General features: G+C 38.2%; 1 protein-coding gene across 1 annotated transcript; it reads left to right on the forward strand.

Annotated features, from left to right (window-relative positions):
• The first annotated feature begins 14,043 nt into the window (after positions 1 to 14,043).
• On the forward strand, positions 14,044 to 58,454 carry LOC129053577 (uncharacterized). Its single transcript, XM_054545550.2, has 8 exons — positions 14,044 to 14,095; positions 14,447 to 14,606; positions 14,731 to 14,886; positions 15,135 to 15,386; positions 17,534 to 17,603; positions 31,603 to 31,707; positions 34,892 to 34,983; positions 58,194 to 58,454. The coding sequence occupies exons 1-8, from the start codon at positions 14,044 to 14,046 to the stop codon at positions 58,336 to 58,338; spliced, it is 1,032 nt and encodes a 343-aa protein (XP_054401525.2). The 3' UTR covers positions 58,339 to 58,454.
• The last annotated feature ends 13,635 nt before the right edge of the window (positions 58,455 to 72,089 follow it).

Below are 72,089 nucleotides of genomic sequence, written 5' to 3' on the forward strand. Positions count from 1 at the left end.
GAGCAAGGTAGTGGAGTAGATCTCTCCAATAATCATACCCCTACGGACACATCTATATGAACAACTATCCACATATGAAATTAACTTTACAAGAGCTAATGAACCCTGAATACATGAGTGAGTCTATGAAGCCGCTTTGGACTGCAAAGAAGAGTAAAACCATGCTTGGACAGTAAGGGAAACAGTACTCTGTGACTGTGATACTCCTCTCCCAGGCCATAATGGTATTATATGCAGAAAGTCCTCCTGAACTCACAGTTCTTACACTGAATAAAGTGAGCAGAAGTTGAATATTTTTTCCACCATATTGAGTGCCTTCACAGTAGACTCACTCCTGCATCAGCCCGCAAGCAGCACCATGACTGTCAACAGAGCTGAACAACCAGAGGCATGCTAGGGACATAGAGAAGGGATTGGGTTAGCAATACTTACTATACGAAACTTAGCAGTGGCTAGCCATTCCTACCAGAGGAAACATTATACCAGACAGGTTGTTTATGGGCACCAAGCTGTGCGAAACATGATACACAGACTGTCCAGATTTGATGTCATGACTTGTTCTCCCCCCACAGACAGCAGCTTTCTGTGGGTCACTCATGGGCCCATCCAGTTACATTGCATCAGTGGTGAAGCCCCATTGCAAAACTTATGTCTAACCATTGCCTTGGCACCTCCTAATGCTAAAATGGAATATAATGGAAATCCACACAGAATTTCTAAACAAGCCCACCGAGAAACAGTCAAAAACAAACACAGACTGAGAAGATTGAAATAAATATTTAATTCATCAATGTGTAGACAGAGATGTACATCTACAAAAAATAAGAATAGCCTAGGAAAAACTGTCTCACCAAATGGAGAAAACAAGGTGTTTGGACCTAAAGACATGCAAATGAATGATGTGGCAGACAAAAAAATTCAAATAGCTGTTTAAAAAAAAAAATATGTGCACTTCAACAAAGTACAGAGAAACAATATGGAAATTTTTGAGAAATTCCACAAAGAGTTTAAAATAATGGGAAAAAATCAAATGGAAATCCTGCAGGTGGAAAGTTCAGTAAACAAACTGAAAAATGAACTACAGGGCATCAAGAGCAGAACTGATCAAGTAGAAGAAAAAAAGCAGTGAGCTCAAAGACAGGCTCTTTGAAAACACACTGTCAGAGTAGAAAAGAGAAAAAAATGAGAAGAAACAAAGAAAACTTATGAGATCTATGGGACAGCATCAAAAAAACAAATCTACAGTGTTAAAGTGGAACTAAGAATGAAAAAGAGTTAGAAGCTTATTCAGAGAAATAACAGACAACTTTTTAAACTTGGAGAAGGATTAAGATGTTTAGGATGGCCAAAGCTCACTAATCTGATTTAATCTGAATAAGACAACCAAAAGACATATTATAATGAAACTTTTAAACGTCAAAAACAAAGAGTAGGTCCTGAAAGCACTAAGAAAAAGGAAGCATATAACACATAAGGGAATTCCAATGTGCCTGGCAGCAGACTTCTCAGCAGAAACAATACGGGCCAGGAGAGAGTAGGATAATAGAATCAAGGGCTGAAGAACAAAACTGTCAACCATGAATACAGTATCCAGCACAGCTCTCATTTAGAAATGAAGGAGAGGCTAAAACATTCTAAGACAAACAAAAGATGAAGGAATTCATTGTAACCACACCTGCCTTAAAAGAAATGTTAAAGAACAGTCTTCAAACTGAAAGAAAACGGCACTAATATGTAATACAGAAAATTGGAAGGTATAAATCTGCAGGTAAAAATAAATATTCAGACAAATTCAGGATGCTCTAATATAGTAATAATTGAATGTAAACCACTTACATGTTTTTAGTAAGAAGGTTAAAATATAAAACAAAAATAATAACAACTACAATAATTTGTTAAGTGATAAGTGATATAAAAGATATAAATTAAGACATCAAAAATGCAAAATGTGGGGGAGTAATTGAGTTAAGGAGCAAAGTGATTGCTTTTCCCCATTTCTTCTTATCAGAATTAAGTTGTTATCCATCCAAAATTACCTACTGAAACTATAAAATATTCTTCGAATGCCTTATAGTAACCAAAAAGCAAACATTTTTATTAGATACACTAAAAATAAAAGAACAAGAAACAGAAACACACAGAGAAAATCACTTAACTAAAAAGGAAGACAACAATGGGACAAAAAGGTACAAAAATTCTGATAGACAACAAGAAAACAGTATATGGCAGTACAAGTCCTTATCTATCAATAATTACCTTGAATGTAAATAGATTAAATTATCCAGTAAGAAGACAGAGAATGGGTAAATGGATTAAAAACAAGACCTAACTATATTCTTTCTACAAGAGACTCCCATCATCTGTAAATACACACATAAATTGAAAGTGACCAGATGGAAAAATATATTTTATGACAATGGTAATCAAAAGAATGCAGAAGTAGTTATATTTATATCAAATAAAATATACTTCAAGTAAAAAAACTGCAAACACAGAAAAACAAGGCCATTATGTAATAATAAAAGGGTCAGTACAACAAGAGAATACAATAATTGCAAATATATAATGCATTCAACATCAGAGAACCTAAATATATGAAGCAAACATTAATAGATCTAAAAGGAGAGACAAAAAACTGTACAATAATAGTAAGAAACGTCGACATACCATTTTCAGAAATGAACAGATCATTGAGAGAGAATATCAACAAAGAAACATTTAAACTGCACTCTAGATCAAAAGAATTTAACAGTTATTTACATAATATTTCATCCAACAATTGCATAATTCACTGTCTTTTCACCTGCATATGGAATATTGTCCATGATAGATATGTTAGACCACAAAACAAGTCTTAGCTAATCAAAAAATCAAATCATATCACGTGTTTTTTTTTTTTGACCATATGGAATAAAGCTAGAAATAAACAACAGGAGGACCTTCAGAAAGAGTGCAAATACTTAGAAATTAAACAACATATCCTTAAACAAAGAATAGGTCAACAGAAAGAAAATTTAATTTTAAAAATGTCCTAAGACACATAAAAATGAAATCAGAACATATGAAAACTTATGAAATACAGCAAAACAGTCCTTAGAGGGAAGTTTATAGCAATACATTTCTACATCAATAAATAAGAAAGATAATGAATAAACCATCTAACAATGTATTTCAAGGAACTATAAAATCAAGAACAAACTAAGACCCAAATTAGCAAAAGAATATAAATATCAGAGCACAAATATACAAAATGAAGACAAAAAATACAAATGACTAATTAAATGAAGGAATCTTTTTTGAAAAGGTAAAATTGACAAATATTTTGACAGACTAAGAAAAAAAGAGAAAATTCAAATAAAATCAGAGATGAAAAAGGATATACTATGGTAGACTCTAGAGAAATATGAGGAATCATGAGTAAGTACTACAAACAATTATACGCCAAAAAATTGAAAAACTTAGAAGAAATACGTATGCTCTGGACACATATAACCTATCAAAATTGAAGAAAGAAGAAATAGAAAATGTGAACACACCAATGACAAATAATGAGATTGAAGGAGCGATTTAGGCTCTCAGTCAAGGAAAATACACACAGTAGCTCACACCTATAATCTCACAGTTTAGGAGCCCAAGGCAGGAGAATCACTAGAGGCCAGGAGTTCAAGATTAGCCTGGGCAACACAAAGAGACTTCATCTCTAAAAATAAAAATAAAAATTATCCAGGTATAGTGCTGTGTATGTGTACTCAGGAGGCTGAGGCAGGTCAGCTATGACTGCACCACTGTATGCCAGCCTCAGTGATAGAGTGAGACCCTGTCTCTAAAAAAATAGAGGAAGAAAGAAAAGTCACGACTTGGTGGTTTTCACGACAAATTCTACAAAACATTTAAAAACTGTTTTGTAAAAGGCATCCAAATTGGAAAAAACAGTCAAATTGTCCCTCTTTGCAGATGACTTTATCATATATGTAAAAAACCCTAAATACGCCACTGAGAATCAGAAACAGTAAATGAATACAATAAGGTTTCAGCATACAACAGCAACATAAAAAATCAGTAACATCTCTATACACCAATAGCAGACTATCTGAAAAAGGAATCAAGAAAGTAATCCCACTTAAAATAGCTATTAAAAAAACAAAATACCTACAAGTAAATTAAGCCATGGAAAGATTAAAATTATTAAACATTGATAAAAGCAATTAAAAAATTAAAATAAACAGAAAGATATCCCTTGTTCATGGACTAGAAAAATTAATATTGTTGAAATAACCATACTACTGAAATCAATCTATAAATCCAATATAATCTCTATCAAATTTCCAATTTCATTCTTCACAGATATTAAAAAAATCTTAAAATCCAAGTGAAACTACAAAACATCCCAAATAGCCAAATAAATCTTAAGCAAAAAGAGCAATACTAGAGGTATTACACTATCTAATTTCAAAATATATTACAAAGCTATCTTAACTAAAACAGCATGGTATTGGCATAAAAACAGGCACATAGACCAGTGGAACAAAAATAGAGAGCCCAGGCATAAATCCACACATTTGCATGCAACTTATTTTTGAAAAAGTGCAAACATTCAATGGGGAACATACAGTCTTTTCAACAAATTGTGCTGGGAAAAGTGCATATCCACATACAAAAGAATGAAAGTAGACCCCTATCTCTCATCATACACAAAAATCAACTCAAAATAAATTAAATATTCAAATGTAAGACCCCAGACTATGAAACTGGTAGAAGAAAACATAGGTGAAATGTTATATGTCATTGGTCTGGTCAAGGACTTTTTAGAAAAGACACCAGAAGACATGAAAAACAAAAGCAAAAATAAACAAATGTGATTACACCAAATAAAAACTTCTGCACTGCATAGGAAACAATCACAAGAGTGAAGAGACAACCTACAAAATGGGAGAAAATATCTGCAAACTATTCACTTGATAAGGGGTTAATATCCCAAATTTATAGAAAACTCAAACAACTCAATAGCAAAAATGCAAATAATTGGATTAGAAAATAGTCAGGAGAGCTGAATAGACATTTCTCCACATTAGACAAAAAAATCACCAACAGGTATATGAAAAAATGCTCACCATCATTAATAATCAGAGAAATGTAAGTCAAATCCACAGTGAGATATTATCTCACCCTGCTTAGAATGCTTTTTATGAAAAAGTCAAAAATAACAAACGCTGGCAAGGATGTGAAGAAAGGGGAATGTTCATACACTGTTGGTGGAAATGTAAATTAGAGCAATTTTTATGGAAAACAATATAACTTCCAAAAACATTAAAAATAGACTTATCACATAATCCAGCAATCCCACTACTGGGTACATATTCAAAGACTATTAAGTCAGTATGTCAAAAAGATTTCTGGACTCTCATGATTATTACAGCACTATTCACAATAGCCTAGAATCAAACTAAGTGTCCATCAATGAATGAATGTAGAAATAAAATGTGGCATATATGCTGTATTTGGCCATTCTTGCGTTGCTAAAAGAAATACCTGAGATTGGATAATTTATAAGAAAAGAGACATAATTGGCTCCTGATTCCATGGGCTGTACAGGGAGCATAGTGCCAACATCTGCTTGACTAGTCAGGAAGCTTGAGAACTCATTCAATATCATGAGGATAGCACCAAGCCATGAGGGATCCACCTTCATGACACAAACACCCTCTACCAGGCCCCATCTCTAACAGTGGGTATTACAATATAACATGAGATATGGGTCAGGACAAATATCCAAACTATATCATATGCACATTTGGCCATAAAAAAGGGTAAAATCGTGTCACTTGTGACAACATGAATGAGCATAGAGGACATTGTGGTAAGTGAAATAAGCTGACCACGGTAAGACAAATATCACATGATCTCATTCATATGTTAAATCTAAAAACACTAATCTAACAGAGAGTAGAAGAGTGGTTACCAGACTGGGAAAGATAGGGAGAAGAGGTCTTAACAATATGTCATGTATCAAAATATCACATTGTACCCCATCAACATGTGAAATTATCATGTATCCACTTAATAAAAGAAAAGAAAAAAGAAAATGGAAGAGTCAAGATACTGGGGCACTGGAAGAGATAGAAGAGAAGGTGAGTTGGCAATCAGGAAGAGAGAGTCTGAAAGAGCAGGTCACAGAGTGGAACATTAAAGTTTATAACATTAGAAATCAATTTTTAAGTTGTTGAAAAGTTAAGTTTATAGTCACAAAAGTGACTAGCTCAATTGAAGTGAAAGTAAAAGTCAATGAAAGATTAAATTAGAAAATATATTGCTTGGCATTTAGTAGTTACTTCAGAAATATTAATAAATCTTAAGAAAATTAAGAACACCAAAGCATTCATAGTGAACCATTATCATAATACGAATTTATGTGGTAATATTTTATTCTTTCCCGTGAAGGGAGTAATTCAACAGTCTTGATTATAGGTTAGAAAATGATTTCTCCAGGTGTGAACCCACTGACTCATTCATTGTATTTGAATTTTTTGGGCAATTTGTTTCAGGAGAAAATGGAAAGATTTTAAGATGGAACAACGAAATTACCACTGAGTGTCTTTAATAGAAATCTCAGCCTTGTCTAGAATAACCTGGGTTATCTGTTTCTATGGGGTATCTGTGCCTTTTGTTTTCTTTGTTATTTGCAATTCTGTTAGTTGTAGATTACTGATAGTAATGCAAATATTCTTGTCTATAGACAGGCAAATGATTGATTTTTGTGGAAGTATAATTAATTTTCCTTTTTCCACCTTCCATCAAGAAGTCAGTTTTGAACCTATCAAGCAAATTTATTTCAGTGTTCCTTAGTGCCTAGATATGTGTCGCTCTTAATTTTCCATAAAACTCTATAACATCTTACTGGCTCCCTCATTAAATAAATGAGTTAAACAAAAATCTTAGACAAGTGTTCATTTTATATTTGTAAGTCATAATTTACCCTATTTTAAGCAATTTTCCTTTATCATTCCTAAAAATACAGATTCCTATGCCCCATGCTAGACATATTGAATCAAAATCTCAGGCCTAAGGCCCAAGAATTTACATTGTTAGTAAGCTTTTCAAGTGGTTTTTAGGCATACTAAATTGTATTAACCTTTACCATTCTAATTCTTTAAACTTGAATTATTGTATTTATAATTCCATCTTCATCAAAGTAAACTTTTGGTTAGCAAAAACGGTAGAAACTCCCTTATTCAATCAGATTGGGACCAGTAATAAAGAGATTAATCACAAATTTAAGTTAGATGGAGGAATCATAAGAAGTATTAGATGTAAGTCCTTAAAACTTAACTTTAATTTAAAAGACGTGTAAATAAATTTGCCAGAATTTTGATGACAAGGTCAAAGCCTTGCAAGGATTCAGAGTGGAGTTTCTTGTGGAAACTACGCCAATGATATGTTGTCATTGATTTCTTGTTCACTTTCTGTGAAGACAACTGGAGTAAAGCAATCTGAAATCCTAGATGACACAATTTTTCCCATTTGTTTCTAGTTGTCTTGCCAACAGTTAAGCTGTCAGCAACTGTTTGAGTTTCTCATTTTTCCAACAAATTTAGTTAATTTCTCAAAGAAACAACAATACTACTCTTGTTATACTCATTTTCTCAGTTTACATAATATTTATTTATTTATTTATTTTGAGACGGAGTCTCGCTCTGTCACCCAGGCTGGAGTGCAGTGGTACGATCTCTGCTCACTGCAAGCTCCGCCTCCCGGGTTCATGCCATTCTCCTGCCTCAGCCTCCCCAGTAGCTGGGAGTACAGGCACCCGCCACCATGCACAGCTAGTTTTTTTGTATTTTCAGTAGAGATGGTGTTTCACCGAGTTAGCCAGGATGGTCTCGGTCTCCTGACCTAGTGATCCGCCCGTCTCAGCCTCTCAACATAATATTTAATTAAATCACATAACTACAAGAAGAAGAACAAATGGCTTAAACATATTTAGGAATGAACACAGCTTCCTCTTAGAAACTATACAATTTCTGTGATGGAAGGAGAAACATACAGGCATTAAAAGTAGCTCAAAGGCTTTCAGTTTGCAGTAGACATCAGTCAATAAGTTGTACAGGGGTACCAGAAAGTGCTGATTGCAAATTAGTTAAGTGGATGTCAGTTAAGGCACTTAATTTGTAAAGCACTTAATTTGTAAGGCACTTAATTTGTATCTTAATTTGTAAAGTGAATGTTCTAAAACAGGGTTCACTTTTGTTATAAAGGACCAGATGATAAATATTTTAGGCTTTGCAAACCATACGGTCTCTATAGCAACCACTCAACTCTACCATTGTAGCAGGAAAGCACCATAGATTCTTGGATGCCCAAGAAAACTTTATTAAAACAGGCAGCTGGTCTGAGGGCCATGTATATATCTTGCTGTTTTCATACAATTTTCTAAGTTAGTAATTCCCGGCCTTTTTAACAATTAAGGATTACTTTTAATCCTCTCCTCTGATTTTATGTTTCAAAAGCCTTAAGAAAGACCCACAAAATATATTTATTTTGTAATTTTGAGGGGTTCTTATTTTACTAATATGTAATCAATGATATATAAAGGCTACCCACTAGGTCAGTAAGAAATAATCAACATTATTAACTCTAATGACTTAGTTCTGGATAGAAATAAAAAGTATTCAACTATATATATATATATATATATATATATATATAACTTAAAATCTGTATAGCTTTTTCTGGTGTAAGTATATAACTTTTCGAGATTTTTCAAGTATTAAATACAACTTTTGGGAATCCTCACACCTGGCTCCCTATCTCCCTATGATGACATTGAAGAATTCCTTAGGATTCTGGGAATCTTAAAACGAAAGTCACTGCTCTGTAGGAATGAATGAATGAATGAATAAGAAAGGGAAGGAAGAAGAAAGAGCATGTTTACTAAATGTAAATTAATCATCAAGGAACGTTTATTTTATTAATAAATTTGTCAACTTTAGGTTGCCAAATCTAACAAGATACCAACATGGCATTCATGGTGATCACACCTCTAGTCAAATTTTATTTTAGTTCATTGACTATAGTATTAATATCCTGAAATACTCAAAAATTCTGTCCTAATTCTGTGAATAATTCACTTATTAATCACCCTGTATACTACTTAATGAATGGAATGGTGCTTGGAATAAAGATAATCACAGGGCTAAAAGGGTTTTCTCTAGAGGCAGGTTATAGGATTTTTTTTGTGTGACTGGAATAAAACAAAATTAATCAATATTTTCTGCAACCAGTGGCTTTTGACTTAGTCGTCTATTAATATCTATCAATCACTATAACCTCAGTCCTATTTCCTCCATTCTTCTTTTTGCTATCATAAAAACTTGTCCATTTTTTCCTGTTAGATCTATATGTTTCTCCTCTTTTCTTTTCATCAAAACAACTGGACATCAACTTAGTACAGATAGTGCAATTGAACCGAACCCTACAGAACTCACTCTTTCCATTTACATAACTTACATAACTGTCAAGCTGAAATCACTCTCAAATTTTTTTAATTCAAAATTTTAATTTCATTTAATCATATTTATTTATTCATTAATTATTTTGAAAATAATTTTAACTTGTATTTTACATTCAGGGGTACATGTGCCAGTTTCTTACATGGCTATATCTCATAATGCTGAGTTTTGGGGTACGAATGATCCCATCATCCAGATGCTGATTTGGTATGGTTTGACTCTGTGTACCCACCCAAATCTCATGTTGAATTATAATTCCCAATGTAGGGGGAATGACCTGGTGGGAGGTGATTAGCTCATGAGGGCAGATTTCCCCCTTGCTGTTCTTAGATGGTAAGTGAGTTCTCATGAGATCTGATGGGTTAAACATATGGCACATCCCCCCTGGCTCAGTTAGTCTCCTGCCACCATGGTAGAACATGCCTTGCTTCCCCCTTCACTTTCTGCCATGATTATAAGTTTCCTGAAGCCTCCCAGCAATGCTTCCTGTACTGCCTGTGGAACTGTGAGTCAGTTAAACCTCTTTTCTTTATAAATTATGCAGTCTCGGGTAGTTCTATATAGCAGTGTGAGAACAGATTAATACATGATCACGATACCCAATAGTTAGTTTGTCAAACCTTGCCTTCCTGCTTCTCCCCTCTAGTAGTCCCGGTGTTTGGAAGGTGGCCCCTATAAATCTCATGGAGAAATGTAATCCTAAGTGTTGGAGGTGGGGCCTGGTAGGAGGTGTTTGGGTCATGGGGGTGGATCTCTCATGGCCTGATATCGTCCTTGTGGTAGCGAATTCTTTCAAGATCTGGTTGTGTAAGGGTGTGTGGTACTAACCCCCACTCCCATTCTCTCTTGCTCCTGCTCTGGCCATGTGATGAGCCTAGTCCCTCTTCGCCTTCCATCATGAGCAAAAGTTCCCTGGAGACTCCACAGGCGTCAAGCAGATGCCGTCACCATGCTTCCTGCACAGCCTGCAGAGCTATGAGCCAATAAAATCTCTTTTCCTTATAAATTACCCAGTCTCAGGTATTTCTTCATAGCAATGCAAGAATGGCCTAATAATACTGTGTGGATGCACCACATTTTATTGATCCAATCCACTGTTGATGGGCAACTAGTCTGACTCCATGTCTTTGCTATTGTGAATAGTGCTGCGATGAACATGCAAGTGCATGTGTCTTTTTGGTAGAATAACTGACTTTCTTTGGGTCATATACCAGTAATGGAATTGTTGGCTTGAACGGTAATTCTATTTTAAATTCTTTGAGAAATTTCCAAACTGCTTTCAACAGTGGCTGAACTAATTTACATTCGCACCAATTATGTGTAAATGTTCCCTTTTCTCCACAGCCTCCCAAGATCTGTTGTTTTTCGATTTTTTAATAGTTGCTATTCTGACTGGGGTAGGATAGTATATCGTTTTGGTTTTGATTTGCATTTCTCTCATGATTACTGATGTTAAGCCTAATCATTGCCACCAGAAAACTGGGAAAATACAGTGTCGCTTGCCAAAATAAATTTTTACTTTAACTTAAAAATAATCAATTGAGTAGTATATGTCTTCCAGCAAAATTAAGAAGTAAATATTTAGAAATGTACAGTACCTTGCTGTTAAGTCTTTGCACAAGTATACCAATCGAACATAAAGGCCACCTTAAACTTTCATTTGAAATGAAAGACATTACCATTCAGGACATAGGCATGGGCAAGGACTTCATGTCTAAAACACCAAAAGCAATGGCAACAAAAGCCAAAATTGACAAATGGGATCTAATTAAACTAAAGAGCTTCTGCACAGTAAAGGAAACTACCATCAGAGTGAACAGGCAACCTACAAAATGGGAGAAAATTTTCACAACCTACTCATCTGACAAAGGGCTAATATCCAGAATCTACAATGAACTCCAACAAATTTACAAGAAAAAAACAAACAACTCCATCAAAAAGTGGGTGAAGGACATGAACAGACACTTCTCAAAAGAAGACATTTATGCAGCCAAAAAACACATGAAAAAATGCTCACCATCGCTGGCCATCAGAGAAATGCAAATCAAAACCACAATGAGATACCATCTCACACCAGTTAGAATGGCAATCACTCAAAAGTCAGGAAACAACAGGTGCTGGAGAGGATGTGGAGAAATAGGAACACTTTTACACTGTTGGTGGGACTGGAAACTAGTTCAACCCTTGTGGAAGTCAGTGTGGAGATTCCTCAGGGATCTAGAACTAGAAATTCCATTCGACCCAGCCATCCCATTACTGGGTATATACCCAAAGGACTATAAATCATGCTGCTATAAAGACACATGCACACGTATGTTTATTGCAGCATTATTCACGATAGCAAAGACTTGGAACCAACCCAAATGTCCAAGAATGATAGACTGGATTAAGAAAATGTGGCACATATACACCATGGAATACTATGCAGCCATAAAAAATGATGAGTTCATGTCCTTTGTAGGGACATGGATGAAACTGGAAATCATCATTCTCAGTAAACTATCGCAAGAACAAAAAACCAAACACCGTATATTCTCACTCATAGGTGGGAATTGAACAATGAGAACACTTGGACACAGGAAGGGGAACATCACACATCGGGGACTGTTGTGGGGTGGGGGGACGGGGGAGGGATAGCATTGGGAGATATATACCTAATGCTAGGTGACGAGTTAATGGGTGCAGTGCACCAGCATGGCACATGTATACATATGTAACTTACCTGCACATTGCTCACATGTAACATAAAACCTAAAGTATAATAATAATAATAATAAATTAAAAAAAAAAAAACGAAAGACAATTTTTAAGAGGTTAAGGGCTAGCAATTTGTTAAAGTCCTGAAGTTAAATTAGCTCAAGTAAATACAAAGACTTTCCTTTAATTAAAGTCTTTTAAATGAACACTTTAAAGCATAGTTGGTTTCTCCCTCAAATCTTGTCCAAAGCCACTGTTTACAACTCAGTATATCAAAGGTTTCAGACATGATTGTGAAGTTCCCTCAACTTACAATTTGTTATTTGCAACCTTAGATGGCTATCATTCTGGCTTTTCTACCTTTTAGCAACAATAAGCACATCCTTCCCATTTCTCCCCCACCCTGACTTACCCCTCTTTGCATTTAATACATAATTTTTCTCAGAGTGTTCTTACACATCTTTAACTGTAAATATGACAAAAGCACACAGCATAGTACATGTCCCACATATATAAATGTTGTATCTAGTCATACAATTTTCACTTAAAAAAATAAATATTTTATTTTCAAAAAGCAAAGACTCTAGGAATCTTTTCTAGCTGCCAGTCATAAAAACATAAATTCCTGGTTAGATTCCCAAGTATGCCTGACCCTAATAACCACTTGTGGTACTTGTCAAACACATGTATTCTGAGTCCCATCCATGATCTCCTGAATCAGAATCAGCAGGTGAGAGGCCTGGGAAAACACATTTTAAACAAACGTCCACAGTGATTACGATTAGTAAAACTTGAAAAAAATTTCACTAGGATCTTTATGACTGAATAACCTCACAAACATAGGAAAGTTACTGGAGAAAAATATGAGCAGAATTTCAGAATTCTGCCTTTGCTGAAAGTGTTTGTTCCCTCCTCCTCTACTCATCAAGACCTGACTGCTTATGTAACGCCCCCAAACCACCTACACCTGGAAGGAGTTGAAAATGATTTTAATGAAGAAAAGCTGATGTTTAATTTCAAAACTGATGGTGACAATAGAAGGGAGAAGCATGAATTTGTCTTGATTCTAACACAAAGCATTGTATTTGAGTCTACAAACGAAATTGGTTTCATTTTTATTTTTTGTAATTTTTCGCCAAACTCTACGCATATATAGAGGCTGGGCAAGAAAGAAAAAAATCCAGAAATATGACATATGCCATCCCTTATTTATTTTCCCATGCGACCAGCCAACAGCTTCTTCACCTAGTCCCTGCTTCAAGCTGACTTTCTGTCTACTTCTCTATCGGAAATGGAGCTTCCCTAAAGACTGCTTCAATGTCAGTTACCCAGAGGCCTTTTTTCCATCTTGTGCTCCTAAACTTCTATGATATTAAATATTACCCTTTCTAGAAATTCTCCTTAGCTTTGATTTTATAATTTTACTCTAACTCTGTTCATTCCTTCTTTTATAGCCTTTCTTTTCTCTATCCCTTTACTGCAGACATGTTTTAAGGCTTTGTTCTTGACCTTCTGATCTCTCCACATTCATTCCCTCAGAGCATGAGTCCATTTTCTTGGTGTCGGCCTTCCTGACTATCTGATTATTACCATCATATAACGATGTTGGTGATGAGCATAGCTAACATATCCTAGGCATTTTCCATATAGGTTATAATAAGCACCCTATATAATTCCTACCATTTAATTCTTCAACCCTAAATGATACTATTACTAACCACATTGTATGAGATGAGGAAACTGAGATTTTCATCAAAACCATGGAAAGCCAACGTGAGGAGCGCCTGTGTGTTTCCTTTGTTAATGCCTCTGGGCATCATGGCATGTGGATTGCCGTGGAATGGGGATTAGGAAGCACAGCACTCTGAAAACACCAGAAAATATGATAGCGGGTAAGGACGCTCATCTCTGCACATTGAGATGGTTTTGTTTCTGAGTCAAGTTTGAGATGAGCCAATCCTGAATCCATGGTGCCACCAGAGATCACGAATTTAATAAGATCTACGTGGATGCTTGGAACCCAACTGGTCTCTGTTTTCTACTTTAGGGAAAGAGCCACAGCTTGAGTGGGGTGGTTTTGGTGTCACATACGCTATCAATAATACCCACCGTTTTGGTGTCACATACGCGATTAATAATACCCCCCGCTGCAGAGGAATCACGGTGGAGTACTCCTCGTTTCATCCCATGCTCTTGTGATGGATCCCTCTCACCTGTTTACTGATTTCATTCAAATTCTTCAGCGACCACAGGACCCCGACTTGCCTTCTCTATACTGGATCCCATCACTGCTTTACAGGCCTGGCCTGCTCGCGGCTCCTCACACCAGCGCTGCACGGCTCCCTCCACGCCTCTGCCCTGTTTCCGCCAACAGACAGGACTAGCTTCCTCCATCTCTATCGGGCAAAAGCCTGCCCAGCTCTCAAGACCCTCCTCAGATGCTGCCTCTGTGATTAGGCTTCTTCCTGACCCCTGAGCCTGTAACACGCGCCACCATAACTCTCCACCTTAGCCCACTTTCCCACAGCACTCGCGACGTCCGCGGCCCTCAACATGGTGCTTCATTCTATTTTAGGGTATTTCCTGCTTGTTTCCTGCACACACAGTCGCGCGAGGCACAGCCCCGAGTGACCCGCGCACAAGTGGCTCACGCTTCCAGAAGCGCCGCCGCGAGACAGCGAGGGTAACCTGAGCCGCTTCCCGCCCCCGCGGGGACCGTAGCCAGCCCGCATCTCTAGCGGGAGGCGGTTCCACAGCGCGCATGGCAGCCCCAAAACCATCAGCACCGGCGCCTGGGGCGGGCTTTCCCCACCTCTGGGAGGCATGAATCCTCAGGGGCTCCTCGAGAGGGCGCCAGGGAGCAGATGCGTGCGGACACCTTTCAGCCCTCTGCAGCCGCTGTAGCTCCCCTCCCCCCCCCCTCCACGCCAGAAATCCGGAAGTGGAAATATCAGCCATTCAGCGTTTGGGTGAAGACGAAAGGAGGTTCTGGACAGACGTACGCTTTCAGGGAGTGTTTACTTCACCTCCACTTCTGTTCCTCCCCGCCCTGGTGCTGCTCCGGGTCACATTCTCGTCCTGGGCCAGCTTCAGCCTCTCTGCGCAGAAGTCTCCCGGAGCCATGGCTGAGTACTCTTATGTGAAGTCTACCAAGCTTGTGCTCAAGGGAACCAAGGCGAAGAGGTGGGTCCTGCAGCTCCGGCGGGAGCCTCCTCAGTTCTTTTCGGATGCACTCCATCCCCGCGAATCCGGTGGAAGCCGTGGTCTGGAGAGCCGGCTTCGTGGCCTCCCAGGCTTCGCCCTGACCCTTTCTGGGCTGGACGGAGGCCAGATCGCAGTTCCTGGCGCCTGTGCAGACAGGTGCAGCCTCCCGCGCAGACGACCCTGGAAACAGGATAGATGGTCGGGTGATCCGTGGACCTGTACCCATGAGTTTCGGTCCCCTGAGGCATCTCTCCAGGCCTCTGCCTGTTGGGTCTGTATTAGTCTGATCTTGTACTTCATGATAATAACTTCCTTTATTAGGGATTATTCTTTTCTCCATTGTCTCTTCTTGGAAAAATTATTGATTAATTTTTTCTAAGCTAATATGTAGAGTGAAACCAGGATGAATCACCCAGTGGTTGAGGTGTATATGGGCTTTGATAGGGATATGGGATGGAACCTGCATTCTGTCATTTACTAATTTTGTAATTTGTGGCAAATTGCTTAATATGTCTGAACTTTCATTTACTCATTAAGAGATCAAGTATCTTTGTACCTCCGTTTACACATTTATACTTTCAGACCATTTTTTATACCTTTAGAAGACTGTGACGATTAAATGAGAGAACATACATGCAGTAAATAAATTGAGCCAAATGTGAGGAGGAGGTCGTAGTGGTAATTTATTAGCTCTTTAGGAGAAAAGTACCTGTGCATTCATATCCCCGCTTCTTTTTTAACTGGCAGATTTGCCTGAGGTTGACTATACATACAAATATTGAGCATTTCCTCCTGGCCTCCGTGATAAATAGAGGTTTTGATATTGGTAGGCGAGATGGAAAGAAAGTATCAAGGAGTGAGCTGAAGCCACTGCCCTTGAGAGCCCTTTCAAGGAGTCTGGCCTCATGAAGATGCCAGAACAAATGCAGGTATATCCCGAATGAATGTTAGATTTTTACTCTGTGAATTTCCGGTGAGGAATGGTGAGTTATCTTCTGAAAACTTTATGATGAAAATGCAGGCAAGAGTGTCTTAAGAATATCGTAATAATCATAATTAATGCTTATATGGCACTTTCAATGTGCCAAGAAATTGTTGTAGGCACTTTGCACATTAACTTTTTTCAAATCGCTCTTGGGTTTTTATTTTTTATTGCGATGTAATTCATAATTATAAAATTCACCCTTTTGTACAGTCAGTGGCTTTTAGTATATATTCAAGAGGTTCACCACTGTCTAGTTGATCAGCATTTTCATCATCTCAGAAGGAAATCTCTTCCTACCCATTAAAGCAGTCACATCCCATCCTCCCCCTCTCCTAGACCTTGGCAACCACTAGTCTGCTATCTATGTGAAATTGCCTATTCTGAATATTTCCTAAGAAATCATGCAACATGTGGTCTTTTGTATCTGGCGTCTTTCACTTATAACATTCTTCAGGTTCATCATTGTTGTAGCGCTTGTCCCTTTTTATGGCTGCGTAGTATTCCATTGTATGGATGTAACATTTTGTTCATCCATTCATCAGTTAATGAACATTTAGGTTGTTTCCCCTTTTTGACTATTGTGAATAATGCTAGTGTGAATGTTCTTACATAAGTATTTTTGTGGGTGTATGTTTTCATTTCCCTTTGGTATACATACTTAAGAGTAAAATTGCTGGGTCATATGGTAACCCTTTAACTTTTTGAGGAATCACAAACTGTTTCCTGTAGATGCTGCATCATTTTACATTTCCACCAGCAATGTGTGAAGATACATATTATCTCTTAATCCTCACAATAGCCTTAAGAGTTAAGTTATTATCCTAATTTTTTAAATGGGGAAACTGACTCACAGAGAGATTCGGTACCTTTTCCAAAAATTACAGAGCTAAGAAGTGACAGAATCAGGATTTAAAATCTGGCAGTGTGACTCTACAATCTGCTTTGAACTTTAACATAATATGTACAAAGCATGAAGCCAATTCTCAGTACTGTATTTAAGAGGGCATAGCAATGTAAGTCTCCTTAAATCAATAATTTATAAATGAAACAGCTTAAAGACTTCCAAGTTTCAATCTTATGATATTTATTTATCACACAAATCAATATACCTGAACTCATCTATATAAATTATGTCCTGTAGTAAGAAGAAAAAGAGCAAAGATAAGAAGAGAAAAAGAGAAGAAGATGAAGAAACCCAGCTTGATATGTTGGTGAGTCAGTTTTCAGTGTTTTATTCTGAAAAAAGTTAACATTTCTTGAGATCTCATTGAAAATATTTTCCTAGATAGAAATTTATGATGTATTCATATTTGTCTTAAAGTGCTTAAATATTACCTACAGTTGCAAATTGCATTTATTCTTTAGCACAGTAGATGCTACTGATACCTTTACTTCATTGTCAGAACAGAGCACGCGAGAGAAGAATTACAACTCTCTGACTTACTAGGCACCATTAGACTGCTTAATAGCTGCAGATTCTGATACATAATTTTAAAGACTTAATGTAAATGTTATTCAACCAAATATATTTTACAAGTTATTTTCTTTGAATATATATACATTTTAGTTGTAGAAGTCAGTTGCCTCTTAAACAAAGTATCTTCACAGGAAAAGTCATTATTTTGTGAACTCTGAAATGAATGAAAATTTTAAATACAATACCAGGGTAGCCTGTAAATGATACTAGAAATAAACTGACCCAAACACACTTAACCATCCTGTTTTCCATTTAGCTGTTTCCATACTTTTTTTTCTCTCTCTTAAAACTTGGCAAGTTGTATTTTGAAACTTCATAAATTATGGGAGCTTTAAAAATATATAAAATATGGAATGGTATAAAGCTAATGTTCTGGAAGAATCATTGCTTTTGAAATTGCAAATCAACAATTCTAAAATTAAGGTAAATATCTAGGGTGGATATGTAGATGTGGAATTGCTGTGTCAAAGGATAGGTGAATGTTTATATAAGAAATTGCCAAAAATTTTCTAAAGTAGTTGTGCTATTTTAGCCTCCCACCAAGAATGAATTAGTTCTCCACTTACATCCTTGCCAAGAGTTGATGGTGTTATCAGTCTTTTCTCCCAGTCTGAGTTTTACATTTTCAGTTTCTTAATGGTGGTTTTTGGATGGACAGCTTTTTTTTTTTTTTTTTTTTTTGAGATGGCGTCTCGCTCTGTCACCCAGACTGGAGGGCAGTGGCGCGATCTCGGTTCACTGCAAGCTCCACCTCCCAGGTTCACACCATTCTCCTGCCTCAGCCTCCCAAGTAGCTGGTACTACAGGCGCCTGCCACCACGCCCAGCTAATTTTTTGTGTTTTTAGTAGTGACAGGGTTTCACCATGTTAGCCAGGATGGTCAGAAGCTTTTAATTTTTATAAAGCTTAGTTTATATTTTTTATTTTATGGTTACTGCCTTATCTCTTTGATCTAAGAGATCTTTGCTTACCCCAAAGTCAGGAAAATATTCTACATTGCCTTTTAGAGGCATCACAGTTTTAGTTTTTACATTAAATCTGTCATTAATCTCAAATTAATTTTTGGCATGGTGTGAGTTTGGTTTCAAGATTTACTTTTTTTTTTTTTAAACATCTTGATAGCCATTTGTGCCAGCACCACTGATGTTTCCTTTTTCCATTAATCCAGTTTCATATCTTCATAAAAAGTCAATTAACTTTCTATGTATTGGTCTATTTCTGGACTCTGTTTTATCGATTGTCTGTTTTTCTTTTGGTATATTTCTCTTGATTGCTATAATTTCATGAAGTCTTGAGATCAGGTAGTGTGTGTACTCCAACTTTGTACTTACTATTAGTTTATTAATTTCTACCGTGAAGCCTGTTGGATTTTCTCGGAGAATTGTATTGAGTCCAGATCATTTGGGGGAGAATCAACATCTTAATATTGAGCCTCAATATTTCATAATTTTCAATGTAGCAGTCTTGCATGCCTGTTTAAAACTTTATTCTTAACTATTTTATAATTTTACACTACTGTCAATAGAAGTTCTGAATTTGATTTTCCAGTTGTTTGCTGTCAGTATATAGATATACAGTTGATTTTGGATAGTGACTTTTTAGTCTGATAAGTCTGTTTCCCTTATTACTTCTAGTGGTTTGTTTATATAGGAAACGAAGGAATTTGCAATTATGTTTCCTGTGACTATCGTTTTACTTCTTTTTTTTTAATCCTTATGTCTTGTCTTGCTTTTTATTGGTTTATTATACTGTCCAGGACTTCTATAGTGTTGAACAGAAGTCATGAGAATGGGCATAATTGCATTGTTTCCAAGCTTAGGCAGAAAGCTTTCAGTAGTCCACCATATGGTATGATGTCTGCAGGATCTGCAGAGAAAACCTTTGTCAAAATGAGGACATTCCTTTTAAACTTTGTTTCTTGGGAGTTTTTATCATAACGATGGTTAATGCTGTCAAATGTGTCTTTCTGTATCTGTTGAGATGATTATACAAATTTCTTCATTCTGCCAATGAATTACATTGGTTTCATTTTCAACTTTTAAACTAACTTTACATCCCTGAGATAAACCCCACCTGGTTGTGGTGCGTTGTCCTTTGGGATATTGCTAGAGTTGATTTCTAGGTTTTTTTTTTTTTTTTTTAAGATTTTTATATTGGTGTTGATGGGAGATATTGGACTTTTGTATCCTTTTCTTGTAATGTCTTTATTTGATTTTGGTGTCAAGGTGATATTGGGTGTCAGAAAATTAGATGGGAAGTGCTGTCTCCTTCCCCGTTTTTGGAAATAGCTGTGTAAGATGGGTATAATTTCTTCTTTACATGTTTGACAGGATTTACCAGTGAAGTCATCTGAACCTAGAGGGTTTTGTTTGGTTTGGTTTTAATTTTTTGTGGGAGAATTAAGATTTTTTAAGAGATATTTTCAGATTTTTCCGTTGTCAGTTTTGATAATTTGTGTCTTTTAGGAAAATTTCATTTCATCCAAGTTGTTGGATTTATTGGCATAAAATTGTTCAAAATATTCCTTTAATATCCTTTTAATGTCTGTAGAATCTAATCTGTATTGCAGTCTCTTCATATTGGTAATTTGTGTTTTTTCTATTTTTTCCTGGATCAGTCAGTCTAGCTGGAGGTTTATCAATTCTTTATAAGATCACTTATTTTAGATAATTAATGATCTTTTAGTACAGGGGTATTCAATCTTTTAGCTTCCCTGGGCCACAATGGAAGGAGAAGAATTGTCTTGGGCCACACATAGAATACACTAATGATAAGCTGATGAGCCAAAAAAAAAAAAAAAGGAAAAAATCTCATCATGTTTCAAGAAAGTTTATGAATTTGTGTTGGGCTGCATTCAAAGCTGGCCTGGGCCACATGCAGCCCTCAGGTTGGACAAGCCTGTTTCAGTGTTACTTATTTTCTCTTTTTATCATTTTCTATTTCATTTATTTTCAGTCTTTTTTTCCTCCCTTTAACTAATTTTCAGTTTACATCGCTCTTGTTTTATTGCTTCTTAAGAAGGGAGTTAGATCTCTTCATTCCATGTTAATTTTAGTTATAGTCAACACATTTTGTTTCATTTTGATTCCATTCAAAATATCTCCAAGTTTTCCTTGTGATTTTTCTTTTCATGGACACTTGAGTTATTTAGAAATGTATTGTTTTTAATTTCTACTACATAGAGATATTGTAGGTATGTTATTGTTGCTGATTTCTAATTCATTTATAGTATAGTTGGAGAACATACTTTCCTAGTGAATTTCCGTGTACACTTGAAAAGAATGTGTATTCTGCAGATGTTGGTTCAGGGTTTTTTTAATTTTTATTTTTATTTTTTTTTGGAGATGAAGTCGTGCTCTGTTGCCCAGCAGGCTGGAGTGCAGTGGCACGATCTTGGCTCACTGCAGCCTCTGCCTCCCAGGTTCAAGTGATTCTCCTGCCTCAGCCTCCGGAGGAGCTGGAATTACAGACACCTGCCACCATGCCTGGCTAATTTTTTTATATTTTTAATAGAGGTGGCATTTCACGAAGTTGGCCAAGCTGGTCTCAAACTCCTGACCTCAGGCGATCCACCCGCATCAGCCTCCCAAATTGCTGGGATTACTGACGGGAGCCGTGTCACCCGGTGATTCAGTGTTCTTTAGATGTCAGTTAGATCAACTGGTGGAGCTTGTGACTATGCACATCTTCTGTGTTCTTACTGATTTTTTACTCATCCTACAATGTATTGAGAGTTATGTTAAAATCTCCAACTGTAATTCTAGATCTGTCTACTTAAGCAGTTTTTGCTTAAAGTATTTTGAAGCTGTCATGTGTACTCATTTAGGATTGTTAAGTCTTCCTTATAAATTCAGTCTTTCATTTTCATAACATTTTAACCTTTATTTCTGTTAAATGTCTTGATGCCTAGTGAAATTATTTGACCAAACTTTTGCTCCTGTCAAGCCTGGGCCTTTGTTAGTTTGTGCTTATTTATTAGGTTTTTGCCTGTAGACTTAGACAGTGACTCTTACTCTAGGAAAGGTTCATCCTCACGGGCCTCAGCCACATGTTCTAGGTATATTTGATGAGTTCTCTCCACTCTGCTATGTCCCAAATTTGTGTGATCTCTGGCATCTCCAGTCAGCCCTCAGAAGTGCCAGCCACTCTGCAGAGGCCTTGTGGAGGCTGCCTGCTGTAAGCACTCCCCCCAGCCCTTGGCCCCAGACCTGCGGAGAACTTTTGCATACTCTTTTGAGGCCTCAACTGTATGTAGTTCCCTCTTCTCCAGTACCTTATTCTATAAACTTCAAACATGTTAGTACTGCAAGACTCAGCTTAGTGACAGTGACATTGCCTCATTTTTGGAGGTCTCTACCTCTCTCTGTGTGGTCAAGAAACTGCCATTGGGCAGAAAACAGAAGTGTGTGTGAGATTTGCCTCCTGTGTTTTCCTGTTCTCAAATATCACAGTCCTGTTCTGCCTGTGTTCCAATCCCTGAAAACAGTTTTCTCAAATATTCTATCCAGTTTCAGTTTTCTTGGTCATGGTGGGAGGGCAAGTCCATCTTGGCTGGAAGAGGAAGTCTTTCTTCGTCTTTTTCTCTTTGTCCTTCTACCTTCTTTGGCAATGTGGATTTTCTAAACTTGCCGTATAAGTAAGCATGTGCCTATTTGTGAAGGGAAAGAAAAAACCCTTTAATTTTTTAAAGCTGTTCTGTTGGTTGCTCACAAGGATCTGAAGGGATTGGTAAATAGGATGAAAGAAATTCTGTCTTTCAAATGGAGAATACCATGTGTGACATTAATAAAAATGAGCATGTCTGTAAGCAAGTAGTTTCACTGAGCTCTGCTAGATTCAGAAGCAATTGAACTTACAACATCGTAGTTTGCAAAACACAGATTTGATTTACCCAGGAACTATAGTTAAGTAAGATATGGGTTAATAGAAGGTCTGTGAAGGGTACTTAGACTACAGTAAGATTGGGGAAGAAAATTCCATTTCCAAATCTAAGCTATATCATTCCTTTGTGCCAAGCACATAATGAAGGCAGATATTTAAGAGGGCCCTTAGCACAGAAGCACTGGGTTAGTCAGAAGGCGCGGTGAGCTGTCACACAGCCTTGATGCTAGAATTAGGGTGCCCTGGTAGTATCTTATCAGCCATGACACTGGTGCATGGGGACTTTTTTTGTTTGAGACAGGCTCTTGCTTTGTTGCTCAGGCTGGAGTGCAGTGACATGATCATGACTCAGTGCACGCTCGACCTCGTGGGCTCAAGCAATCCTCTCACATCGGACTCCCGAGTAGCTGGGACCACAGTCTTGTACCACCATACGCAGCTAATTTCTTAATTTTTTTGTAGAGATGGGGGTCTCCTTTTGTTACCTAGGCTGATTTTGAACTCCTGGGCTTAAGTGATTCTCCTGCTTCCTCCTCTCAAAGTGCTGGAATACAGGCATGCCAGACATATGTAAACATTCTAAACTATATGAAAATATGTGAAAAGCTTTGTTATGCATTGTGAGACAACACAGCGGGAATATTTCACCATCTTCCTCAGGTTTAAAAGGAAATAACTTTAAGCATTTGTCTAAATAGCAAGTAATGTTTCACAGTGGATTCTCTTAAATTAAGCTTGAGCGTCTGCAGCATATACACAGCTTGAGCTGTAACCTGACGTAGAGACAGGCAACTTCAGTGCCCACTGTTCTTAGGATCCACTGCTTTTTCACAGCTAAAACACCCAAGTGGCACTGTTAAGTATTATGTTACTTTAGTCGTTAAACATATAAGCATACCTCCAAAGGTTGAATGTAGGCCACTTGCAGAAAGTAAGCAGAATGCTCATATTTAATTCTTGATGATACTGTGTTTAGCTTTCTTATTCTTTGAAATGCCATTGAGAAAAAATACTGGCATCTACACAAAGTAATTTCTTTTTCAGTTGACAATATTATTAGTAATGTTATTGTATCATTTCCCTACTTGGACAGAGTGTGAAAATTTTGAGGAGCTTTTCTGCCAGAAATTTCTTCATTTGCAAAACATTAATGAGATATTATATTTAAATGATTTTATTTAATAATAAGTGTACTTGGTGAACGTGGCATAGAACATACAAAATAAAACTAATTTTAAATTATTAACTATTACATTTATAAGAAAGACTTGCTAATCATACCACTGTTCATAATGATTCTGAATAAAGCATTATTTTTTTTACTGAAAACAATTGTAGCTATAACTCAATCATCTAAATTGTCATTAGTTTTATTGCTTTCTAATCCTCTTTAGCTGAAACTTTAATTTTGATTAATTTTCTTTTTCTGCACTGGTTTTGTGTGTGTGTGGAGGTAAAATATACAGAATATAGAACTTGCCAGTTTTTCTATTTTTACGTGTACACTTCAGTGGAATTTAAGTACGTGTACCATTTTACCTTAACACCAGCATTGCACAGGGTTTCAGTTTCTCCACATCCTGCCCAACATTTGTTTTTCTGGTTTTCTTGGTTTCTGTTTTTTGTTGTTTTGATAATAGCATTCTAATGGGTGTGAAGTGGTATTGCATTATGGTTTTGATTTATATTTCCCTAGTGACTAGTGATGTTGAGCGTCTTTTCGAGTGCTTATTGGCCATTTGTATATCATCTTTGGAGCAATGTCCGTGTATATGCTTTGCCCAGTTTTGAATTGTGGTATTTGTCTTTTTGGAGTTCTCTTTATAGTCTGGATATTAATTCCTTATAATGTATGTAGTTTACAAATATTTTCTCCATTCTCTGGGTTGCCTTTTACTCTGTTGACAGTGGTTCTTGATGCACGAAAGTTTTTAATTCTGATGAAGTCCAGTTTGTCTATGTTTTCTTTTGTTGCCTGTGCCTTTGATGTTCTAAATAAGAAATCATTGCCAAATTCATTGTCGTGAAGCTTTTACCATTTTCTTCTAAAAGTTTTCTAACTTTAGCTCTTACATTTAGGTCTTTGCTCTATTTTAAGTTACTTTTTGTATTTGGTGTTAGATAAGGGTCCAACTTCATTTTAGCTACAATTTTATGTATTTTAAACTTGATTATGAAAAGCATGAAGTGTTTAGTTGAATAGAAAATTTTGTGCAGTGGAATTAACTGAATCTTTAAAACCTTTTTATTATGGAAATATTTAAACTAATCCACACATAGAAGAATATAATGAGTCCCCCATGTGCCCAGACCCCAGCATTAATTATCAATATTTTGCCAATCTCGTTTCATTTACATACACACCCCCACACACGTTTTTTCCTAGAAAATTTTAAGTAAAATCACAGATATTATGTCATTTTACCCATAATTACATAAATGTACATTTCTTAACGTGGTATGTCTTTCTCTCATCACCTGTTTTGTTCTTTACTTTTATATGTTATACTATGTCATTATCAGACCTTGTAAAATTAACGAGAATTCCTTAATATGTCATATCCAGTTAATGATTGACTCATTTCTACTCCTGTTGAAGTACAATTTAGGAGGAGGTTTGAGGATATTTTTTAACATTAAGATATAAACTTTTATAACAACTGGTAAAATAATTGTTGCTAGAGTCTAACATTTCTATTGGTAAATTGGAAATTAGTATACATAGACATAGATTCTGCTCATTTTGCTTTCAATCTAAAATCATAGTTAAGATTACTGGCTGGGTGCGGTGGCTCACACCTGTAATCCCAGCACTTTGGGAGGCAGTGGTGGGTGGATCACGAGGTCAGGAGTTCTAGACCAGCCTGGCCAATGTGGTGAAACTCCGTCTCTACTAAAAATACAAAAAAAAACTATTCGGGCATGGTGGCAGGCTCTTGTAACCCCAGCTACTCGCGAAGCTGAGATAGAGAATTGTTTGAACCCAGGAGGCGGAGGTTGCAGTGAGCCAAGATCACGTCACTGCACTCCTGCCTGGGTGACAGAGTGAGACTCCGTCTCAAAAAAAAAAAAAAATTACTATGCTAGAAAGTCTTCCTGTAGAGGCATTTTTAAGAAGCATTATGATAGGCACTGCCTCTGGAAAGCAGGCGTGAATAGATGCCTGAGATCTATCATGAGAGAGACCATTCTTCATATATCAATTTTTACCTTCACATGTTGCCTTTTGTTTTGTTTTGGTCTTTTTTTGAGAGAGGACCTTGCTCTGTCCCTCAGGCAAGAGTGCAGTGGTGTGACCATAGCTCATTATAACCTTGAAATCCTGGGCTCAAGTGATCCTCTTTCCCAGCTCCCCGAGTAGCGATAACAGGCATACACCCCCATGCCTGGCTCTATGTTGCTATTTTGTATTTTAAAAACCTAATCCTGACTGTGCTGGTAGTCGCATGAATCTGTGCACATACATGCAAACAAGTACATGTAAAACTAGTGAAATCTGAATAAGCTTCATGGATTATATCAATGTCAGTTTCCTGATTCTAACAATGTATGATACTTATGCAAGATGTCATCATTGAGACAAAGCAAGTAAAGGATATGTGAGATCTTCATAGTATTTCTTATGACTGCAAAATAAAAAGATTTTAAAACTAAGTTATAATAACAAAGAACTCTGTGTCAAAACTAAAATATAAAGTTGAAATATCAATTTTATTTTTTAGGAATCTGGTGGACAGTAACAAACTTTGGTGAAATTTCAGGAACCCTAGCCATTGAAATGGATGAGGGAACCTATATAAAAGCACTCGACAATGGTCTTTTTACCCTGGGAGCTCCACACAAAGAAGGTTTGTGTCTGGAAGGGAAGATCCTGCCGCAAGTGTAGATTTTAGGACATTCATTCACTTAGGCCAAACTCTAACTAGTCTCAAATGTTTTTCAAAGGAATGGAACCATTGCTTTTGATTCTTCCATTTTTTTTAATTCCTTAATATTTACCAGCCATTGGCAAGTCCCTCTTTCTAATATAAGTGTTTGAAAACATTCCGTATAGTTCCAGAAGAATATCTTTGGAAATCAAAACAATATGAATAATTAATATAGTAAGTGGAAAGAAAAAAGAAAATCTATTTGTGTCAAATATGTTTGAATTTCTTTTTTATTCAGACCTATTACCAAAACTAACCTGCGTGCATTTAACAATTTGAAGTTTCCTCATTTTCTTTAGCCCATTAGAGGAAGCACTAATGAGATACGAAGTAATTAGAAGATAAAAAGCAGTACCATTTGGTCAGCAAGGCCATTCATTGAATAAATGAAATCATTTAGCTTTTTTAAATAAGTGCTTATTTATGACTGTATTTTAAAACATAAAGAGAAGCTATCTCAAAAGTTATTAAATAAGCATTATATCACCCTGTCTTACTCAGTGTATAAAATTAGCACTGTAGTTAAAAGAAGGTAAAATAGATCTTGATTCCAAAGATACAGTATTACAGTGACTTCAGTATATCTGAATATTCTTACATTTAATTGCAGAAGAAAATAGCCACTTTTTTAAAGAAAATAATGTCTTTATATTTATAGCAAATGTCAAATTTATTTTCAAATGTTTTTTCTCCAATAGTTGATGAGGGCCCTAGTCCTCCAGAGCAGTTTACGGCTGTCAAATTATCTGATTCCAGGTGAGCTTATGTTGTAATATAATTAGTAAGCAGTTATTTTAAAAATTTAATTTTATTCATTAAAAATTTTAGTATCTGTCTTAAGCCCATGGTAATTTTGATATAAAAAATGAAATAGCTTTTTTGAAAAGTAGATTTTATGATCTACTTTTAGTGGATTTCCTATCAATATATAATGCTAGGCTGGAAAAAAGATATGTAAGTTAAAAAATGAAGATTAGTAATTTCTCACACCAAATAAGATAGATTAAAAAAAATCAAATAGTACAAAACCTGGTTCACTGTTGCTATGATATTTAAACTCACTGTTTGGAAGTCTAAAGACAAACAGGAAGACTCAAAAAAAGAATATTGTTGAAACCAGCAGAGAATGTTACAGCATCATAACGACAGAAAGAATATTTTTACTCACTATTTTTACAGTATTTTATAAAGTAGCCATTTTATTCTCACCTTGTGCAGAAGTATAGAATGATTCTTTGGATAAAAGATACTGAAAGTGAATTTACATATTTTAGTAATTGGTTACATCAACATGATAATGATTTCTGTTATATAATCATTAACGTATAAAGGAGTAAAAGTTAATTCTGGCATCCAAGGAGATTCTTGGTAAGGTAAAAGTAATCATAATTTTTAAAAATCACATTAAGATGATTATTTCTATACTTTCTTTGAAAGTCTGATGAGTAGGGTGAAAGACAAAGAATAAAAGCAGAGGAAGAAAAAATTCAATAGTTTTAAACTGCTTTAAAATTATAAACAAAAGAGGATTATAAAGAAAATTAACTGACAAATGAGGAAAATATTTGCAACAATCTTAATAGGCAGTGAGTTCTTACTCTTCACATGTATCTTGTATAGAATTCATAGCACTGAAGACCCCAGTAGAAAAACTGCAAACAATCAGATCTGAATAGAAAAATGGGCAAGGGACATTACCAGATAATCTAAAAACTAAAAAGGAAAGGAAAAAAAAAAACAGTTGTTATTCTAGTTAACTACTAAAATGCAAATTAATAGAATACTGCTTTTTCCATATCAGGTTTTCAAGTATTTTTTTGGAGTCATAATATTTAAAAAAAAATCCATGATACAAAACATACTGTGGTAATTTGGGGTAAGAATGTAAATGGAAGCAACATTTTCTGGAAAACAGTTTGATGACATAAAGTTTTAGTAATTTATTATTGAAGTTTATAACTAAAGAGATATAATTGAAGAATGATGAATTTTGAAAATATTTTTTATGTAATATATAACGTATAATGTTTATATTAAAAAAGCAAAATATAAAACTAAATTTAAAACTGCACTGTCCAATATGGCAACAACTAGTCACATGTAGCTTTTTTTTTTTTTTGGAAGGCACAGAGTCTCACTCTGTCACCCAGGCTGGAGGGCAGTGGTGTGATCATAGCTCACTATAACCTAAAATTTCTGGGCTCAAGCACTCCTCCTGCCTCAGCCTCCTAAGTAGCTGGTATTACATGTGCACACCACCATGCCCAGCTAACTTTTTAAATTTTGTGTAGAGATGGGGTCTCACTATGTTGTCAAGGCTGATCTTGAACTTCTTGCCTCAAGCAATTTTCCCATTGCCTTCCCAAAGCACAGAGATTACAGGAGTATGTCACCACTCAGCCACATGCATCTTTTGAACACTTGGAATATGTCCAGTCTGAAGTTTTAGATATGTACACAATCACACACATACACATATCATGTTTTGATGTCCTATAATTAATTTTCTCTCAGTTTTTAACTTTCATCTATCTTATTAATGTACACGATTGCCCTGAAATCTGGCTATGAAAAATATCTTGGTATAAATTCAGATGAACTTGTTGAGCGTTCAGATGCAATTGGAACAAGAGAACAATGGGAACCAGTCTTTCAAAATGTAAGTGCTGTTATGGTTTATAAAAACTTCCTGTTAGTTTAACAGAAAGTCTGTAACAGTCAATCATAATATATTCAAAAAAAAGTAGGATGTAATAGTATAATACATTAAACTGGAATAAATCAGTAAGAACATAGAGCCTTAAAGAGATCTCAAAATAGAGTGCAACAAAAATAGCATTAGTACGTTTCCCCACAATTATTTCTGTATACTCTTAGTGCCTAGATGTGGATCTCATTTCCATTGAAGAACCAGTCAATTTTAGGTCACAGAGTAGGAAAACAGAATAGTTTCTAAGTATCTTCTTTGTAGCAGAAATCATGGATGCTTTCAGAAACATTACAGACTGTAAGTGAACAGTGGACCTAGCTAAGACCAAGTTGTGACAATTTGTGTATAAAATATAAATAGTAATAATTCATTAAAGTAAATTATCTCTAAAAGACTTTCAGTTCATAAGCTTAAAATAGTTTATGAAAAGATGGTTTTAATATAAGAAGAAAAAAGATGATATACTAATTCTTAATTTTAGTAAGTAGACAGTTGTAGCGTATGGATGTTTTGTTAAATCTTTGTTGATACAGAATACATAATTTCCTTTTTCTGTTTGTGTGAGAAGTAAAGATTGAACAAAAATATGTGAGTGTTAAACTGTCTTTAAAAAGTAGATAACTATATCAAAAACAGTAAGGACCAGTGGGCACCACGCAGAACAAGCAAATAGAAGATAAGCTCAGCTTTTGAGTAGCAGCTTTGGTAGTATACAATAGTGAACTGAAAATAGGAACTCAGCAGTGTTTTCTAAGATGACAGATTAAACAAACTTCCCACCAGAAAGAGGTAATCACTTAGACTAATTTCCTCATCTCCTAGGATAAATTCTTAAGTCAGTGACTTGAAAACTATTTTGACCCAATCCATTGATAAATGCATTTTTACATTGCAGCCAAGCACATACATATGTGAAACTGAAGTAAGAGTTGTACTTAACAATACTTACTTATCCATGTGTTATGCACCTTGATATTTCTTATTCTCTTTTACCCCTTCCTCTGTGTGTCTGTGTGTATTCCTTTTCCTCCCCACCCACCCAATACCGTTCAGTAAACACTGCGTTGATTTCATTACCTGCTAATGTGTTGCAATCCCTTTGAGATGATCCTACTAGTTATGATGAGAAGCTTCTAATAAAAGTTACACCAGTAGAAAATGCCAATATTTCATAAGACCAAGATGATAACTTAGATAGAACTAATAATACAACACTTTAGGAAAGTTCATTGCATTTTATTTTTAGGAAGGACACTAACTTTCAAAAATTTAAATTTAAATGAAAGAGGGTCTTAAAACTCTATTGCAAAAAGGACTCAGCTGAATAATCTGTGGCACAGGTTTAAATCACCTTGGACCACACCGCCATGTTCCAGGGCTCACCAGGAGCCATCCAGATGAGAGACCACCCAGCCCTTGTGACTTGACTAAGAAATTAAATACATGTTATCAGCACGTTTTTAACTGGATGTGATACAAATTTAACACATTTTGAAATCATTGTATTTATAAATATTTTGTCTAAATGTTATGGTATTCCAAGTTTTCCAAAAGAATCAACCAAATACAGGTTATAAATAAATGTTATATTTGTTACAGGAGTTAAGCTAACCAAATTTATAACCCAGATTTAGATACACAAGAAAATCAGTTTTTAAAGTTTTGTTTAATAGAAAGCAGTGTAATATATCAAACATTAAACAACTAAAAATATATAAGAATATTTATTTTCACACACAAAAGTCCCCCAGACATTGATTCTTAAATTCAAAACACCAAAGGCATTGTATATACCTTTTCATGTTTTCTAATTGTGAAGAAAATAAATTTTACTTAAAATGCTAATATTTGAATAAATTATGCATTCATAATTATGTTCTTGTCTTTAAAGTTAATTTTTGAAATAGAACTAAATCAGCTTTATCTTCAGTAGATCTTTTAGAAAGGAAGCAATCCCACCTCATCTAATTAGAATTTAGTCCTACTAGGAAGATACACTGCAAATGTTTATTGTGGTAATCTTTGAATAATAAAATGAAAGGTGATTTTGGTTTCCTTTTCTATATGTTCTTGTATTATATTTTTCAGGTTTTTCTCTAAGTTCTTTTCTGTGATTTTTAAATCAGGGAGGAAAAATTAATTCAGTCTAAACACTTAATGTTTCTTCTACAAGAAGTATCCTCATGGCTATTTTGTTATTTTGTTTCACTTAGGGGAAAAAGGCTTTGTTGGCCTCAAATAGCTGCTTTATTAGATGCAATGAAGCAGGGGACATAGAAGCAAAAAGTAAAACAGCAGGAGAAGAAGAAATGATCAAGGTAATGATGACATTTTATAAAGATTACTGCTTTCACACATGCGATGTGACTGTATCTCTTCAAAATGTTGTCATTTACTGTCACTTTAAAGATTTATTTAATAGCTTTTTATAATGTGGTGTTTCAAATAGACTTATTTTTAATTATAAATCCCATAGCTGATGGATTGTTTATACAATGTGGTAGAGAAATCAGTGCATCTAGGAGCTACCTTGCCATTATCTCCATGGATTAGTATCGTTTTTCTGGTAGTTCCACATGCTCTTTTTAAGCTTTCATTTTCTTATTTCTTCTATTTTAAAATCTAATTTTTAAAATAGATAACACATACACGTGGTCCAACATTTTTAAAGCATATGAAGTAAGATGAAGACATATGCCTGCATACATCTTACTCACATGTGTCCCAGCTCCTGTTCCTCTTTCCTTTGTTTTGTTTTTTTATAGCCTCCTAAAATTTCTTTATAAACATATGAATATATTTATAATTTTCAACTGTTTTACACTAAAGGCAGCCTCCTCTATAGTCTTCTTGACTTTGATTTTTTTTCCTTAAAATTGTATCTTGGAGAGTTTTCTACCATTAGTTTGAATGTATAAAGTTTTCTCTTTTTCTTGCTTTTCCTCCCTTTCTCTCTCTCTCTTTTTTAACAGCCACATAATATTCCATTTTAGGGATATACCTTAATTTATTTAGCCTTTTATAGATGGAAATTTAGGCTGTTTCCAGTCTTTTGCTCTTATGAACAGTGCTGCAGTACATAACATTGAATATGCATCAATTTGTAGATGTGCGGGTGGACCTGAAGATAAATTTCCAGAAGCAGAATTACCAGGTCGGGGTATACGTGTTTGTATTTATGTAATGCTTGAGCTTCTGTGATGATAATCACGCTATGAAACATAAAAAATCATAGCAGAACTTCTGGGGCCTTATCCCTTACATTTTAAAAATATTTGTATTAATAGTACCCGTCTTCTTTGCATTAGGAGAAATACGAATCACATAAAACATGATTTTTATTTTATTTTTAAAATTTGTGTGCATCACTAAGCTGGAAATAAAAGTTGCTTATTCCAGGCTAAATTCCCTCATCCGTAGTCAGATGCATTATCCATTGCACCAGTGGCCTGTGCCCTCCCTAATCCTACTCTTTGTTTACATCATTGTAAAAGTTACACAGACATCTTCATATCAAGGTGAAATTCTAAATAATACTGTTAATATAACCTAGATAAATCAGGTAGTTAACTGGAATTTGATGAAAACATTTAAGGCTTAATTTTTTAGACTCACAAATGCCACTGATCTTTAATGATAAACATATAACAGGATGTGTCTAAAGAATAACTCCCCACTTCTTGACACATGATTTTTCTGTGTCTTGGGATTCCATCACTGTACTGACCATCATGAACCTTGCTTTGTTTGTCTCTGTTGAGAATCACAGGTTGCATCCAGTCTGACCCATATTTGCTCTGTAAGGCATTGTGGGGGCCAGAGTGGAAGGCTCTAAGAGAGGGGGCAAATACCTTTTCTAAAATGCCCTTCGTTCTTATAATTAGAGCATAAAAATTTATGTTGCATTTTTCTCTACTACCAGTGCAATTTAAAAGCATCTATCAATTCTCTGTATGTGGTACATGTTAGATATCCGATCATATGTTTGATTTTCTTTTTAGAATAGCCTTGATTTCAGATAATTTCAAATCTAAAGCTCAAACAATTTCAATCTAAAATGTAGGTATTTTCCTACAGTTAGAGAAGTGAAATGTTATATTTTTTCGTTGCATGCATCCGGCACATGCGTTGTAGTCTTGAATTTCCATAATGCTCCTGTGAGGTGGATGTGAGCTCAGCCTTACAGACAGGAAGACAGCCCCTGACCCTCCTTACATCTTCGTGGTTTTTGTCAGTCAGTTCATGCAAATCACAGTGATTTCAAGGTATGGTAAGACAGGATGTGTACCCAGGCCCAGCTGACTCCAGAGGCCACTCTCAGTATTTCATAGCACATTGCTTCTCCGGATACAGGTCATTGAGGAAATGCAGATGGGTTTGTGACTTACATTTATCTTTACTTATTTATATTTTATTGCATCATGTTTAAATTATTTTTCATCTGGATATCATCACAAATGTGTTATTGAAGGTAGTTGTAAATATATGTGCAGTGCTTGGCACTTATACAAAGATACAAAGATACTTACACAAAGATTGCGTTTTTCACTATTTGAAGAAATTTTCAGACGAAATACAAAGTTTTCTGGGTCTCTTTGGTTAGTCAAGTACTTGGAAGCTCTGAACAGTGATTATTTAGGACTCTTTTCGTACCATTTGATTACAGGCTGTCCTACTCTCTGTCAGCCTTTCACCTTTATGACCTTGCCTTGTCTACCAGAACACAGATCCCTCTTACTAAATGTAGCATTGTGCTACAGGCCCTAGCAGGGAATGTTTTCAGGTCTGGGACCCCTCTAATCAAAACTGTCACAAAGATGTCATTGGCACAAACACGTTATTTGTCATCACTTTCTAAGCAGCACTGGAACTGGACTCTGGCCACAGAGATCCCTTAGGAGACATGAGTCCTTGCCATTGGCAGTTGCTCGTTCTGCGGGTGATCCTAATTGATGAATGCAGATCAATTAACTTATGACATGTGATAGTAAACATCTATGCAAACTTAAGAGGATATAAGAAGCTAGTAAAAGAGGTGGGTTCTAATTAATTAAAAACAAGTTGTGTAATGTTAAAAATTTTAATACTTTGGTAATAGTCTGTGCAATGTAAAATAGCTATTAAGCTTTCAATCTAAGCAAATAAACACTTGTCTACTAGGGATAATTTGATCCTAGTGTATTCACTTGGAGGACAAATTTAAATTAATGATTGCTTTATTGCCTAGCAGGATCTGATGTGTAAAATATTTCTGAAATAATTTTGTCTGTAGTGTTTCTGACACAAGGGCTATGGAGGAAGTATGTGATAGCACTTACTCATGTAGATTAGATATATGAAGTAAAAACACATACCCAGAACCAGTCTTTTTCTGAATATAGTTGCTCAGTTAATTTTTGCTTCTGCTTAAGAAATCATCTCGAATGTTCTTATGTGATAGGTAAAGTGGGGAAGGGAGAAGATAAACATATAACCCATTGGATTCTCTTTTCCAATATCTAGATTAGATCCTGTGCTGAAAGAGAAACCAAGAAAAACAATGACATTCCAGAAGAAGACAAAGGAAATGTAAAACAATATGAAATCAATTATTTGTATGTATGCTTTTCCTTTTAGACCTACAGATTTGATGTTGAAGTGGTTATCAAAGTGCTTTCAAAATAAATTACCTAATTAGCTGCGGATGGTGGTGCATGTCTGTAGGCTCAGCTACCCGGGAGGCTGAGACAGGAGGATTGTTTGAGCCCAGGAGTTCAAGGCTGCAGTGAGCTCTGATCACCACTGCATTCCAGCTTGTGTGACAGAGCAAGACCCTGTCTGAAAAAGTGAAAACTGATGGACAAGAAGAGGCAACACAATTTAGCTCTAGGACAGAGCACTGAGCTAAATGCTTTTCTTTTCTTGAGGGTTCAGTTTTCCTAATCATCCTACCAGCTCCCAAAGCTAGTCACTCGGGTTAGTCAATCTCTCTATTCATTCATAGAATGGGCGTGATGCCAGTCAAAGTCTGTGCTATGGCCAGGACACAGAGGACTCCAGCCAGCATGCGCTAATAGAAGTGGGGCCTTCTGCTACCCAATCAATGAGTGGCCCTCCTCTTGAGAGGTCATGAAGGTCATCTTTGTTGTTCAAAAGCTTCAGCTTATTAAAAAAAATACAATTAGATATGTTTTTCTCCCACAAGAGGGAGTCTCGCTCTGTTCCGAAGACTGGAGTGCAGTGCCACTATCTCGGCTCATCGCAACCTCCGCCTCCCAGGTTCATGTGATTCTCCTGCCTCAGCCTCCCGAGTAGCTGGGACTACAGGAACACGCCACTACGCTCGGCTATTTTTGTAGTTTTAGTAGAGACAGGGTTTCACCATGTTGGCCAGGCTGTTCTCGAACTCCTGACGTCGAGTGATCGGCCTGCCTTGGCCTTCCAAAGGGCTGGGATTGCAGGTGTGAGCCACTGCGCCTGGCCTACAATTAGACTTTTTAAATAAGTGAAAAAGAAATTAACAGTATTTATAAATTTAATAGTAAATATGTATATTCAGAGTTTGAGATATTTTTCAATGAAGACATTTTCTTTGCAGAAAGAAATTTCAGAGCTTCCAAACCCACAAACTTAAAATAAGTAAAGAAGACATTAAAATTCTTAAAAAGGCTCAGAAAGATGGATTTTTGCATGAGACGCTTCTGGACAGCTAGCTATTTATTTACTTATTTTCACTATTTTCTGTAGCCAATGGAAATGGCATGTAGAAAACCTATATTCTCTTAAATTACTGTAGTTTCCACATTTTTGTCTTTATTTCTGATTTATGAATGTGGCAATATTACCTAGAGAGGACATCATGAGTTTGGGAAAAGACTGTCAAGAAAGAATATCTAAAAATTATAACCGATTCTAAGTATATATTTTAAGAAATTGAGGTTTGACTGTATCTACTTCATAAATTTATCATTATCTTTTTATAATTATTAGAACCAGAGTTAGAAAAAAGCAGTTTGACTAATAAAAAAATTATGTGGATTCTGTTAGAGTAGTTCAGGTTCCTTAAAATAAGCACAGATCAACTAAAAAACTAAGTATAAAAGCTAAACAAGTGAAATTGAAGCAGTTTTATTGTAAGATTTGGAAGAGTGCAGGATGTTTATCATAGCACATTGTTAATACTTATTACTCTTCCTATGTAGACAAGTAATGTCCTAGATTTACCATATAGAAAAACAGGTAGAGACGTTTAGCTGTGAGTGTACAAGTATAAATAAATTAATTGCCAGATTTTGACAATCACCAGCCGCTCATTCAAGTCCTATGCTGCAAAATTACTCTTATCCTTTTTTTACATTACTTGATAAATGCAATGTTTAATTACATATTTCCTGTTAACTAGCTGGTAGAATTCATACCTACAGTCAGTAAATAATGTTAAGAATTTTTTCCAGCTGAGCAAATGAATATGTATCTAGTTGTAAGAAATCAAGAAGAGGATATAAAATATAATCAGGGTGTGGACTCTAAAATGGAATAAGCTCTATGTCCTGTAACTTTTCTCACTTGTAATAATACAGCATTCTCACCCTGTTAAAGGGAAATTTAGAGCACCCTTAAATTCTGGAATAATTAAAATTGCTATTTGGATTGAAAAAGCCGTTTGGCAACATTTATTGAATATTAGAAAATAACTTTTATAAGATTAGAATCTATTTTTTATAGAAACCAAATTTAAAAGTATACATATTTTAACATAAGTGTTTTGGTAAAACAATAATCAAAATCAGACACAGAGTATTAAAGCTTTTTATATTTATTAGTAGTTGAATATATATGGGATGTTTTACATAGATTAATTTTACTATTTTTCTTTGTTTAAACAAGAGAACCAAATTGAAAGCCGACACATACTGCAAATGACTGGGATTTTTGTTTCTGCCTTATCTTTTTGTTTTTTTTTTTCTGAGTAAAATATTCAGAGGGAATGCTTTTACAGAGTTCTTGAATTGTTGTGAAATTATTGTTTAGCTAGTAGCTAGTTTAACCAGGATTAAACAAGTCTAATCAGGATTCTTCATGGATGTACTTTTTAGCTAACTACAGTTTTTCACATGGAAATGAACCTTACAGTACACACTTAACCTACCACAGATTTTTTTTTTTTTGGATTTCCTGTCCTGAAGAATGAACTGTACTAGAAACCAATTCTTTCTGCTCTACTTGTTGAATCTTTCTTACTGGATTGTATTCTTACTTTACTTTATACAATAGATGCTTAATCAGTGCCTTTAATAGGAAGTTAGAAACTCCAAATCCAATCAACAAGGCTTTGATTCTACCTCCTAAGTACTACCCAGATCACAGACAATCCAAATATCAGAACTAGGCGGCTGGGCAGAGAGGACAAATCATCTATTAGGGAGTGGGACAGAAAGTGGAAACACTATAAAGGAGCAAGTAGGCTCAGAAAAGAGGCGAGAGTAGTACTGGGGAAACTCCCTACTGAGGACAGGTTTGCCAGAGTGGATATGTATGTGATGCTTTTGTCCTCGTGGACTGGAATGGAAGCTGATAAAGAAGTTCTGATGCTACGTGTTGCTTAGGTCTGCTTTGTTGTAGCCTGTCTCTTTCAGAGTTTCTAAACACAATATTCCTGTGGCATCTAACGCCAGTGAGAGCTCCAAATCCAGGCTGTGTATCACATGCCATGGGAAACTCTGCCTCAGGACTGAGGTTGGTTCAAGCATCTGGATGATGTCAAAAGCACACGTTGTGTGTTGGCCTAACCTGAAAGACCCTATCTAGTTCTAGCCTTTAAATTAGCTCTGTCACCAAATCTAGAGTTACATGGCATCTGTACAATCTAGGTAGCTGAGGCATGGGATCAGCCCTATAAAGGAGCTTTTGGAGCTTTTGTTGTAGGTCTAGCTTCAACTTGGAACTCCAGTTCCAATACCTGGACTTTCTCTCATCGTGTGTTCTGATCCTTGGATTGGGAACAAAGTAACCACTCTGATCCCACAAAGCAGTGGTTCTGGTTCCCAACTGGTGACTGTTTTGCCTCCCAGGGGACATTTTTGCTTTTCACAACTGGAATACGGTGTTAGAGGGTAGAGGCTAGGGATGCTGCGAAGCATGTGGCAGAATCCTGTTACGCCCAGAATGCTAACAGTGCCAAGTTTATGGAGCCTTCCCACCCATGGGCTTGGTCTATTCCTTGCTTTTGCCAGCCCCCTAACCCTTAAACACAACAGTTCAAATCTATATGCATAAGCATCTCCTAGGGACCTGAACGTTTCCAATATCGACTACTGAGACCCATCCGTAGAGATGCAGGCTTAGGAGGTCTAGGATTGGGCTCAAAATTTGCATTTTAACAAGTACTCCAGGTCATTCTGAAGCAAGTGATACAAACCACACAATGAGGAACACCGCCTTCAAGAGACTAAATCTTGCTTCCCAACACTAGCTTCCTATCTGAGTCCATCTGCCTGCTGACTCGCTTTCCTGGCACAAACGTTCTTCATGTAGGCACAGTGTGTTCCTGGACTCCATGTCAACCCATTCACCCTCATGTTCCCTTGGTTCCTGTCCCCAGTCCAGTGAGCAGAACTGATTACAGATCTTCACAACAGAAGATACAGATTTAAAATAACTTGCCTGTTCCCGTTGACTTTATCCACTAGTGAAGAAGGACAAGTGGACCAGGGGAGAGGGTAGGTGGGGGCTCCTTCCCTATTCCTCCCATTCCACTTTATACAAACCCCAGCTAGACCACTGGGAGAGCAACGGAGGTTAAGAATGACTGCATCTAAATATTGTCATCTGGTCCACTCTTCTTCCATCTTGTACACAAGAATATCATGAGTTTTGTTTAAAGCACCGCTGAAACAAACATAAACTCTGGCTTAGCATGCCCCTGACAGATCAGTCTAGTAATCTTGTCAAAACCAAGATTACCTAAAAGCACTAACCAAAGGAAAAGCTCCTTCACCCCAACCTATGACTGCTCACATTTTTCACATTGAATCATTTCAATTGTATTTTAAAGTTCATTCACTCTTTACCACCTCCAAGCTGCTCCTGAACACAACTGATTATTATTTTTTAATTTTGAAAACTTTCTCACTTCTAGAATTTCTACTTTAGCCTTTGTTATTATTGTAGTTTCTTCTTCTCTGCTGTGATTTCCTATCCATTTATTTTAAGGGTTTTTGGGGTTTTGATTTTAGTAAGAATTACAATAACTACTTTAAAAATCCACACTAATTCCAACATCTGGGTCATCTCGACATCAGTCGCTCTTGATTGCCTTTTTCTTTGAATATGTTTCTTTATATGTTTGATATAATGAGAATGAATTCTAAAGATTTTAAAACTAGATTTTGTTTTGTTCTTCTGAAAATTTTGATAATTTTTTGTTGTACTATTTTGTTTGATTTTTTTATCTATTTTATACTTTACAATATATTTTCCTCCAATGATTTTAACATTTCTATTTCTCAACATATTTATGTTTATGTTAAAAATTACTCAAAGTAGCTTGATGCACTGACTCCCATCTGTAATCCCAGAACTTTTAGAGGCCAAGGCAGGAGAGTCACTCGAGCCCAGGAGTTGGAAACCAGCCTACACAATAGGGCAAGACCCTGTCTCCACAAAAAATTATTAGGGTGGTGCAAAAAGTAATTGCGGGCTTTGCCATTACTTTCAATAGCAAAACCCGCAATTATTCTTGCACCAACCTGATAAAAAATAAGCTGGCTATGGTGGCCTGTGCCTGTGGTCTCAGCTATTTAGGAAGTGAAGGCAGAGGTGGGAGGATTGCATGAGCCCAGGAGTTCCAGACAAGCCTTAGACCCTGTCTCTATGAGAAAAAAAAAAATAGCTGGGCCCACGTACCTGTCGTACTAGCTACATGGGAGTCAAAGGCAGAGGTGCCAGAATCACTTGAGCCCAGAAGCTCAAGGCTACAGGGCACTGTGATTGTGCCACTGCACTCCAGCCTGGGTGATGGAGCACGACCCTGAAACAAAATAATATTTATAATTAGAAAAAGGAAAGACCTAGAACACCAGGTTAGGGTTAAGTATTCTAAAATTTAGCTGACTTACTCTGTTTTGTATAAAACAGGTTGCCACAGAAAATAAAGCATGCCCATTTAATTTTAAATTTCAGATAAATAAATAATTTTTTCATTGTAAGTATATCCCATGCAATATTTGGGACATGCTTATACTAAAATATTATTCCTTGTTTATCTGAAATTGAAATTTAACTGGGTATTACATAATCAGAGCAGCCTGACCATAAAAGATATGTAGGCTGATCAAAATTCTACTTAAAACTTCAAGCTTTATAATAAATGCATTATTAATCAAGAACTATTATTTACTGAGACCTGTGTAGATCCCCATATTTATCTTTTTAAATGTGAAACTAGGAAAGCTACATAAAGAACATTTATATAAATAAATGACTGTTCTATAGCTGAAAGGAAAACTCTAGCTTTTATTTTTCTCCCTAAACTTAAGCTTTATTCTACCTTTGTATAAACAATAAAATTACAGCTCAACTTTTGAAACAGAGATCATAATATAAAAATAAAGCAAAAATCCCAGAAATATTTAACAGGCAACAAATCTTTCACATCATCTTACTATAGCAACTAAACATATAATAATTTAGAATGATCCATTAATTATAAGTAAAGAATAAATTCTTTTACAAAGCATAACTATTAATATTATTGACCATCATAAGAGCAAATATTTTAAGTAAAACACCATGAATACTTTACAGAAAGGAGCGAGTTGCAGACACAGTCATTCTTGGATTTCTTTCAACACCAGGCTTTCTTCCCTTTTTGCCTGAACGGGGAGTTGAATATTTCCTCTCTTTTCCCTCTAGTCTCTGAAGCATCTTTTGTACTAGAGTTATGTGCAGAGACTTTCCGGAAATTTGGATTTGTAAATTGTGCTGTTGTATCTTCTAGGAACTGCAGTGATCCAGATATAGAGCTGTTGCTCTCGCTTATATAAGTGCAACATTTTGATTCAAAAAAGGAAACAAAAGGAAGAGAGTTGATTACATTTGGCTACTGACATTAATAATAATAAATAATAATTGTACTTGTAATATAAACATCTGAAAGTTTTAGTTCTAAGAATGGCTGTCCACATAAGAAAATTATGTAAAAATAATTAATGCCTATTATAATTTCTTTAACCAATCAAAAAGTATAATTTAAGGATGGCTGTTTAAGGATTAAATTGCAGCAATTGTTAAAAGTAGATATTAGTCATATTTATTAAGTGACACACAGTGATACTGAAGGCACTTATTTCTCAAGAAACATAATTTTTTCCCAACAAGAACATACTACATCCTAGACATCAAATGAAAATAAGCATTAATTTTCACCACAGGAGGGCGACAGTCAGAGAACTGAGGTGGTACAGATCCATTAGAGGACGATATTCATGAGTCTATCAGTCTCTACTGTAGGACAGAGCAAGAATTTTTAAAGAATCTCGGTGAAGGCTCCTTTTCAAAAAAATACAAAGTTTAAAGGCTTTGAAACGTAAATTATTTTTTCCAGTTATTACATTGAGGACAAAGTTATAGTTGTAAAGTTAAGATTTTTATAACTATCCCTAAAATTGATTCTCAGTGACTCCCTTGATCTACATATGTTAAAGAAAAAGTCAAGATGAAGATGTGTTAAATATTTTCCAGGTTTTAAAAATCAGTTTTAATATAAGGTATACCCAAATAATGGTGAATTAAATGACAATGAAAGTAAGTTACAGCAGATGCTCATTCATCAACATGCCTTGAAATTAAAGGTTTATAAGGTGCATAAGGGAAAAGTTTTTGATGTTGCCATTACATTCACAAAAGTAGCTGAGGCACGTACAGCATGAAGTTCACTAAGTGCTTGCAACATAACCAGCACTAAATTTTGTTGAATAAATAAATGAATATTTTTGTATAGCATCTGTTCAAAATCTCTGATATAAAAATGAAAATAATCTGAAAATATGCAAAACAGAAATTTCCCTCAAACTGCTGCCAATTCATACAAACAATAAGATGAATTTCAAAAGGAGTACATGATAATAAAATCAAGTTTCAAAATGGCTGGCCTTTTTTAGCAAAACCCATGTTCTGAAAAAGGAATAAGACATCAAATGTTTTGAGAACCAAAATTTTACTGCTGTTTCTCTAACACCCTGTTGTTAACCTGAGCCGCCATCCTCTTACCATCAATAACAGATTTTCATCATAAAATACAAGAAACAGGCCAGGTGCCAGTCAATAACAGATTTTCATCATCAAATACAAGAAACGGGCAGGGCACAGTGGCTCACACCTGTAATCCCAGCTCTTTGGGAGGCTGAGGTGGTTGGATCACTTGAGGTCAGGAGTTTGAGACAAGCGTGGCCAACATGGTGAAACCTCATCTCTACTAAAAATACAAAAATTAGCTGGGTGTGGTGGCAGGCGCCTGTAATCCCAGCTAATCAGGAGGCTGAGGCAGGAGAATCACTTGAACCCGTGAGGTGGAGGTTGCAGTGAACTGAGATCAAGCCACTGTACTCCAGCCTGGGTGACAGAGCAAGACTCTACCTTAAAAAACAAAAAATACACATCATAACAGAATCTCTGGGACACATTCAAAGCAGTTTGTAGAGGTAAATTTATAGCACTAATTGCCCACAAGAGAAAGCAAGAAAGATCCAAAATTGACATCCTAACATCACAATTAAAAGAACTAGAAAAGCAAGAGCAAACACTTTCAAAAGCTAGCAGAAGGCAAGAAATAACTAAAATCAGAGAAGAACTGAAGGAAATAGAGACACAAAACACCCTTCAGAAAATTAATGATTCCAGGAGCTGTTTTTTTTGAAAAGATCAACAAATTCTATAGACAGCTAGCAAGACTAATAATAAAACAGACAAGAATCAAATAGGTGCAAGAAAAAATGATAAAGGGGATATCACCACCGATCCCACAGAAATACAAACTACAATCAGAGAATACTATGATCACCTCTACATAAATAAACTAGACAATCTAGAATAAAAGGATAAATTACTCGACATATCCTCCCAAGACTAAACAAGAAAGAAGTTGAATCTCTGAATAGACCAATAACAGGCTTTGGAATTGTGGCAATAATCAATAGCTTACCGTCTAAAAAAAGTCCAGAACCAGATGGATTCATGCTGAATTCTACCACAGGTACAAGGAGGAGATGGTACCACTCCTTATGAAACTATTCTAATCAATAGAAAAAGAGGGAATCCTCCCTAACTCATTTTATGAGGCCAGCATCATCCTGATACCGAAGCCTGGCAGAGACACAACCGAAAACGATAATTTTAGACCAATATCCTTGATGAATATTGATGCAAAAACCCTCAATAAAATACTGGCAAACAGAATTCAGCAGCACATCAAAAAGCTTATCCACCATGATCAACTGGGCTTCATTCCTGAGATGCAAGTTTGGTCCAACATACACAAATCAATAGATGTAATCCAGCATATAAACAAATGCAAAGACAAAAAGCACATGATTAACTCAATAGATGCAGAAAAGGCCTTTGACAAAATTCAACAACCCTTCATGCTAAAAACTCTCAATAAATTAGGTATTGATGGGACATATCTCATAATAATAAGAGCTATCTTTGACAAACCCACAGCCAATATCATAATGAATGGGGAAAATTTGGAAGCCTTCCCTTTGAAAACTGGCACAGCACAGGGATACCCTCTCTCCCCACTCCTATTCAACATAGTGTTGGGAGTTCTGGCCAGGGCAATCAGGCAGGAGAAGGGAATAAAAGGTATTCAATTAGGAAAAGAGGAAGTCAAATTGTCCCTGTTTGCAGATGACATGATTGTATATCTAGAATACCCCATCGTCTCAGCCAAAAATCTCCTTAAGCTGATAAGCAACTTCAGCAAAGTCTCAGGATACAAAATCAATGTACAAAAATCACAAGAATTCTTATACACCAATAACAGACAAACAGAGAGCCAAATCATGAGGGAATTCCCATTCAAAATTGCTTCAAAGATAATAAAATACCTAGGAATCCAACTTAAAAAGGATGTGAAAGAACTCTTCAAGGAGAAGTACAAATCATTGCTCAATGAAGTAAAAGAGGATACAAACAAATGGAAGAACATTCCATGCTCATGTGTAGGAAGAATCAATATCATGAAAATGGCCACACTGCCCAAGGCAATTTATAGATTCAATGTCATCCCCATCAAGATAAAAAAGTCTTTCTTCACAGAAATAGAAAAAACTACTTTAAAGTTCATATGGAACCAAAAAAGAGCCTGCATCGCCAAGTCAATCCTAAGCCAAAAGAACAAAGCTGGAGGCATTACACTACCTGACTTCAAACTATACTACAAAGCTACAGTAACGAAAACAGCATGGTACTGCTACCAAAACAGAGATATAGATCAATGGGACAGAACAGAGCCCTCAGAAATAATGCTGCATATCTACAACTATCTGATCTTTGACAAACCTGACAAAAACAATCAATGGGGAAAGGATTCCCTATTTAATAAATGGTGCTGGGAAAACTGGCTAGCCATATGGAGAAAGCTGAAACTGGATCCCTTCCTTACACCTTATACAAAAATTAATTCAAGATGGATTAAAGACTTACATGTTAGACCTAAAACCATAAAAACCCTAGAAGAAATCCTAATCATTGCCACTCAGGACATAGGCATGGGCAAGGACTTCATGTCTGAAACACCAAAAGCAATGGCAACAAAAGCCAAAATTGACAAATGGGATCTAATTAAACTAAAGAGCTTCTGCAAGTCAAAAGAAACTACCATCAGAGTGAACAGGCAACCTGCAGAATAGGAGAAAATTTTCGCAACCTACTCATCTGACAAAGGGCTAATATCCAGAATCTACAATGAACTCAAACAAATTGACAAAAAAAACCAAACAACCCCATCAAAAAGTGGGCAAAGGATATAAACAGACACTTCTCAAAAGAAGACATTTATGCAGCCAAAAAACACATGAAAAAATGCTCATCGTCACTGGCCATCAGAGAAATGCAAATCAAAACCAAAATGTGATATCATCTCCCACTGGTTAAAATGGCGATCATTAAAAATTCAGGAAACAACAGGTGCTGGAGAGGATGTGGAGAAATAGGAACACTTTTACACTGTTGGTGAGACTGTAAACTAGTTCAACCATTGTGGAAGTCAGTGTGGAGATTCGTCAGGGATCTAGACTAGAAATACCATTTGACCCAGCCATCCCATTACTGGGTATATACTCAAAGGACTATGAATCATGCTGCTATAAAGACACATGCACACGTATGTTTATTGTGGCACTATTCACGAGAGCAAAGACTTGGAACCAACACAAATGTCCAACAATGATAGACTGGATTAAGAAACTGTGGCACATATACACCATGGAGTACTATGCAGGATAAAAAATGAAGAGTTCATGTCCTTTGTAGGGACATGGATGAAACTGGAAAACATCATTCTCACCAAACTATCACAAGAACAAAAAACCAAACACCACATGTTGTCACTCATAGGTGGGAATTGAACAATGAGAACACATGGACACAGGAAAGGGAACATAACACACTGGGGACTGCTGTGGGGTGGTGGGAGTGGGGAGGGATAGCATTAGAAGATATAACTAATGCTAAATGCCGAGTTAATGGGTGAAGGACACCAACATAGTACATGTATACGTATGTAACAAACCTGCACGTTGTGCACATGTACCCTAAAACTTAAAGTATAATAAAAAAAATAGTCAAGAAACAACAGATACTGGCAAGGCTGTGGAGAAATAAACACTTTTACACTATTGGTAGGAATGTTAATTAGTTCAATCATTGTGGAAGACAGTTTGGCAATTCTGCAAGGATCTAGAACCAGAAATACCATTTGACCTAGAAATCCCATTACTGGGTATATATCCAAAGGACTATAAATCATTCTATTATAAAGACGCATGCATGTGTATGTTTATAGCAGCACTATTCCCATTAGCAAAAACGGAATCAATCCAAATGCCCATCAATGATAGACTGGATAAAGAAAATGTGGTACATACACGCCATGGAATACTATGCAGCCATAAAAAAGAATGAGGTCATGTCTTTTGCAGGGACATGAATGAATCTGGAAATCATCATCTTCAGCAAACTAATACAGGAACAGAAGACCAAACACCACATGTTCTCACTCAAAAGTGGGAGCTGAATAATGAGAACACCTGGACACAGGGAGGGGAACAACACACACTGGGGCCTGTCAGTGAGGATGGGGAGGGAGAGCATCAGGATAAATAGCTAATGCATGTGGGGCTTAATACCTAGGCACCTAGGTGGTGGGTTGATAGGTACAGCAAATCATCATAGTGCACGTTTACCTACGTCACAAAACTGCCTGTCCTGCACATGTATCCTGGAACTTAAAATGAAATTTAAAAAAATAAAATAAAATGAAAAGAAAACAGAAGAGTACTGAAAATTAGCCCACAGTTCCACAGCCTGTACAGCAAGCATGATGCTGACATCTGCTCACCTTCTGGGGAGGCCTCAGGAAACTTATCAATCATGTTGGAAGGGAAAGCAAGAGCAGGAGGAAGAGAGAGGGGGGAAGATCCTACACACTTTATACAACAAGTTCCCATGAGAACTCTATCACAAGAGCAGCGCTGGGGAATTATGTTTAACCAATAGAAACTGCTCCCATGGACCAGCCACCTCCCAGCAGGCCCCATCTCCGACAATGGGAACCACCGGAGGCTGCTCCCATGGACCAGCAACCGGCCAGCAGGCCTCGTCTCCGACACTGGGAACCACTGGAAACTGCTCCCATGGACCAGCCACCTCCCAGTAGGCCCCATCTCCAACACTGGGGATTACATTTCTATTGAAGTTTCCCATAATTTTGGAACACATACTAATAACATTTATAAAAATACAGTCCAAAGTAGACCAAACACCATTCATTCTTCTATTTGAAAGTTTTCCCTCTATTCTAATGTCACAATCCCCAGCGTTATTAATCAGAATCCTGCATTTAAGGGCATCTGTTAAATTTTACAGCTGATTATAAAACCATCATTTAAAGAGGACCAAAATGAGACAACAATTGTCTGCGAATGACAAGAACATTAAAAGCAGCCACAGTTAAAGACACGAACAACAGCCTTTAAAGTAGAATTTGCTGTAGAGCCTGTTATGAGGGAGATATTTCTAGTTATTACCTCTTTTATTCTAAACCATGGAAAAAGGACCTAACAAATAAAGTCCTTCTAGAAGAGTGAAGGGCTCCTGGGAATGTTCTCTTTAATCCATGATGTGGGATAAGGGGAGTTTTGACTGACTATGAGGCAATGTATATACCACTAAAGTTTCAACACCCTAAAAGGAAAAAAAAGGGGGTGAGGGAAGTCCTGGAAGAGCCAGATGTAGCCGTAGCAGAAGATGATTTCAATCCACTGACCCTAGAATTGTGGGCTGGTTGTGCTGCATCGCTCTGTGACTTATGGTTCTGCCACAACAAAGATCTAATTCCCAGGGTTATAGGAAAAGATACCTGCGGTACCCCTGAGACACAGAGAAGGGAGAAATCCAAACCTGACTTAAGTCTATGGTTCTTAAGCCACACAATCTGCTCAAAAGGAGGACCTTAATTCTGAAGATACTGATTTGGGGCTGTTTCAAAGAAATAAATTATAAATATGGGTGGGAAAGAGAACAACATTCCCCATATCCAGTGGCAAAAAAATAAGGGGGAGGGAAGGAGACAGGGAAGAAAGGAGGGAAGGAAGGAGAGAGGGAAGGAAGGAAGTAGGGAGGGAGTTAGGAATGGAAGGAAGGAAAGAGAGAGGGAAGGAAGGAATGAAGGAAGGAAGGAGAGAGGGGAGGAGGGTAGGAAGGAAGGAAGGAGAGAGGAAAGGAAGGAAGGACAGAGGGAGGGAAGGAAGGAAGGAGAGAGGGAAGGAAGGAGGGAAGGAAGAAAAGGAAGGAAAGAGGGAAGGAAGGAAAGATGGAAGGAGGAAAGGAGGGAAGGAAGGAGGGAAGGAAGGGAAGGAACTTGGATATGCACAAAAACAAAATTTAAATTAAAACGAAGTCTATCATCTGACCTAATTGGAAATGTACTATTTTCTAAAACAATTTATACAGTCCTAAGATAAAAGGGTGCTGATTGGTATTTGTAACTCTCCAGCATATATTCTGAATCAATTTTAGCATCTGCTGAAATCTACCAATTGGCATACCTTCACAAACTTAATCAATACTGGAGCTCAAACTTTGTTATACCTGAAATTTCATTAAATTTAAACATTGCATCCCCTAATCCTAGCAGAGTAACTGCATATAGAATAGGGGACACATAGTTATGCCTCACATTTATTACCTTGACTAAATTTCCCATAGTCATAGAAGCCTTTGTCCATAGGGGACCTGGAGGCTCTGACCTAATGAGTAACAAATTGATATTAAATCATTTGCACTTACACATTGACTTCACCAAACGTAACCTTACAGAACTCCCTCTCTTGTTTTTTTAATTTGATTTATTTTTAATTTTTCATTTTTTTAGAGATGGGGTCTTGCTCCATTACCCAGGCTGAATGAAGTGCAGTGGCACAATCATAGCTCATTGCTGTCTTGAACTCCTGGGCTCAAGCAATCCTCCCATTTTAGCCTTCCAAGTAGCTGAGATTACAGGCATGCACCAACACAGCCAATTAAAAAAAATTATAGAAGTTGAGTCTTGCTATGTTTCCTAGGCTGGTCTCTAACTTCTGGCCTCAAGCAATCCTCCTGCCTCGGCCTCCCAAAGTGCTGGGATTACAGGTGTGAGCCATCTTGCCTAGCCTCCTCATCTTGATAAATTAGCAAATATGGTCCAACACAAATTACAACATGACTTCAAATAAATAAAACTTATTATATAACACTTAATTAATTAGTGAAGGGTGATAATACTCATTGCTTCAACGTTTTGCAGTAGAATTTGGTCTGTTCTTAAACCTGCAAATAATAAATGGTGTTTCACAATGCATTGCTGTAATGTGACTGCAGTGCTCTCATCCATTAAGGCCCTCCTACCCAATGCCTAATATTGTGGTTAACTTTTTCTTTTATTTCAATAGGTTTTGGGGGAATATGATGGTTTTCTTTTTTATTTAAATAGGTTTTTGGGAAACATGTGGTGTTTAGTTACAGGAATAAGTCCTTCAGTGGTGATTTTTGAGATTTGTGGTGCACCCATCACCAAAGCAGTGTACACTGTACCCAATGTGTAGTGTTTTATCCCTCACCACACCCACCCCACCAGTCCCAGCCTTTCCCTGAGTCCCCGAAGACCATTGTATCATTCTTATGCCTTTGCATCCTCATAGCTTAGCTCTCACTTATGAATGAGAACATACAATGTTTGGTTTTCCATTCCTAAGTTGCTTCACTTAGAATAATGGTGTCCAGTTTCATCCAGGTTGCTGTGAATGCATTATTTCATTCCACCTTATGGCTGAGTGTTATTCCATGAGGTAAATATTTATACCACATTTTCTTTATCCACTTACTGATTGATGGGCATTTAGGCTGGTTTCAAATTCTTCCAATTGCTTATTGTGCTGCTATAAACATGGTGTGCAAGTATCTTTTTCATATAATGACTTATTTTCCTCTGAGTAGATACCCAGGAGTGGAATTACTGGATCAAATGATAGATCTGCTTTTACTTCTTTGGAAATCTCCTGTTTTCCATAGCTGTTGTACTAGCTTACATTCCCTCCAAAAAGTGTACATGTGTTCCCTTTTTACCACATCCATGCCAACATCTATGAGTTTTTTATTTTTTGATTATGACCATTCTTGCAGGAGTGAAGGGGTATCATATTGTATTGTGGTTTTCATTTGCATTTCCCTGATAATTAGTTATGTTGAGCATTTTTTCATGTGTTTGCTGGCCAGTTGCTTATCTTCTTTTGAGAATTCTCTGTTCATGTCCTTAGCCCACTTTTTGATGGGATGTTTTTCTTGATGTTTTGTTTGAGTTCCTTGCAGATTCTGGGTATTAGTCCTTTAATCAGAAGTACAGATTGTGAAGATTTTCTCCCACTCTGTAGGTTATCTGTTTACTCTGCTGATTATTTCTCTCACTGCACAGAAGCCTTTTAGTTTAATTAAGTCTCATCTATTTGTCTTTGTTTTAGTTGCATTTGCTTTTTGGGTTATTGGTCATAAAGTCTTTGCCTAAGCCAATGTCTAGAAGGTTTTTCCAATGTCGTCTTCTAGAATTTTTATGGTTTCAGGTATGAGATTTAAGTCCTTGATCCATCTTGAGTTGATTTATGAACAGGGTGAGAAATGAGCATCCTCTTTCATTCTTCTATGTGTGGCTTGCCATTTATCACAGCACCATTTATTGAGTAGGGTATTCTTTTTTTTTTTTTAGAGTTTTATCTATTTTTTTATTTATTTGTATTTTTAATTTATATTATTATTATTATTATACTTTAGGTTTTATGCTACATGTGCACAATGTGCAGGTAAGTTACATAGGTATACATGTGCCATGCTGGTGAGCTGCACCCACCATCTCGTCATCTAGCATTAGGTATATCTCCCAATGCTATCCCTCACCACCCCCACCCCGCAACAGTCCCCGAACTGTGATGTTCCCCTTCCTGTGTCCATGTGTTCTCATTGTTCAATTCCCACCTATGAGTGAGAATATGTGGTGTTTGGTTTTTTGTTCTTGCGATAGTTTACAGAGAATGATGATTTCCAATTTCATCCATGTCCCTACAAAGAACATGAACTCATCATTTTTATGGCTGCGTAGTACTCCATGGTGTATATGTGCCACATTTTCTTAATCCATTCTATCATTGTTGGACATTTGGGTTGCTTCCAAGTCTTTGCTATTGTGAATAATGCCGCAATAAACATATGTGTGCATGTGTCTTTATAGCAGCATGATTTATAGTCCTTTGGGTATATACCCAGAAATGGGATGGCTGGGTCGAATGGAATTTCTAGTTCTAGATCCCTGAGGAATCGCCACACTGACTTCCACAATGGTTGAACTAGTTTACAGTCTCACCAACAGTGTAAAAGTGTTCCTATTTCTCCACATCCTCTCCAGCACTTGTTGTTTCCTGACTTTTTACTGATCACCATCCTAACTTGTGTGAGATGGTATCTCATTGTCATTTTGATTTGCATTTCTCTGATGGCCAGTGATGATGAGCATTTTTTCATATGTCTTTTGGCTGCATAAATGTCTTCTTTTGAGAAGTGTCTGTTCATGTCCTTTGCCACTTTTTGATGGGGTTGTTTGTTTTTTACTTGTAAATTTGTTTGAGTTCATTGTAGATTCTGGATATTAGCCCTTTGTCAGATGAGTAGGTTGCGAAAATTTTCCCCCCATTCTGTAGGTTTCCTATTCTCTCTGCTGGTAGTTTCTTTTGCTGTGCAGAAGCTCTTTAGTTTAATTAGATCTCAATTGTCACTTTTCACTTTTGTTGCCATTGCTTTTGGTGTTTTAGATATGAAGTCCTTGCCCATGCCTATGTCCTGAATGATAATGCCTAGGTTTTCATCTAGGGTTTTTATGGTTTTAGGTCTAACGGTTAAGTCTTTAATCCATCTTTAATTGATTTTTGTATAAGGTGTAAGGAAGGGATCCAGTTTCAGCTTTCTATATATGGCTAGCCAGTTTTCCCAGCACCATTTATTAAATAGGGGATCCTTTCCCCATTTCTTGTTTTTGTCAGGTTTGTCAAAGATCAGATAGTTGTAGATATGTGGCATTATATCTGACGGCTCTGTTCTGTTCCATTGATCTATATCTCTGTTTTGGTACCAGTACCATGCTGTTTTGGTTACTGTAGCCTTGTAGTATAGTTTGAAGTCAGGTAGTGTGATGCCTCCAGCTTTGTCCTTTTGGCTTAGGATTGACTTGGTGATGCGGGCTCTTTTTTGTTTCCATATGAACTTTAAAGTAGTTTTTTCCAATTCTGTGAAGAAAGTCATTGGTAGCTTGATGGGGATGGCATTGAATCTTAAATTACCTTGGGAAGGATGGCCATTTTCACGATATTGATTCTTCCTACCCATGAGCATGGAATGTTCTTCCATTTGTTTGTATCCTCTTTTATTTCCTTGAGCAGTGGTTTGTAGTTCTCCATGAAGTGGTCCTTCACATCCCTTGTAAGTTGGATTCCTAGGTATTTTATTCTCTTTGAAGCAATTGTGAATGGGAGTTCACTCATGATTTGGCTCTCTGTTTGTCTGTTATTGGTGTATAAGAATGCTTGTGATTTTTGTACATTGATTTTGTATCCTGAGACTTTGCTGAAGTTGCTTATCAGCTTAAGGAGATTTTTGGCTGAGACAACTGTGTTTTCTAGATATACAATCATGTCATATGCAAACAGGGACAATTTGACTTCCTCTTTTCCTAATTGAATACCCTTTATTTCCTTCTCCTTCCTAATTGCCCTGGCCAGAACTTCCAACACTATGTTGAATAGAAGTGGTGGGAGAGGGCATCCCTGTCTTGTGCTAGTTTTCAAAGGGAATGCTTCCAATTTTTGCCCATTCAGTATGATATTGGCTGTGGGTTTGTAATAGATAGCTCTTATTATTTTGAGATATGCCCCATCAATACCTAATTTATTGAGAGTTTTTAGCATGAAGGGTTGTTGAATTTTGTCAAAGGCATTTTCTGTATCTATTGAGATAATCATGTGGTTTTTGTCTTTGATTCTGTTTATATGCTAGATTACATTTTTTGATTTGCATATATTGAACCAGCCTTGTATCCCAGGGATGAAACTCACTTGATCATGGTAGATAAGCTTTTTGATGTGCTGCTGGATTCTGTTTGCCAGTATTTTATTGAGGATTTTTGCATCAATGTTCATCAAGGATATTGGTCTAAAATTCTCTTTTTTGGTTGTGTCTCTGCCCGGCTTTGGTATCAGGATGATGCTGGCCTCATAAAATGAGTTAGGGAGGATTCCCTCTTTTTCTGTTGATTGGAATAGTTTCAGAAGGAATGATACCAGTTCCTCCTTGTACCTCTGGTAGAATTCGGCTGTGAATCCATCTGGTCCTGGACTTTTTTTAGTTTGTAAGCTATTGATTATTGCCACAATTTCAGCTCCTGTTATTGATCTATTCAGAGATTCAACTTCTTCCTGGTTTAGTCTTGGGAGGGTTTATGTGTTTAGGAATTTATCCATTTCTTCTAGATTTTCTCGTTTATTTGCATAGAGGTGTTTGTAGTATTCTCTGATGGTAGTTTGTATTTCTGAGGGGTCAGTGGTGATATCACCTTCATGATTTTTTATTGCATCTATTTGATTCTTCTCTCTTTTTTTCTTTATTAATCTTGCTAGCAGTCTGTCAATTTTGTTGATCCTTTCAAAAAACCAGCTCCTGGATTCATTAATTTTTTGAAGGGTTTTTTGTGTCTCTATTTCCTTCAGTTCTGCTCTGATTTTACTTATTTCTTGCCTTCTGCTAGCTTTTGAATGTGTTTGCTCTTGCTTTTTACTTCTTTTAATTGTGATGTTAGAGTGTCAATTTTGGATCTTTCCTGCTTTCTCTTGCTTTATGCATCTGGGTGCTCCTGTATTGGGTGCACATATATTTAGGATACTTAGCTCTTCTTGTTGAATTAATCCCTTTACCATTATGTAATGGCCTTCTTTGTCTCTTTTGATCTTCGTTGGTTTAAAGTCTGCTTTATCAGAGACTAGGATTGCAACCCGTGCCTTTTTTTGTTTTCCATTTGCTTGGTAGATCTTCCTCCATCCTTTTATTTTCAGCCTATGTGTGTCTCTGCACGTGAGATGGGTTTCCTTAATACAGCACACTGATGGGTCTTAAGTCTTTATCCAATTTGACAGTCTGTGTCTTTTAATTGGAGCATTTAGTCCATTTACATTTAAAGTTAATATTGTTATGTGTGAATTTGATCTTGTCATTATGATGTTAGCTGGTTATTTTGCTCGGTAGTTGATGCAGTCTCTTCCTAGTCTCGATGGTCTTTACATTTCGGTATGATTTTGCAGTGGCTGGTACCGGTTGTGCCTTTCCATATTTAGTGCTTCCTTCAGGAGCTCTTTTAGGGCAGGCCTGGTGGTGACAAAATCTCTCAGCATTTGCTTGTCTGTAAAGTATTTTATTTCTCCTTCACTTATGAAGCTTAATTTGGCTGGATATGAAATTCTGGGTTGAAAATTCTTTTCTTTTGGAACGTTGAATATTGGCCCCCACTCTCTTCTGGCTTGTAGGGTTTCTGCCGAGAGACCCGTTGTTAGTGTGATGGGCTTCCCTTTGATGGTAACCCGACCTTTGTCTCTGGCTGCCCTTAACATTTTTTCCTTCATTTCAACTTTGGTGAATCTGACAATGATGTGTCTTGGAGTTGCTCTTCTCGAGGAGTATCTTTGTGTTGTTCTCTGTGTTTCCTGAATCTGAATGTTGGCCTACTTTGCTAGATTGGGGAAGTTCTCTTGGATAATATCCTGCAGAGTGTTTTCCATCTTGGTTCCATTCTCCCCGTCACTTTCAGGTACACCAATCAGACGTATATTTGGTCTTTTCACATAGTCCCACATTTCTTGGAGGCTTTGCTCGTTTCTTTTTTTTTCTTTTTTCTCCAAACTTCCCTTCTCACTTCATTCCATTCATTTCATCTTCCAGGGCTGATACCCTTTCTTCCATTTGATTGCATCAGCTCCTGAGGCTTCTGCATTCATCACGTAGTTCTCGAGCCTTGGTTTTCAGCTCCATCAGCTCCTTTACGCACTTCTCTGTATTGGTTATTCTAGTTTTACATTCTTCTAAATTTTTTTCAAAGTTTTCAACTTCTTTGCCTTTGGTTTGAACATCCTCCCGTAGCTCGGAGTAATTTAATCGTCTGAAGACTTCTTCTCTCAGCTTGTCAAAGTGATTCTCCATCCAGCTTTCTTCCGTTGCTGGTGAATAACTGCTTTCCTTTGGAGGAGGAGAGGTTCTCTGCTTTTTAGAGTTTCCAGTTTTTCTGCTGTGTTTTTTCCCCATCTTTGTGGTTTTATCTACTTTTGGTCTTTGATGATGGTGATGTACAGATGTGTTTTTGGTGTGGATGTCCTTTCTGTTAGTTTTCCTTCTAACAGACATGACCCTCAGCTGCAGGTCTGTTGGAGTACCTGGCTGGCCGTTTGATGTGTCAGTCTGCCCCTGCTGGGGGGTGCCTCCCAGTTAGGCTGCTTGGGGTTCAGGGGTCAGGGACCCACTTGAGGAGGCAGTCTGCCCATTCTCAGATCTCCAGCTGCATGCTGGGAGAACCACTGCTCTCCTCAAAGCTGTCAGACAGGGACTTTAAAGTCTGCAGAGGTTACTGCTGTCTTTTTGTTTGTCTGTGCCCTGCCCCCAGAGGTGGAGCCTACAGAGTCAGGCAGGCCTCCTTGAGCTGTGGTGGGCTCCACCATGTTCGAGCTTCCCGGCTGCTTTGTTTACCTAAGGGAACCTGGGCAATGGCGGGCGCCCCTCCCCCAGCCTCTCTGCGGACTTGCTGTTTAATCTCAGACTGCTGTGCTAGCAATCAGCAAGACTCCGTGGGCCTAGGTCCCTCTAATCCAGGTGCGGGCCAAAATCTCCTGGTGCACCGTTTCCTAAGCCCGTCGGAAAAGCCCAGTATTCGGGTGGGAGTGGCCGGATTTTCCAGGTGCCTTCTGTCACCCCTGGAAAGGGAACTCCCTGACCCCTTGCACTTCCCTATTGAGGCAATGTCTTGCCCCTGCTTTGGCTGGCACACGGTGCACTCACCCACTGACCTGAGCCCACTGTCTGGCACTCCCAAGTGAGATGAACATGGTACCTCAGATGGAAATGCAGAGATCACCCGTCTTCTGTGACGCTCATGCTGGGAGCTGTGGACTGGAGCTGTTTCTATTCGGCCATCTTGGCTCCTCCCCAAGTAGGGTATTCTTTCTCTGCTTTATGTTTTTGTTTGTTTTGTTGAAGATTAGATGACTGTAAGTATTTGGCTTTATTTCTGGGTTCTCTAATATGTTCCATTGATCTAAATGGCTATTTTTATACCAGTACCATGCTGTTTTAGTGACGATGGCTTTCTACTATAGTTTGAAGTCGGCTTCTAGATTTGTTCTTTTTGCTTAGTCTTTCTTTGGCTATACAGACTCTTTTTTGTTTCCAGGCTTTTATTACCTTAAAGTATGTCCCGTCTATGTCTTCTTTAGTTCCATGTGAATTTTTGTAATTCTGTGAAGACTGATGTTTGTACTTTAATGGGGATTGCATTGAGTTTGTAGATTGCTTTTGGCAGTATGGTGTTTTCACAATATTGATTTTACCCATCCGTGAGCATGGGATATGTTTCCATTTGTTTGTATCTATGATTTCTCTCAGCAGTGTTTTGTAGTTTTCCTTGTAGAGGTCTTTTGTCTCTTTGGTTAAGTTTTCCGGATATAATTAAGATTTTGTCTGCAAAGATTGCATGCAATTGACAATTATAGGAATATGCTATTATAATTAAAGAAATTATAATATTCCTAAGGTTTTTATTGCAGCTATTGTAAAAGGGGGTGAGTTTTTTATTCAATTTTCAGCTTGTTCACTGTTACTGTATAGCAGAGCCTCTGACTTGTGTACATTAATTTTGTATCCTGAAACTTTGCTGAATTCATTTACCAGTTCTAGTAGCTTTTGGGATGAGTCTTTAGGCTTTTCTAGGTATACAATCATGTCATCAGCAAAGAGTGACAGTTCGACTTCCTCTTTACCGATTTGGATGCCCTTTATTTCTCTTATCTGATTGCTCTGGCAAGGACTTCTAGTACTGTGTTGAATAGAAGTGGTGAAAGTTGGCATCATTGTCTTGTTCCAGTTCTCAGGGGGAATTATTTCAACTTTTCCGTATTCCATATATTGTTGACTGTGTGTTTGTCCTATGTGGCTTTTATTACCTTAAGGTATGTCCCTTCGCTGTTGATTTTGCTGAGGGTTTTAATCATAAAGGGATTCTGGATTTTGTCAAATTCTTTTTCTATGTCGATTTTGCTGAGTGTTTTAGGCATAAAGGGATGCTGGATTTTGTCAAATCCTTTTTCTGCATGTACTGAGATGATCATGTGATTTTTGTTTTTAATTCTGTTTGTATGGTGTATCACATTTATTGACTTGCAGATGTTTAACCATCCTGCATCCCTGGTTTCTCTTCAGATCGTATACATCTTTCACCTTATGATGGTTAATTTTATTTGCCAAGTTGGGTTGCCTAGATATTTGGGTAAACATTCTGGATGTGTCTGTGAGGGTGTTCCTTGATGAGACGAACATTTGAATATGTAGACTTAGTAAAGTAGTTGCCCTCCCCAGTGTGAGTGGGCCTCATCCAATCCATTAAATCCCAAATAAAACACAAGGGTAGAGGAAGAGAGAATTCACTCTCTTTGATGATTTCAGAGCTGTGACGTAGATCTTCTCTCGCCTTTGAAGTCAGATGTGGACTGTAACTTATGCCAGCAGCTTTCCTGGTTCTCAGGACTTTAGGCTTGGACTAGAACTCCAACATTGGCAGTCCTGGTTCTCCAGCTTGCTGACTGCAGGTCCTGGGACTTCTTAGCCTCCATAACCACATGAGCCAATTCCTTACAATAAACCTATATATATTGATGCAACTGATAAATATTTTGTTGTTACAGATTTGACTACCATGTTCTTTTTGTGCTTATTTTAACAGTCCCAGTCATAGGCTGCCTTCATCTCTGAAGGGACCAGGCGACCCACGGAGTGTCTCAGCAGCCTTGTCATTGCATGCAATCTTCACAGACAAGATCTCACTGCAGCCACCTTTCTACAGGAGCACATGTGTGACATTATACTGATGACATCATTCTCAGAGAAAATTCATTTTACACACTAAGGACACGCAGATACAAGGAGGCTTACACAAAGGGAATGGACCTTTCCCCAACACAGTAATGCAAGGCCCTGCCACTTTGCTTCAATTTCTGAAAATTCCTTGGTAAACATGTGGCTGCTCTATTCCTGACACTTTCAAAAAATAGTTATTCATCCTCTCAGCATCCACAATGTTAATACAAGCCTAATATTACTTAATTTGTGTTTTGTTTTTTGGAGGCACAGTCTTGCTCTGTCACCCAGGCTGGTATGAAGTGGCATGATTTCAACTCACTGCAGCCTCCACTTCCTGAGCTCAAGCAATTCTCACATCTCGTCCTTCCAAGTAGCTAGCACTGCAGGTGTGTGCCACCACACTCAGCTAATTTTGTTTATTTTTTTGTAAAGAAAAGGTCTCGCTATGTTACCCAGGCTGGTCTCAAACTCCTGGGCTGAAACGATCCTCTTGCCTCAGCCTCCCAAAATTCTGGAATTACAGGTGTGAGCGACTGCGCACAGCCCTTTAATTCTTTACTTGGGGTTCAGGTGACAACATATTTCTTATTTACAAATTTTACTTAATCTCACTGATGCTGTCATTCGCAAACTGACCCACCTTGAATGAAGCCTCCTGCAACAAGTCTTGAATCTGTCCGAATTTAAATTAACAGCTGCTCCTATGAATTCCCTCAGAGAACACACTGTGGATGCTTTAGCAACCTCTTCCCATGACTCCTGAACTATCTTGGTTGCATATGGTGGCCATAAGTAGTCCATGGGCTTCTGATGTAAAAAACAAACCTGCCCCTCTTGACCCTATTCAGTATAGCACCAGGTAAGTGATTGCTGACCACATACTGGACCCTCTGGAAACAGAGGGCTTTGCATCCATATCCACGAGCTTTCATGCCCATTTGTTCATCAGGCCTTGGGAAGCAGCACCACACAACCTTGGCACAGCTGCAGAGAACTCCTTGCCTCAGGATGGAGTCAAACCCGGACCTCCTGCCATTCTCATCTGCAGGAAACACTGGCCTCCTTCATCCTCAGGCTGTGTTGCTGGAAGTCACCCGTCTCTGAGTCCCCTTGGGATCGACTGAGTGACCAGCAGTCAAGTTTGTCCACCTTCTGAGTGGATGCCATCATCTGATGTGATGGAGCTCAGTGGGATTCTGCTGCCTTCCCTCTCTTAGTACGATGTCCTTGATAAAGGATGACACCCAAGCCTCAGCACAACTGGCCAAAGTTGAGGTGGTCATCTCAGCACTGATGCTGGGCCAACAATTAGACCCATTTGTACATTTTTACAAATTTTTTGCAATTGTCCACCTTCACTCCCCATTGAATTAAAGAAACTTCTTGCCTCATGGATACTCAGAATACAATCAAGGTAACAGATACCTTTTTTTTACTCAAGGACACAGTATGGATCTCACAAGGACACTCCTTATCCCCTGCAGAGTTCCAGACACTACTGATGGTGGCCAAGGCAGCATTTCATCAGAAAACACAGTGATAGGCTCGTGAAAGTGTCCAGTAGGGCTTCCACTGCCCCTATAGGCTGCAGGCAGCTGCTTTAGTTGAGAGATAGACTGAGCTCCTCAAAGAATTCCTCTTTAAGTTACAAAGAAGCGAGTGGATGCCCTGCTGGGTTCCACTGTTGCCACAGGCTTTGATTACTCTTAGTTCATGCTTCTTAGGAAAGTGCACTTTTTACACCAATGCTACACAGTTCCCTCAGTTGCCTTTACTGGACATCAAGGAGTTCACATTTTTGACAACCATTCAGTCCTGGACTGTCCAAGGGGTGGAGGTAGCTCCATACAAGAAGCTACCTGCTGCTTGTGGATCAGTAATATCAGACTTGCCCAACAACTCACTGGAGACATGAAAACCAATTCATGGGGGGTGCATGACGTCACCCAAATATTTATGAACACGCTTGTGCTGCCAGAGACCCCAGAACTCTAAACCAATGCATGGGGAATGCATGAAGTCACCGAAATATTTACGAACACGCTTGTGCTGCCAGAGATCCCGGATCACATTTCCTGCCTCCTGCTAAATAAATGGGGGCAGTAGCTTTGCATCGGCTTCCACATTACATTACTCATAACTGTGGCCTTCCTAATCTCTCATGTCCCTAAGCACTTATTACAATGTCTCAGCTGCTTTCTCTCAGCCTCTCAAAATATTAGTCATCGTAAAAATAAATGTCTAATGTTAAAGCATCAGGGGTCAATTGTATTGTGACACCCAAAATTTCATGCAGCACCCCACCATGTCCTCAGCCTAATGACTTTCATGCCCCCACCAGACTGCAAAACTCTGAATTAGTCAAGCACATCCCTGAAGGGACCAGGGGTTACCCCACGCTGTGATTTCTACCAAGCCTGCCTACCACACCCTATGTTCCAGAGTGCAACCCTGGGTAGACCTGCATAAATGCAGTGTCATCCCCCGCTGGGCTGAGTATGTGTGACGAGTAAATTACTGGGAATTTCGTCTGCTCAGTGTTTGTTTTGTCTGCAGCCATTCCCAGAATTCTAGGGCAAGACTAGCTTCTTCACCAATGGGGTGAACAGGAAGGAACCCAAGTAGAAATTGCCTTTTTAAAAAAAATCCCTTCCCACCCTCTTAATTATGTGATGCATGCATTTTTATAGCTTTTTTCTCATTCCATTACCTGAGGTCAGCCACTGATATTTAACCCATCTTTAGCCTCGGAGGAGAGCAGAGGAGCACTGGATATATTGATTTCACTAGCAGTGACATGATTTCCTCCTGTGCCACTCAAATTCTCTCCTTTAACTTGATGCTCAGTAGTTTGTGTTTCACTCGTCTTTGCAGATTGTTAGGAAGATGAGAATCAGCTTTCATTTTTGATGTTGCCATAGAGAAAACTCCATGGTAATCTTTATTTGCACAATCAACTTTTTCTTTTCCCCCAGAAATTGCAAATTCTTATGTGAGAGACAGCTTTCTGAAGTCTGCAAACATAGATTATCGTCTCTCTTTTGATGATAAATTTCTTATATCCCCACCAACAATAAAATACTTACATATAATTTTGGCATGTCGTATTGATTGCCAACTACACGTAAGAACATTCCTTGATTTTAAATCTAGACTAATTATGAAAATTTGGGTAGTCACAAAAAAAATTGTGTACAAATTTATAGATCTTAGGATTAAATGAGTTACTATTAACTAATATTTATTGTGCAGTCAGTGTATGGCAGAAGCTTACTAGGTACTATTTCATTTTATACTTAAAACAACATTCTAGGCAAAATGCTATAATTTCCCCTTGCCTCCAATTTGGACATGATAAAACTGGGTATCGTAAAGTTTTAACCCCACAGTTCTCTGCTTAATAAGAAGTAGAAGTAAGTCTAAACCTAAGTCATCTGATTTCAGAGCCCCTATAGTTAAATGCTCTAAATGCAGCTTCCCATGGTGATGGTGACTATTAGAGCCTGTCACATGATGTATGCCAGTGCTTCCCTGTAACGTGTGCAAGATTCCCGTGATGATGGTGACTGTGAGAGCCTGTCACATATGATGTAGGACAGTGCTTCCCTGTAACGCGCACAGGATTCCCGTGATGATGGTGACTATGAGAGACTGTCACATATGATGTAGGCCAGTGCTTCCCTGTAACGTGTGCAAGATTCCCGTGATGATGGTGACTATGAGACCCTGTCAGATATGATGAAGGACAGTTCTTTCCTGTAACATGCACAAGATTCCCGTGATGACAGTGATTATGAGCCTGTCACATATGATGTAGGACAGTGCTTTCCTGTAACATGCGCAACATTCCCCTGATGATGGTGACTATGAAAGCCTGTCAGATATGATGTAGGACAATGCTTCCCTGTAACATGCACAAGATTCCCATGATGATGGTGACTATGACAGCCTCTCAGATACGATGTAGGGCAGTGCTTCCCTGTAACATACACAAGATTCCCGTGATGATGGTGACTATGAGAGTCTGTCACATATGATGTAGGACAGTGCTTCCCTGTAACATGTGCAAGATTACCGTGATGATGGTGACTATGAGAGCCTGTCGGATACTATGTAGCCCAGTGCTTCCCTTTAACATGCACAAGATTTCCGTGATGATAGTGACTATTAGAGCCTGTCACATATGATGTAGGTCAGTGTTTCCCAGTAACATGCACAAGATTTCCGTGATGATGATGACTATTTGAGCCTGTCACATATGATGTAGGACAGTGTTTCCCTGTAACATGCACAAGATTGCCATGATGATGATGACTATGAGGGCCTGTCACATATGATGTATGCCAGAGATTCCCTGTAACGTGTGCAAGATTCCCGTTATGATGGTGACTATGACAGCCTGTTACATATGATGTTGGACAGTCCTTCCCTTTAACATGCACAAGATTCCCATCATGATGGTGACTATGAGAGCCTGTCACATATGAGGTAGGAGAGTGCTTCCCTGTAACATGCACAAGATTCCCGTGATGATGGTGACTATGAGAGCCTGTCACATATGAGGTAGGAGAGTGCTTCCCTGTAACATGCACAAGATTCCCGTGATGATGGTGACTATGAGAGCCTGTCACATATGAGGTAGGAGAGTGCTTCCCTGTAACATGCACAAGATTCCCGTGATGATGGTGACTATGAGAGCCTGTCACATATGAGGTAGGAGAGTGCTTCCCTGTAACATGCACAAGATTCCCGTGATGATGGTGACTATGAGAGCCTGTCACATATGAGGTAGGAGAGTGCTTCCCTGTAACATGCACAAGATTCCCGTGATGATGGTGACTATGAGAGCCTGTCACATATGAGGTAGGAGAGTGCTTCCCTGTAACATGCACAAGATTCCCGTGATGATGGTGACTATGAGAGCTTGTCACATACGATGTAGGACTGTGCTTCCCTGTAACATGCACGAGATTCCCGTGATGATGCTGACTATGACAGCCTGTCATATACGATGTAGGACAGTGCTTCCCTGTAACAGACACAAGATTCCCGTGATGACGGTGACTATGAGAGCCTGTCACATATGATGTAGGACACTGCTTCCCTGTAACATGCAGAGGATTCCTGTGATGATGTTGACTATGAAAACCTGTCAGGTACTATGTAGGACAGTGCTTTCTTTAACATGCACAAAATTCCCGTGATGATGGTGACTATGAGAGCCTGTCCCATAAGATTTAGGACCGTGCTTCCCTTTAACAATCCCAAGATTCCCGTGATGATGGTGACTGTGTAAGCCTGTCACATATGATATTGGACAGTGCTTCCCTGTAACGTGTGCAAGATTCCCGTGATGATGGTGACTATGAGAGCCTGTGACATATGAGGTAGGAGAGTGCTTCCCTGTAACATGCACAAGATTCACCCTGGAATCTTATTAAAATGCAAACTCATAGACCACACTTTGACTAGCTAAGACAAGAGCATTTAAATGGATGTCCAGGTGACAGTGCTAAGATCCTACTGTTCATGTGGGCACTGGCTCACCATATTAACGAAGCTTAGGACCTCCAGTCCCTGCTGGAAAAGAAATACAGATACATAGGATGTGACTGTGCATATGGAATGCCTGTTGTGTTCTCGACATTGTACTAGACACTAGAGACAAAAAGTCAAATATCCCTTGCCTCTTTCTGAAAGGAGCTTCATACACAGTGGCTTCTGACTGCATTGTATATTTTCTCTTCTGTCTTGGGTGGGTGAGCTCTATCTCAATGTTGGTAACTGAACACTGCCCAGTGGGTTTGACGGGAGAGACCATGGCTAGCTGTGCTCCCACATAGGTATGACCATAGCATATCTTGTGATGCCATTTTCCCCTTGTCAAAAGGCTCCTTCCAGTATCATACACGCTCCCCATAATTATAAATTCTTCCTCCTTCCACTAAATGTTCCTAAATCTTGCAAAGATAAAAACATAAACCACATTCTTGTCATATTAGTTATATATTAATGATGAAAGTTCCTTACTTTTCTTTCTTTTTTTTTTTTTTTTGCGACGGAGTCTCGCTCTGTCCCCAGGCTGGAGTGCAGTGGTGCGATCTCGATTCCCTGCAAGCTCCGCCTCCTGGGTTCATGCCATTCTCCTGCCTCAGCCTTCCGTGTAGCTGGGACTACAGGCACCCACCACCACACCTGGCTAATATTTTTGTATTTTTAGTAGAGACGGAGTTTCACCATGTTAGCCAGGATGGTCTTGATCTCCTGACCTTGTGATCCGCAAGCCTCCCAAAGTGCTGGGATTACAGGCATGAGCCACCGCACCCAGCCCAAGTTCCTTACTTTTCATGTGTTTAATATTTTCTCCCAATTTATAGACTATATTGATTAAGAATAAATTTTAGCCATGCACATGTATTACAAACTTCATGATATACTTTGCTGTTTTTAAATTTCTTATACTCTTATAAAATGTTTGTTCTGGACTCACGTTGGCTTCCATTTCTTCCCTCTGGCTTCTATTTAGGCTATGAGCAGAGATGGACGAGGTGGCTACTGTAATGGATCAAGGCTATGAGCAGAGATGGATGAGGCAGCGGCTGTAATGGATTACGGCTATGAGCATCTTGTGAAGTAGGATGTTAAATCTGTAAATGTCAGAATGAATCCAAACTTACCAATTCAAAACTGGATTGTAAAAAAGCTCGAAAAAGATTGAAAACACAGCTCTACATTTTAGGAGGCTGAGGCAGGCAGATTGCTTAAGTTCAAGAGTTGGAGACAAGTCTAGGAAACATGGAAAAACCGTCTCTACAAAAAAAATAATAATTAGCTGAGTATGGTGGTATGAGCCTGTAGTCCCAGCATTTCAGGAGGCTGAGGTGAGAGGATTGCTTGAGCCCAGGAGGTAGAGGCTGCAGTGAGCTCTGATCGCACCACTGCATTCCAGCCTAGGTGACAGAGTGAGACCCGTCTCAAAAACAAACAAACAAAAATAACAAGCAAAAACAGCTCTAAACGAAAGTGGCTAGAAAAGTAGTTCAAGTTGTTCCTGTCTGGTTAAATAGAAACATAAATGAATTACTTATGTGCCCCAGTGGCTTCATAATGCTAAGAGAAGAGTCAATTATTCTAGCAGGTTCTACAAAACTTTATCATATCATGGGATTCAGTGAAAGCATCAAATCATAAATATAATAATCAAATCTGAAAGTGAATCTAGTTTCAAAGACCTCAGAAGCCAGTGTGTAGGAAGCTCTTTTCAGCTAGAGACAAGGGATTATTTGACTTCTTATCTCTGTTATCTAGCACAATGTCCAGAACACAACAGATATTCCATATGCACAGTCACATCCTATGTATGTGTATTTCTTTTCCAGCAAGGACTAGAGGTCCTAAGCTTTGTTTATATGCTGAGCCAGTGCCCAAATGAGCAGGACAATCTTAGCACAGTCACCTACACACTAATTTCAATGCTCTGGCCCCTTACCCAAGCTAGTCAAAGTGTGGTCTATGGTTTTACATTTTAAAGGATCCCCAGGTGAATCTTGTGGCTGTCAAAGGAGGAGAAGCACTGCCCTCAAAATATAGAAAAGGTGAACTAATTTATCCAGGCAGGCTGACTATTTATTTATGTATTTATTTATCTCGTTGATGGGAAGATTCAAATTGACGTACACAATCACCCCCATAAGGATTTCAGGTAAAAAATAAACAAAGGTTTAGATAGCAGATATGTTTTACAGTTACCGCACCAGTCTTTTTACTACAGAATCTAGTAGCATATTTCCAATAGATCTAGGTGAAAATTTCTATCTTATGAGCGTTCTGTCAGTATTTTTAAAATGGGTTACCCTATTAGTGGCCAAATTGAATCTCTTACAGGCATCTCACTCAAACTGCAGTCATACTTTCCAATAGGCCCCATAAAAATCCTTGTTCTGGAGCAATCTAATATATTTATCCACCTCTTTAGACACTTAGATAAGTATAATAATACAAGTTTTGTGTGTGTGTGTGTGTGTATTGTGTACCTTGTGGCCTCTAGTCCACTATCTACAGCACCTGAAGATGAGGCAAGTTTAATGTGAATAACGTCCAGCAATGTTAGAAATCTTGACTTTTATGTGCCTATCAGAAAATAAAGTTGAATGTTATTGTAGAGGAAATTTTCATTCTGGAAAAAATGCATACTGTTTGAATATTACTTTCATGCTTTCCACAGATATTATACACAGATATTATATTCCAAGTATTATGTCTTAAAGTCTTCAAAAATAGAAAATTCATTTTATATTTCTAGCTGAAAATAATAACAGTAATTAGCCTACCTTTGGGGAAATGTGATAAAAATACTAATGACCATCACAACTCATTAAAAGCATAAAATGTGCAATGATTTAAACTACATGTTCTTTCTATGAATCTGCATAGAAATATAGACACATTTGATAAATGCTATTTAAAGTCTGAGTGCTTTGGTAAATGACTCATCTATAGGTTTATCTGCCTTCATAGTGAGAATTAGATTTCTATTCTTTATAAAGCAGGGAATACAGATTGTGCATGGAGTAAAAGCATTCAATCCTTATTAATAGCGATGGTAGCTGCGCTACAGAAAAGAAAGCCTGTCAGAGTAACGTGTTCAATTTTACATCATAATCAGTGGTATGTCGATCTCTGTTGAAGGCAGAATTAAAGACGCCTTCAACATTTTTAAAATAATAGATGAAAAACATCTCAAAGTCACTTTTAAAATTTGAATTGGCGACTCCACATAACAGGAAAAGGACCAAGAACATCTTAAATACTTCACGATGGAAGTGATGTTTTAAGTGCAATTTCATCAAGGAGAAGCTTTTCCAGAAAGTCTTTTGACCTCGGGAAGAAGCTTATTTACTCTGGTAGTTTCTATTAAGATGAGAAAGACTTGATTTTTTAAAAACAATAAAAAATTTACATAGTTTAATCTAGTGTTGTGATTTCAAAAGTACTACTTTTGCCCTTATAGTTACACATGTGTATTTATATGCATTTTCTTGGTTCATTCAAACGCCAATAAGATACTTTACTATCCAGGCCCCTTAAAAGCCAAATTAATTTATAAAAGTGAGGATTGTATGTATGCTGTGAGGTGTGCGCAGGTGTATGCGTGTGATGTGTATGTATGGTGTGTGTGTTTGGTCTGTGTGTGTAGTAGGTTCATGGGGTATATATATGTGTGTGTGGTGTGTATTATGGGTGTTATGTGTGTATACTCTGTGTAGTTTGTGGGTGGTGCATGGTGTGTATATGTGCTGTGTTTGTGGTGTATGTGTGTGGTGTGTGTGTGTACTATGTGTGGTGTGGTGTGCGTGTGATATGTCTGTGCAATGTGTGGAGTATGTGATGTGTGTGTGTATGGTGCTGGGTGTGTGTGCACTGTGTGCAGTGTTTGATGTGTGATGAGTGTAGAATGTGTGGTGTGTGTGCACAGTGTGTGTGGTGTGTGTATGTGATGTGTGTGCTCTGGGTCTGTGGTGCTATATATACATGTGCAGTGTGTGGGGTGTATGTGTGGGGTGTGTGTTTGATGTGTGTGGGGAGTATGGGGTGTGTGTGGTGCTGCATGTGTACGTTGTGTGTGTAGTAGATTCGTGTGTGGTGTAGTGTGTGCAGTGTATGCTTGTGTTCACATTGTGCAGTGTGTGGTATGGGGATGTGTGCATTTTCACATTGTGTGTGTGCAGTGTGTGTGTGCACATGGTGTGGTGTGTGTGGTGTATCAGGGGTGTGCGTGTGTGCACCTCGTCTGTGTGCAGTGTGTGTGGTGTGTGGGGGTGTGTGTGCATGTGCACATGTTGTGTGTGCAATGTGTGGTGTCTGTGGTGTGCGTGCATGTGCACGTGGTGTGTGCAGTGTGTGTGGTGTGTGGGGGTGTGTGTGCGTGTATGCATGGTGTGCTGTGTGTTGTGTGTGTGGTGTCTGTGTGGTGTATGTGTGGGGCATGTGTGCTTGTGTACACAGTGTGTGTGGTGTGTATGTGGTGTGTGCATGTACACATGGTGTGGCATGTGCACTGTGGTGGGGTGTATGTGTAGTGTGTGGTGTCTGTGTGTGGGGTGTGTGTGCACATGGTGTGTGTGCAGTGCGTGCGTGTGCAAATGTGTGTGTGCAGTGTGGTGTCTGGGGTGTGTATGTGTGCACATGGTGTGTGTGCAGTGTGTGTGTGGTATGTGTGCACATGGTGTGTGTGCAGTGTGTGGTGTCTGTGGTATGTGCATGTGCACATGTGTGTGCAGTGTGTGGTGTGTTTGTGCATATTGTATATATGCAGTGTGTGGTGTCTGTGTGATGTGTGTCATGGTGTATGTGCAGTGTGTATGGTGTCTGGGTTGCGTGTGTGTGCACGTGGTGTGGTGTGTAAAGTGGGTGTTGTGTGTGCAGTGGGTGTGGTGTCTGTGTGGTGTGTGTATGTGCATTGTGTGTGGTGTCTGTATGAAGTGTGTGCCTGTGCATATGGCGTGGTGTGTGCAGCGTGTGTGGTATCTGGGGTGTGTGCATGTGCAGATGGCTATGTGTAGTGTGTGTGGTGTCTGTGTGTGGTGTGTGTGTGTGCACATGGTGTGTGTGCAGTGTGGTGTCTGGCGTGTGTGTGTGCACATGGTGTGGTGTGTGTAGTGTGGTGTCTGGGGTGTGTGCATGTGCACATGGTGTGTGTGGAGTGGGTGTGGTGTGTGTGGGGTGTGCATGTGCACATGGTGTGTGTGCAGCGTGTGTGGTGTCTGGTGTGTGCATGTGCACATGGTGTGTGCAGTGGGTGTGGTGTGTGCAGTGTGGGGTGTGTGTGTGCGTGTGCACATGGTGTGTGTGCAGTGTGTGTGGTGTCGGGTGTGTGTGCGTGTGCACATGGTGTGTGTGCAAAGTGTGTGATGTCTGGGGTGTGTGCATGTGCAGATGGTTATTGTAGTGTGTGTGGTGTCTGTGTGTGGTGTGTGTGTGTGCACATGGTGTGTGTGCAGTGTGGTATCTGGGGTGTGTGTGTACACATGGTGTGGTGTGTGTAGTGTGTCTGGGGTGTGTGCATGTGCACATGGTGTGTGTGGACTGGGTGTGGTGTGTGTGGGGTGTGCATGTGCACATGGTTTGTGTGCAGCGTGTGTGGTGTCTGGTGTGTGCATGTGCACATGGTGTGTGCAATGGGTGTGTGTGTGCAGTGTGGGGTGTGTGTGTGCGTGTGCACCTGGTGTGTGTGCAGTGTGTGTGGTGTCGGGTGTGTGTGCGTGTGCACATGGTGTGGTGTGTGCAAAGTGTGTGGTGTCTGGGGTGTGTGCATGTGCAGATGGCTATGTGTAGTGTGTGTGGTGTCTGTGTGTGGTGTGTGTGTGCACATGGTGTGTGTGCAGTGTGGTGTCTGGGGTGTGTGTGCACATGGTGCGGTGTGTGTAGTGTGGTGTCTGGGGTGTGTGCATGTGCACATGGTGTGTGTGGAGTGGGTGTGGTGTGTGTGTGGGGCGTGCATGTGCACATGGTGTGTGTGCAGCGTGTGTGGTGTCTGGTGTGTGCATTTGCACATGGTGTGTGCAGTGGGTGTGGTGTGTGTGCAGTGTGGGGTGTGTGTGTACTTGTGCACATGGTGTGTGTGCAGTGTGTGTGGTGTCGGGTGTGTGTGCGTGTGCACATGGTGTGGTGTGTGCATAGTGTGTGGTGTCTGGGGTGTGTATACAGTGTGCGTGGTGTCTGTGTGTGGGGTGTGTATGTGTGTGTGTGGGGAAAAGAAAGAGATCAGACTGTTACTGTGTCTATGTAGAAAGAAGTAGACATAAGAGACTCAATTTTGTTCTGTATTAAGAAAAATTCTTCTGCCTTGAGAAGCTGTTAATCTGTAACCGTACCCCCAACCCTGTGCTCCCTGAGACATGTGCTGTGTCAAGTCAAGGTTAAATGGATTAAGGGCTGTGCAGGATGTGCTTTGTTAAACAAATGCTTGAAGGCAGCATGCTTGTTAAGAGCCATCACCACTGCCTCAAGTACCCAGAGACACAAAACACTGCGGAAGGCCACAGGGACCTCTGCCTAGGAAAGCCAGGTATTGACCGAGGTTTCTTCCCATGTGATAGCCTGAAATATGGCCTCGTGGGAAGGGAAAGACCTGACCGACCCCCAGCCTGACACCGATAAAGGGTCTGTGCTGGGGAGGATTAGTAAAACAGGAAGGCCTCTTTGCAGTTGAGACAAGAGGAAGGCGTCTGTCTCCTGCTCGTCCCTGGGCAATGGCATGTCTAGATGTTAAAGCCCAATTGTATATTCCGTCTACTGAGATAGGGGAAAACTGCCTTAGGCCTGGAGGTGGGACATGATGGCAACAATACTGCTCTTTGTCATTGAGATGTTTATGTATATGAACATCAAAAGCACAGCACTTTTTTCTTTACTTTATGATGCAGAGACATTTGTTCATATGTTTTCCTGCTGACCTTCTCTCCACTATTACCCTATTGTCCTGCCACATCCCCCTCTCTGAGAAACGCCTGATAATGATCAATAAATACTAAGGGAACTGTGAGACTGGTGCCAGCGTGAGTCCTCCGTATGCTGAGCGCCGTTCCCCTAGGCCCACTTTTCTGTCTCTATACTTTGTGTCTCTTTCTTTTCTCAAGTCTCTTGTTCCACTCGACGAGAAACGCCCACAAGTGTGAAGGGGCAGGACACCCCTTCACGTGTGCACATGGTGTGTTTGCTCTTTGTGTGGTGCCTGTGTGTGGGGTGTGTGTGCGTGTGCACATGGTGTGGTGTGTGCAGTGTGTGTGTTATGAGTGACTGTTTCTGTTAGCATGTGGACATCAGTCTTCCAGACCAGCTTTCTCCATGTGTCTGGGAACATAAGAAACAACTTTCTGCAATAATTGTTACACAACTTTTCCAGAGAGGGACGAAATCTCTGTCGTGAGTGGGTATCTGCGTCATTGCAGGAGGGAATGTGATGTCCTGGCTTGGCTCACACCCTCTGAGAGCTTAGGCAGGGTTCCTGCTGGATCCCTCACTGTGGCCAGAGAGGGAGGGCTCTGTTTCACCACAGGGAACCAGAAGAAGACTGGTGCTTGGGAAGACCAGGTAATCATAATAGTATTAATGATAGTGGTAATAATACTGTTTTATACATTGTATATGTCATAAGGATTTTAACTTTCATGTAACATAATTGTTAAAATGTCCCCAGTTTGTTTTGTGCTATTTACCTGGTGTTGAAATGTGTAAGAATTTACATTCTAGGTACGTTAGGTTTATTCCTTTTTATATGGTTTCTGTTTGCAATTTTGATTTTAGAAGATATTCATTCATTCTCAAGGTCATAAAACACACACACATCTAATTTTATTTTCTTTTCTCCCTCTCTCTCTTTTTTTACATTTAATATTGGAATTTTATGTAAGGTGTAGGACCATGATTCAATTCTATCATTTTATATTCTCAAACCATTACCTAATATTTTAATATCATAAATGGAAAAATCACTCTGTTTTGTGGGTTTAAAATATTACCGTTACTAGATAAAACTACACTCAATTTCTGTGTTTTTGATTCTCTTTCATTAATGTGTTTATTTTTGTGCCATTTCAAATTTGTTTAATTTTGAATAGTAATAACAATCTTAAATATCTTATAGTAAATTTTATAAAATTGGCTCTCATGTGTGTGTTCAATATGTGGATTTAAAATCACATTTTCTTTTTTGAAAATATTTTTCTTGTAATTTTTATTGGAATTTGAGCATATTTTT

This window comes from Pongo abelii, chromosome 23, assembly GCF_028885655.2.
Source record: "Pongo abelii isolate AG06213 chromosome 23, NHGRI_mPonAbe1-v2.0_pri, whole genome shotgun sequence".
NCBI lineage: Eukaryota > Metazoa > Chordata > Mammalia > Primates > Hominidae > Pongo > Pongo abelii.

What these genes read in the sequence shown, in the direction of transcription:
- LOC129053577 (XM_054545550.2), top strand. Translation starts at nt 14,044, where the DNA reads ATGGGGATTAGGAAGCACAGCACTCTGAAAACACCAGAAAATATGATA. An exon ending in GCTTCCTCCATCTCTATCGG is followed by an intron (nt 14,607 to 14,730) that starts GCAAAAGCCTGC and finishes ACTTTCCCACAG; the next exon opens with CACTCGCGACGTCCGCGGCC. An exon ending in AAACCCAGCTTGATATGTTG is followed by an intron (nt 17,604 to 31,602) that starts GTGAGTCAGTTT and finishes TGTTTCACTTAG; the next exon opens with GGGAAAAAGGCTTTGTTGGC.